The 72,089-nt window shown below is 39.1% G+C and overlaps 2 protein-coding genes and 1 pseudogene across 2 annotated transcripts; 2 read left to right on the top strand and 1 right to left on the bottom strand.

The window, feature by feature from the left end:
* The first annotated feature begins 31,591 nt into the window (after positions 1-31,591).
* On the top strand, positions 31,592-33,573 carry LOC115754324 (cytochrome P450 76T24-like). Its single transcript, XM_030693315.2, has 3 exons — positions 31,592-32,526; positions 32,675-33,277; positions 33,329-33,573. Exons 1-3 carry the CDS (start codon positions 31,609-31,611, stop codon positions 33,332-33,334), a joined length of 1,527 nt encoding a protein of 508 aa, XP_030549175.1. The 5' UTR covers positions 31,592-31,608; the 3' UTR covers positions 33,335-33,573.
* Positions 33,574-36,298: 2,725 nt separating this feature from the next.
* LOC115754325 lies at positions 36,299-38,261 on the bottom strand (annotated as a pseudogene).
* Positions 38,262-67,358: 29,097 nt separating this feature from the next.
* On the top strand, positions 67,359-68,672 carry LOC115754340. The gene is made up of 3 exons (XM_048275614.1): positions 67,359-67,434; positions 67,544-68,215; positions 68,472-68,672. Exons 1-3 carry the CDS (start codon positions 67,411-67,413, stop codon positions 68,670-68,672), a joined length of 897 nt encoding a protein of 298 aa, XP_048131571.1. The 5' UTR covers positions 67,359-67,410.
* Positions 68,673-72,089: the final 3,417 nt, after the last annotated feature.

The following is a 72,089-nucleotide window of genomic DNA, read 5'->3' as shown; positions in this document are numbered from 1 at the left end:
TCATCGAGAAAATTAGAAGATTGGCTGTCTTGTTGTAAGGAATTCACTAAAAGGATTAAAAGGGATCGGCTATCCCGTAATAAGGAATTCATCAAGAAATTTAGAAGATTGGCTATCTTGTAGTAAGGAATTCACCAAGATGATTTAAAAGATTGGGTATCCTGTAAGAAGGAATTCATCAAGAGATTTAAACGATTGGCTATCTTGTAGTAAGGAATTCACTAAGAGGATTTAAAAGATTGGCTATCCTATAGGAAGGAATTCACCTAGAGATTTAAAAAGATCGGTTGTCCTATAACAAGGAATTCACTAAGAGGTTTAAAAGATTGGTTATCATGTAGTAAGGAATTCACCGAGAGATTTAAAAGATTTGCTATCTTGTAAGAAGGTATTCACCGAGGGATTTAAGAGATTGGCTATCATGTAGGTAGGAATTCACCGAGAGATTTAAAAGATTGGCTATCTTATAGGAAAGAGTTCACCAAGAGATTTAAAAGATTGGCTATCTTGTAAGAAGGAATTCACTAAGAATTGGGTGCCATTGTGAGGACCTAAGAACACTAGGGAACCTACAAAAGCTCAAACTCTAATCAAATTTAATAAAGTAGGTGCCATTTTGAGGACCTAGGAATACTAGTAAACCTACAGAAGCTTAAACCCTAATCAAATTCATCAAAGCGGGTGCCATTCTAAGGACCTAAGAATACTAGGGAGCATACAGAAGCTCAAACCCTAATCAAACTCGTCAAAGCAGGAGCCATTATGAGGACCTAGGAACACTATGGAACCTATAGAGCTCAAACCCTAATCAAATTCATCAAAGCGGGTGCCATTATGAGGACCTAGGAATACTAGGGAACCTACAAAAGCTCAAACCATAATCAAATTCATCAAAACAAGTCTGAAATCAAAGCATATCGGCAAGACCGATGAGACTCCCATAGAAATAATGCAATCCTATGGCTTGCAAGACTAGGATTCACAAAAGAGGATATCAAAATGAGGTTGTGAAGGAAACTTTGTCCAAACACATTATTATATGATACTAACGTTCAAAACTACACTAGAGAAATTTTGAATCATATGACTCAAACATTTTTCAAAAAGTTTTTGTCTTAAAAAAAGTTTCAAATAGAGTTCTTTCATCCAAGAGGACTCCTCACAATTTTCAAGAGGGTTTTGATCTCTATGATGGGGAGATATATCTTAGAAACACTCGAATCTCCTTGTAAAACCTAAATCTAGGACTTCGGGATTATTCGCAATGCATACAATCTAATTAATTTGAAAAGGTCTTTTTCCAAGACTATAATGTAGGCTAGGTCAAAGGCTTCACAAAGGATAGGTGTGATATTCTGAATTTCGATTCACTTTCGAAGCTGTGAATGAATGAAATGTCTCATTGAAGTATTTTAGTTAAATCTCACTCAGATTTGATCACTCTTGAGAAGACTAACTAATGGGGAATGGCTAGTTAGGAAAATCAAGTATGTGGACCTAAAAACTTGATTCCGGATTGACCCTTTGGCGATAAGGATTGTCGAGGGAATATTTTGGACCATTATAGGCCGATCCTAGAGAGATTAAGGGACGATTTGTTAATACCCTATGATTGGATCGCGGGTGATTCTGTTTGACCATGTATGGGTTCCAAATGTCCCTAAATCATTTTCTAACGATCATAACCTTCAGAACTAGTGATTGACCCTCACAATTACATGACAATCAAGGTCACCATGGCTTGAGTAACTCTTAAACGTGACAATAATCATGGGTCAATATGTGTAACTCTTAAAAGCTATCTCGTTTGTTTGAGGTACGCTGAAATTGAAATTGATCGATATTGACCATGAATTAGACTTCGAATTTGGACATTGGACTTTCAAGGCTTCCAATATTAATCTTTTGGACGTCACTTCATCCAGAGCATGTTTATTTTACGGTTCGCTCCAAAGTGTTCAGAAAAGTGAAATTTAGATAGGAAAAGGGAAAGGACCCTTTTACCCTTAGGGAATGCTCATTCCTCTAGTTTAGTAGAAGGGCATTTTAGTCTTTTTTTACCCCTATAGTGGCCAAAAATTTGAGTGGGTTAGGTGTTCACTTGTTGAGCCAAATTACAAGATTGCTCTTCTTGGTTTCTAAGAGATAAAAAGAGTTGAATTATTGGTGGACCCCACAAGCCTCATTCTCACAAATCAAGTCACATCATTTCTGGTCAAATATCTCACCAAAATATCCCAAAGCCATTTCCCACACTACTTCATCTTCATCTTCTTCATTTTTTAGCCAAGTTTTCTCTCATTTCTCCCTCTCTTTTCCCTTTGACCAACTCAGCATCCTCATGCCATTACCATTGCCGAACCACCTTTTCCCACACCAGCCACCACCGTGAGCCACCAATCACCATCGAGAACCACTAGCAACCGAACGTGAGCTGTTGCTGCCGATGAACCGCCGGGACCGATTGTTGACCGAACGGGAACCCCCGGTGCCGCCATTTGAGCCACAGTTTTTACTATTTCTTGGCCTTGAGTTCTTGCTTAATCTTGAGATGAGTGAGCACCTAAACCTTGATTAGGTAGTTAGGTTACTAATGGTGATAGTTTGAGGTGGATTTGGGTGGAATTTGTGTTGAATATGATCTCGAGTAGCTTGAGCTAAAAAATTTGGTGCTAGAGCAGATCTTAGATTGGATGAGCTTGTGATGTGATTAGATCGTGTGGTTCCGATTGATTGATCTTGTGATGTGATTAGATCGTGTGGTTTTGATTGATTGATCTTGTGATGTGATTAAATCGTGTGGTTTTGATTGATTGATCTTATGATGTAATTAAATTGTGTGGTTCCGATTGATTGATCTTGTGATGTGATAAGATCGTGTGGTCCTAATTGGTTGATCAAGAGGTTTAGTAAGATTGTGTAGTCCTAATTGGTTGATCGAGAGGTTTAGTAAGATCGTGTGGTCCTAGTTGGTTGATCTAGTGGTTTAGTAAGATCGTGTGGTCCTTATTGGTTGATCGAGAGGTTTAGTAAGATCATATGGTCTTGATTTGTTAATCAAGTGGTTTAGTAAGATCGTGAGGTCCCGATTTGTTGATCAAGTGATTTGTTTTGATCATATGATCTTGAATTGAAAATTAAGTAAATCATATGGTAAATATTAACGGTCACGATTGATATTATTTGATATATGGTCATTCGTATGGAGGATTGCGTATATGTGATCATATTATATCCTAAGATATTATTATGCGGGGTTTTACAGTGATCTTGACGCGTTAAACGTGAAATGCTAACTTGAGGGGTTATTACGCGGTTTATACTGGCCTAAGGCATTATTATGCTGGTCTTGAGAGTGATTATGGTTTGAGGCTTTATTACGCGGATCCGGAGTATTATAATGGCTTGAGGCGTTTTTACGTGGGTCTGTTCTTTTATTGTAGCCTGATGCATGTTACGCGGGCTTTTTAACAACTTAACCTTGATAAAGGAGTTGTGATACGAGAAATGACTTGTGTTTGATTAAATTGGTTATGTAATCTTGATTCTTACATTATGTTGTGCGCATTTGAATAGATTTGTTTATTTCTATAGAAACGCCCGCCTAGGATGGATTCGGAGGTACTATCCCCCTAACCTAGATTTAGAAACTTACTTGGTGAGATTTATTCTCACCCCATTGTGGGTTATTATTTTTAGACCCTCTACCATGAATATAAATGGACCGCCATAGCGTTTCGAGGTACCGATGGACATAGATATAGTGATGACAGAGTACCCGATATGTGAGGATAAGGTGTACCTTAGGTATGCTAGTACAGTATGGGTTAATGAGGGAGGCGACTTTTGGAGACCCCACACTTATTTAGCCTGGTGGTATAAGGATGGGGATTTGTCTTTTGGGCCGCTCCGCGATTTTGATATCCCTTATATGGAGTCGGGGAATGGGACCACACTCAAACTGCTCCAATCAAGCCCGGACACTGGCCCCCAAGATTCGAAGCCCCACCGGAGCCTTGGAGTCTCGACTAGGATGTTGAGATAGTGGAGCCTTCTAACGCTAAGGTCGATCCGGAGCAGCTTTCTGAGTCCAACGAGGAGGAGTCGGGGATCTCATCGGAGGATAGTGGAGATGGGGCATAGGATAGCCGTCCACCGACTTTTTAGGGAGTGCCCTCCTAGTAGAGGAGTTAGGCTTCGACCACATGTTCCCTTTTGTTATGAGTGGTGTTAGGATTGTATATATAGTTTTTGAAGCCTTAGCCTTGTTGATGTAAATGATATGTGGATATATATTTATGTCTTCTTTTCCTTATCCCAAATCATTGTATATTTATTGCTATGTACAGCGTTTTGGTATTCGCTTCTGCATTTGCTTTTCATTCGCGCTTAGTTCAAATTTGTTGGCTACTAGTTCCTGGGAGATTGTTTTAAGTGTGGCCAGGTGGGATGTTAGCGTGCTCATATGGTTTGGGGTGTGACAATAGGTACTTTGAGGCTTAGAATAAAATGTCTATCAAAATCAATTTCTTCGGGTTTACAAGTCAAGAACCTCGAAGGTAAAATAAGATAGGATTGTCCTTACTTCTTTATGCTATAGCCTCCTATGCAAACTCCACTATAGGCCCAAAACGTCTAGATCAGAAGAGCGTTCGGGATCGGTTGTAACATTAGTTCAAGGTATGCTTTTAAAAAAGCCACATTTTCAAAAGAGAGGGGTATAAATGTTGGTGATTACCTTTGCATCATTACTAATCCACTAGGGATTAACTAGTATTTTTTTACTTCAAAGGTCATCCTTCTTTAGGCTCATTCTCATTTGAGTCTTGAGGATTTTCTTCAATCTTGAGAAATTTTATCTTTTTGATGGATTCAATACTTTTCTTCAAATTGTATCTTGAATCTCATGATTTTTCAAAGGGCTTTGGCCTTGTTTTTACCGGGCACTTTGCTTTTGTGAGCCCTTGATTTCTCATCATTTTTCTGAAGACTTTTTCGAATATGATCTCGATTCATTGTTGGTAAATCATTTGCATTGCCCCAGTATAAGGAGATGATCACCAACAATGGTTTAGGAAGGAAGACTTAAAGGCTCAAATTGGTTTATTAAAGGGTAAAGTGTTTGGGGATAGAGAAATGAAATACTCTTTCTCACTTTATGATGTTTCGCACTTCCATGGGATATCACTTGGAGCTATCACAAAAAGATTGATGCAAGTTAGCACAATAAAGTCTTACCTTGATCTTTTCTCCAAGATGTCAACCATGAACCTCAAAATATGCCATAGTGTGGGGTGGTTCTTGACAGGGCTATGTTTAAAAACCTCCCTTTTTGGCCCGGAAGAGTTTGCAAAAGGATCAACAAGTGTTTAGGAAGAAATTAAACAAATACCTTTTCGTCACTTCAATTCATGTAATCACTACGAATGACCCCTACATCTACAGATTAAGGTTTTTCCCGTAACCTAACACTCATCACTCAATGTGTGTGGGACGTGTTTAGGATAAGGTTTTCCTTTTATCATTTGAAAGCACAACCTTTTGAAAATCAATTAAAGCAACCCCTTTTGAAAAATTTCAAGCCACTTTCCTCAAAATTAGTTTCCATGGGGATTTTTAAACATAAAGCTCGCATTCAAATGTGTTCGGATAGTTTCAAGAAGAGCTTTTCAAAATGACTCATTTTTCAAGATTTGAATATTTCTTGAGAGTTTAAGGATTCAGATACTTCTAAGCTTTAATATTTTTGAGCACTAACGGGGTTTGGATCTTTAAAGAATAGGAGAATTAACTTCTTCACTCCATGATGATTCTGACTTGTATGCTCATGATTCCCGGGGAAGAATGATGGAAACAAATGAGTAAGGATATTAAAAAACCAAGATTAGTATTCACCATTCCGGGTATTCACCCATGATGCTTCAAGGGCGGTTTTCCGAACTTATGTATCATCAATCGGAAACCCACAAAGGAGAACATTTATGTGTATGCATGTATACATGTGTGCATGAGATGCATGAAGTAGGTCTAATGTGACTCGGATCTACTTGGGGAAAAATGGCGCCATCTTTGGCTTTTGATTTCATTTTACAGGTACTTCTTGATCGCTTCCGCATTTACGGGACTCATCAATTCTTTGCCTTCGGTATTTATAAGAATGAGTGCTCCTCCAGGTAGGACTTTCTTAACTTGATAAGGGTCGTAATTTGGAGAGAATTTGTTGCCGGGATGTTGTACTTTTAGGAGCGTTTTCTTCACTACTAGCTCTTCTGACTCGAATGTTTTGGGCTTAACTTTTTAGTTGAATGACTTAGCTACCCGCTTCTGATAACTTTGGCCATGACAGATAGCCTTCAAACGATTCTCATCAATCATATTTAATTGCTCATGTCTCTACTGGATCTATGCAATCTCCGAGAGTTCAGTTTGGGATAGGATTCTTAAAGATGGAATCTCAATTTCCACTAGCAAGACTACCTCCATACCGTATACCAATGAATATGGTGTTACCCCGATTGAAGTTCGGATTGAGGTATGATATGCCATCGGTGCATAGGGTAACCTTTTACGCCAATCTCGGTACTTCTCAGCTGTCTTGGAAAGGATTTCCTTAATATTCTTGTTTGCCGCTTCCACGGGTTCATTCATTTGTGGGCAGTATAGAGATGACTTAAGATGTCAAATTTTAAAGTTAACTACAAGATCATCGACCACTTTGTTGTTTAGATTTAAACCATTGTCCGTAATAATCATACGAGGAATCCTGTATCCGGAGATGATGTCCTTCTTAATAAACTTCGCTATGCTTTTAGCTATGACATTGGCGTATGAATTGGCTTTGATCCACTTTGTAAAGTAATCGATTGCCACCAGAATAAAGCGATGTCCATTTGAAGCTTTAGGATTGATTAACCCAATCATGTCAACACCCTACAAGGAGAATAGCCAAGATTTAGACATCTAATGAAGCTTATTGGGGGTGTGTTAATTCTGTCACCATATACTTGGCATTGATAATAAGGGGATAAGTACACTATCGGTGCCTTAACTTTTGTACGGCATTCACTTGAGTGCCATAACTTTCAAAATGTTCACTTAAGTGCCACAACTTTCAAAAATCATTTGCTTGAGTGCCATCGCTGACGTGGATGCCGAAAAGATGATGTGGACGTAGGAAAAGCTGATATGGCATGCCGGAAAGCTGAAGTGGCATGCCGGAAAGGCCGACGTGGATGCTGAAAAAGTTGACGTAGTACTCAATTGTATAATTTTTGAAAGTTATGGCACTCAAGTGAACGCCGTACATAAGTTATGGCACTTACGGTGTATTTATTCTGATGACAAGATCTCACGTATTAATTGTAGTCGCTCCCTGGCCATCCAATAGTATCCAAGTCTCATGATCTTTTTAGCTAGGAGATAACCATTCATATGCGGTCAACATTATCCTTCATGAATCTCATTCATAATCAGATTAGCTTCCTTGGCATCTATGCACCTTAGTAAGATCGAATTAAATGATCTCTTGAACAAAACTTGTCCAATGAGGAAGAATTTGGAAGCCACCTTAGCAATATATTTCTTATCACCTGGTGAATCGTTATAGGGAAACTCACCTTTTAGAAGGTAGTTTTTAATGTCATGATACCAAGGTTCATCGTTGAATCCCTTTTCAATTACCATACAATATGCTGGTTGATTCAGAATATCAACTCTTAAGGGTTCTATATTAAGGCCATCTTATACCCGAAGCATGGAGGATAAAGTGGCCAAGACATCTGCGAAGTGACTTTGTGTTCTTGGTAGATATTCAAAGGTGATCTCATCAAATTCTCAAGTCAATTTCTCAAAAAATTCATGATATAGTATGAGCTTATAATCTTTTGTTTTCCATTCTCCTTACGTCCGTAGGATGATAAACATAGAACCTCCATAGAGTTGTAGTTTGCACGCGTTCATAGAAATGGCCACTGCTGTAGACCAAGTACGCAAACTTCATACTCTGAAACATTATTAGTGCATGGGCATACCAACTTGGCCAATATGGGATAATGTCGACCCTTCAGGAATATTAGGATTGCCCCGGTTCCCGATCCATAAATATTTAAGGCATCGTCGAAGTACATCGTCCATTTTTCTTTTAATATGCTCAAAATATGATCCTCGGCTCCTTCGAGGTTGTTATGCTCTTGAGGTTTTTTTGATAACACGTCAGCAATGGCTCTTCCTTTTACCGACTTTTGTGGAGAACTCTTGACATCAAATTCAGATAAAAGCACTTGCCATTTAGCCAATCTTCCAACCAAAGCTGGTTTCTCGAGCAAATACTTGATCGAGTCATTTTTAGTGACCAATCTAATATAATGATGGAGAGTGTCTTGCCTCAACTTGTGGAGTACCCGGACCAATGCAAGGCAAGTTCTTTCAACTTTTTGGTAACCAGCTTCAGATGTAGTGAACTTCTTACTCGGATAATAAATTGCCATTCTTTCCCATCTTTAGGGTTTGTTTGTGCCAATAAAGCTCCTAATAATTCGTCATGAACTGTTAGGTATAGTGTCAAAGGAATGCCGAAAATAAGGGGTACCAAGACCGGCGGTTGTACCAAACACTCTTTAATGTTGTCTAGCGCTTTTTAACACTCAGCATTCCATTTCACCTTCGCACCCTTCTTCAGGAGCTTAAAGAATGGCTTCGCAGTTTTTGATAATTGGGATTTGAATCTGGTGATGTAATTCAACCATTCCAGCAAACTCCTTATTTCTTTAATTGTGGTAGGAGTTCCCATTCCCCATTGGCCTTAATCTTGGAAGGATCAATTTGATTTCATGATTACTTACTACAAACCCGAGTAGTTTCCTAGATCTAGCTTCAACTATGCACTTCGCAAGATTCGGTTTCAGCTTAAATTTGCGAAAGGGCTCAAATAGTTTCCTTAGCACTTGGACATGATCTTCCCTAGCTCTCGATTTGGCGATCATGTCATCCACATATACCTCAAATTCTTTGTGCATTATATCGTGGAAAAGGGTTACCATTGCCCTTTGATATGTGGGACCGGTGTTTTTTAATTTGAAAGGCATCACTTAATAACAAAAAGTGCTCCAGGAAGTAATGAATGTGGTTTTGGCTTTGTTTTCCTTCTTCAGGAGAATATGATTATACCCAAAAAATCCATCCATGAACGAGAATAGCTCAAATCCAGTGGTACTGTCAACTAGAACATCGATATGTAACAACGAAAAGTCGTCTTTCGAACTCGTCTTATTCAGATCTCTATAATCCACGCAAACTCTAATTCTCTTTCATCTTTGGGCGAAGAGTTCAAAGTTCTTATCCTCATCTTTATTAATATTCAGTAGATCAGTCCCTCTGACATATACCCTTAGTTTGATTTCAAATCGCTGCACAAACTATTCTGATATGCACTCTCTTACACACACCATCTCATCTCGTGAACCACCCCCCACTCACACATTTAAAATCTCGAGCCTTGATACAAGATGGTAAAGCTTCTCTCTCTCCCTCACACTTCTCATTTTAGGCTGGAGCTCTCTCCCTCTTACTCTCTCCCTCGGTTTCACTCTCTCTCTCTCGCTACCTTACTCTAACACCTTCACTGTTCTGGCCATAACTTCTTCGTCTGACATCGAATGGAGACGAGCCATCTACCATTAGAAAGATTATCCTCTTACCATTCTAACAACATATTATGAGCCAAAATCTGCCTAGCCGTTTGTTCTATAGAGCCGTTTAAAGTAGCAAAGGTCACTGCCTGGACTAGTCTGAACCCGAGAAGCATCCTAGGCCATTTGGGAACTAGTTTTGGCTTGATTCTTCTATAAGGCACCTCTAAGCTTAGTTTAAGTCTTGTGGAACCTTGGTATGTTGATTAAAGCTTAGTTAATGATGGATTAGAGACTAAACGGTTGTGTTTACTTGAAATCGAAATAGCCGCTCAAAATTCCAGATCTGGTCACCGAAGTTCGCTACTGTTCTGAAGGGTTGGAAAGCTTGTTTCAACTGGTGAGTTAACTCTAAACTCATATTAGGATTTGAGGTTACTAATAGACCAAGTGTGGATGAGATTTGGCATGTTTAGTGGGCCGTTTCGGTGGGTTTTGTCCCAAATCCGAGATTGACTTGTTGGGCTCCCTACTTGCTTGATTGGTTGATAATTGTTATAGTTGAAACCATGGTTGTTTAGAGGTACATGTGTTCGGTTGGGTTGGGATAATGAGGACGTCAAGGATGAGTTTGTGCGAAATGGCCTTTAAGTAGGGTCTTGGAGACGAAATGTAGATTGTAGTTCATTTGAGTTCCAATTGGTTGGAATCGGCCTATAGTTGAGCATGAGTGGTTTAAATACTTGACATGACTTGAAAATTTAGGAATATGCGTGTTGGACCCCTTCGATGTATAATTGATCTTATGAGGAATTGTGGACTAAGTGCTTGAATTGCAAGCTGAGCTTTGCTTATTTTAGCCATGACTGGCCTTGTATGATGAATTCAACTAAATTGAGATGTGCATGTAGAGTTTGGCCATGAATGAGAATATGTATGTGCTTGATTGGTCATTTGGAATGAATTGCATTAATGTGCATATGATTACCCCGAGGCGTGTTGACACGGGGTCTATAGTCTACTAAATCTAGATATAAGTATATATATATATGTACATTATGCCTTGATGCGATAATCGTGGGGTTTACGACATCCCGATGCGTACTAGTGCGAGATTTGACCCGAAGTGTATTGACGTGGGTTTGTGAATGGAAAATTGTAACCCGATACGTACTAACGCGGGTGCAACGTACTTTATTAGCCTGATGCGTACTAACGCGAGCCTTGCCATCGAAATTAGGAACTATTGCTATTGAGTGCCACTATAATGAAATTGATTAATACCCCGTGAACTTGTGATTTATGAATTGCCTCAAGTATGAAACTTAGCTTAGTTTGATTACATGGTTCGGCCTTTAAATTTGTAAGCTTGATTGTATTTCATGAAGTGCTAGTATGTTATGACTATTGTGAGATATCGTTTGCCATGTATCATTATTGAGTAGAATTGCATGTCGTAAGTGTCGGGAGGTACTCTTGACCAAGTTTAGGTTAGGGTTAGCTCATTGAGATTCATTCTCACCCCATTGTGGGACACCCTTTTTTAGACCCTAAATCTTAGCCATGCCACCAAAGTGTTTTGGGGTACCAATGGACATTGATACGTCCGTCATCGAGTACTCGGTAGGCGAGTGTAAGGCCTACATGAGGAAGGGAAGCACGGTTTGGGTAGACGAAGGGGACGACTTCCGGAAGTTCCACTTGTATAAAGCCTGATTTTATAAAGATGGCGATGCAGAGTTTGGACCGCTTAGGACTTTTGAGATACCCACTAGTATCATCACTGGGTGGTTTAGTACTACTCTTCGGATGGTGAAGTACTCAATCCGGTCAACAAGCCTGAAGTCTAGCTTCGTAACTCGCCTAACCTTGAGAAAGGAAGTGAAGTCGTGGAACCCTCTGATATTGATGTCGAGGCTGAACCTGGAAAACCTTTTTAGTTGGAACTCGAGATGGAAGATGAGTGGGATATCCTATTAGACACCGAATTTGATCCCGAGGAGGAGAAGGAAATAGAAGACCCCATGGAACTCCCGGTCGGACGTTTACACAGTGGACTGCCCCTCGATAACGAAGAATCCTCCGATGAGAGTGAGCACGATGTCTAGGTGTAGTTGTAACTCCTGGCTTTTAATATTCCCTTAGGTTTAGGTAGTAGTATCCTTTAGCTTTATCCCTCGTGTTGTAAAATACTATGTGTTATGTTATGTTGCTTTCCTTAAGTCATCTTATTTTAATTTGTTTGAAGTTTTGTTTATGCTTCCGCTTGTGCATATCATATCGCATTAAGATGTACATCATTGGATCCTGGGAACAATCTAAGGAAAACAACCGTAGCGAGATGTTGGCGAGCCCGAAGGGGTTCGGCCATGACATCCCCATTGCGGTAGTATCGGTGCAAGGTCGGCTCAATCTAAGTTGGTTGAAACCTGGAGTAATAAGGAGAGATGACTTTAGAACGACTAGATAGTGAGACCTAGGGATTCTCTAGAATTAGGAGCGATACGCATGACATGTGAATTGGCGCTTGTGATTGGCACCCTTGTTTGGTATCATCTTGAGTGATTAAGGGTAACTAAGCTTCGTACTTGGCAATTAGTGATGTCCGGCTAATAACTATCTATTGAGTGACTTGCTATGGTAATTATACTCAATTGTAGATGCATATGGACTTGAGGTACGAATGTGAAACCATGGATATAGTACTCCTGTTTGTTTGTTGAGAACCGATTGTTTTGATCGCGAATGTTGCTGTGGTAGTAGCTTATAACTACTAGGCTTGAGTAGATGACTTAGGTTTCTAATTCTCGAATTGAATTATATGGACCGGGTACAATGAGTCTAGTGAGGATGAGCAGCAGGAATAGGAGTACCGGAGAAGCCTCTAGCTCGAGGCCACAAGTAATGGAAGATCCAAGAGTTGATGGGGTCTTGAGGGCACTAGAGGAAATTGGGAATCTGATGGCGGGCGGACTGAAGAACGAGCTACCACTGTTGCCCAAGCTGTTGAGGCTGCCGTTCTTGCTGTGAATATGGCTAATGGAAACAACAGGCACAACGGGAATAGTAATGGAGGTGGAAACTGGAATGGAAACAAGAATCGTCCTATGAGTCACCTGGTCGAGCAGTTCTCGAAGCTTAAACTAGCTAAGTTTGATGGTAAAGGGGACCTTGAGGTCACCCCTCATTGGATAGATGGACTCGAGAAAGCCTTTGAGGTGCTAGGGTGCACGGTGGTTGAGAAGGTAACCTTGGCCGTGTACTAGTTGGAAGGTACTGCCAATGATTGGTGAAAAGCCACTAAGGGAAGAGTTTTCCCTGAAGGCACAGTACCGAATTGGACCGCCTTCTCTGAGGTATTGAATGGGAAGTACTTCTTTGAGACCGCACAGGAGCAGAAAATGATGGAATTTCAGCGGTTATAACATAATCACCTGACAATCGATCGATACAGGCCAGAGTTCTCGGGGTTATCAAAATATGCTCCAAGGATGGTCGAGAATCCCTTGGACAGGACATGGAGGTTTCGGGATAAGTCGAAGCCGGAACTCTGCGATCGATTGATACTGCTGAACGTGAGGAACTATGATGAGCTATATAAACAAGGCTAGATGGTTGAGAGAGACATGAAAGAAAGAGTAGCCACTTACGGATCGCAATTTGCCCTCGCAAGATACAACCGCCAATTCGACAAGAAGCCGATGGCGAACAATCGACGGTTCATTCCTTCCGGCTAGAAGGAATATTGGGAAGCCGACTCATCAAAACAACTGGAACCGTCGCTAGCGTGGAAGAAGGCACGATAATGGACCTTGCCCGAGTAGGACGGGCGTGTGCTTCAAGTGTGGCTAGCTAGGTCATTAGATGAGAAACTGCCCAAATCAAGCTCCGGGACCTTAGTTTCAAGCACCGCGACCTCAAGTGGGAGTTGTTCCACAAAACAATCTAAACAGGTTGCCGGTTTAGGGAAAAGTATATGTTGTACCGCGCAAGGATGCGAAGTTTACGCCCGGCGTGGTCACGAGTACTGTTACTTTATGCGAGTATGCTGCGTATGTATTATTTGATCCTAGAGCATCATATTCATTTGTGTCTGCACAGTTTGTTGAATTGGCTAATATGAAATTAGAATTGTTAGGTGTAGTATTGCATGTTACCACCCTTCTAAAGGATAAGGTATTTGTGTCATTAGGATGTACAGATTGTAAGATAGTCATTGGTGGTAGTGAGGAAAGGATAGATCTGGCCGTACTGACCATGTACAACTTTGATGTTATAATCGGGATGGATTGGTTGGGTAGGGAAGGGGCTGTTATGGATTGTAGAAGTAAGGTGATTAGGTTACATCCAGCCAATCACCCTAGATTAGAGTTTGTAGGGAATCGAGGAGGAACCTCAATTCCCTTGATCTCGTCACTAGAAGTAACAAAGCTTTTGGACGAAGGATGCCAAGCATACTTGGCTGCTGTGGTTGATCCGACAATGGAAGAACCAAAGTTAGAGGACAAAACCGTGGTACGCGAGTTTCCAGATGTCTTTCCTAAGGAATTACTAGGACTGCCACCTGTGAGAGAGATAGAGTTCGTGATTGAACTAGCCTTTAGGATGGAGCCGATCTCGAAAGCACCCTATAGGATGTCCTTGTCAGAGTTAAATGAATTAAAGGTTCAAATGCAAGAACTACTAGACAAGGGATTCATTCGTCCAAGCGCGTCACCGTGGGAGCACCAGTGTCGTTCGTAAGGAAAAATAACGGGTCATTGCATTTGTGCATTGACTATATAGGCAGCTAAACCAAGTTCTTGTCAAGAACAAGTATCCATTGCCAAGGATAGACAATTTGTTCGATCGGTTGCAAGAAGCATCAGTATTCTCCAAGATCGACTTGAAGACGGGTTACCATCGGTTGAGGATTAGAAAGAGGATATACCGAAGACAGCTTTTCGAATGAGATATTGACATTATGAGTTTACGGTCATGCTATTTGGATTGACGAATGCCCCAGTCCCCTTCATGGATTTAATGCGTCGGGTATTCAAGGAATTCCTGGATCGGTTTGTCATCGTATTCATAGACGATATCCTAATATACTCAAGGAACTCTAAAGGAACATAAGCAACATTTAAGAATAGTTCTACGGACTTTAAGAGAACACTCGCTTTACACTAAGTTTAGTAAGTGCGAGTTCTGGTTAAATGAAGTAGCGTTCCTTGGACATGTGGTCTTTGGAAATGGGATTTCAGTATATCCTACGAAGATCGAAGCTGTTACAAATTGGCCCAGACCGACATCGGTTATGGAGATTAGAAGTTTTCTTGGATTGGCTGGATATTATAGGAAGTTCATGGAGAAGTTTTCCTCGATTGCCACTCTATTGACAAGATTGACAAAGAAGGATACATGGTTCGAATGGATGGATAAGTGTGAAAGGAGCTTTCCGGAGCTTAAGCACGGGTTGACTACTCTGCTGGTGCTAACGATATTGCTTACATGTCACAATAATTGAGGCCACATGAAATGAACTACTCGACGCACGATCCGGAGCTAGTTGCGATTATCTTTGCATTGAAGATCCGGAGGAATTACTTATGTGGAGAGAAGTTTCAAATCTATATAGACCATCAGAGCTTGAAGTACTTGTTTTTCCAAAAGAAACCGAACATGAAGCAACGATGATGGATGGAGTTGCTGAAGGACTACGACTACGACATCTTGTATCACCCCAGGAAAGCAAATAAGGTTACGGATGTACTTAGTCGGAAATCAAGCATCATGCATTTAATGGTTAAGGGATGGTCTCTGTTGGATTCAAAGTTTAAGTTTGAGGTCTGTTATCTATCCGGCTCGATGGCTACCTTGAGGATCGAACCCGAGGTTCAGGAGAGGATTAAGGTGTTACAATCTACGGACTCGGATATTCTCAAGATTCCGGAAATGGATGTGACAAAGAGGAAACCTAAATTTCAAGTATCTAAAGATGGGGTTTTTGAAGTTTCGTGGATGGTTATGTGTATCCAGTGATGAAGAGCTAAGGGAAAAGATCTTGTCAGAAGCTCATCGGAGTAATTACAGCATTCATCCGGGTAGCACAAAAATGTATCGGAACCTACGTCGGCACTATTGGTAGAATGAAATGAAAGTGGATGTGGCGAAGCATGTAGCTAAGTGCTTGACATATCAGCAAGTGAAAGCACAACATTGTAAGCCTAGTGGGATGTTTCAACCTCTGAAAATTCCCGAATGGAAATGGCAATACATCACGATGGACTTCGTGATGGGTTACCAAGAAGTCAGAGAGAACACGACTCGATTTGGGTAATCATTGATAGATTGACTAAGTCCGCACATTTCCTGGCAGTGCGAAAAGATTTCTCCATGGATAGGTACGCTGAGTTGTACATGAGATGTACAGTTTGTCTCTACGGAGTACCGGTGACGTTTACATCGGATAGGGATCTAAAGTTCATAGTGACCTTTTGGAAAAGTCTTTAGGGAGCTATAAGAATAAAACTACAAGATAGTATAGCTTACCACCCTTAAACCGACGGACAATTGAAAAGGACAATTCGGACACTCGAGGATATGTTGTGAGCGTGTGTTATAGATTTCAAAGGAAGTTAGGAAGAATAGTTACACTTAGTCGAGTTTGCCTACAACAACAATTACCAACAACATATCAGAATGGCATCGTTTGAGGCATTGTATGGCAGAGCTTACTAAACGCCGATATGTTGGGATGAGGTTGGTGAAAGAAGTATTACGTGGCCAGAATTAGTGAACAATCGGTTGAGGCAGTAAAAGTGATCAAGGAAAGGCTAAAAACAACTTAAAGTTGATAGAAGAGTTGTGACGATAAGCGGCGCAAACTGTTAGGATTCCAAGTGGGAGATCACATCTTCCTTAAAGTATCGCCAATGCGAGGATTATCTTGGTTTGGGAAGAAAGGAAAGCTGAGTCCGAGGTACGTAGGCCCTTTCGAAATTTTGGAACGAATTGGAATTTTGGCCTACCGCCTCGCCTTGCTGCTAAGTTCGTCGCAGGTTCACAATATATTCCATGTGTCGATGCTGATGAAATACAAACTACACTTAACCCACGTGGTGGATTACGAAGCCATAGACGTGGATGATAGGGTATCCTATTTTGAAAGGCCCGTTATGATAGAAGACAAGAAGGAGCAAGTTCCGAGAAACAAGACGATCCCACTAGTGAAAGTAATTTGGGAACACCATGGAACGGAATGAGCCACCTAGGAAAGCAAGGAGGCGATGAAGCACTAGCACCCCCATTTATTTGAATAATTGGGTTGTTGTAAATTTCGAGGAAGAAATTTTTGTAAGAGGGGAAGAGTTGTGACATTCTTAATTCCGACCCTTTCGAAGTCTATGAATGAATAAAATGTCCTTCGATGTATTTTAGTTAAATCTCGCTCAGACTTGATCACTCTTGAGATAACTAACCAAAAGGGAAAAGCTAACTATGGTTTAAGTACGTGGACTAAAGAACTTGACCATGGACTAGTACTTTGACCATAAGGATTGCCGAGGAGAAGTTTTGAACCATTAGAAGCCGATCTAAGATTGGTCTAAGAACGATTTGCTAGTGTTATACGATGGGTTTGTGGGTGACTCTGTTTGACCATTGTATGATTTGCAAATCAATATAAACCAATTTCCTAACGATCTCATCCTTCAGAACTAGTGACCGATCCTTGCAATTACATGACAACCAAAGTCGTCATGGCTCGAATGACTCTTAAATGTAACATTAATCACGGGTCGATACGCGTAATTTATAAAAGCCACCTTTAGTTTGAGATACACTAAAACCGAGACCGAACGATTTTGGCCATGAAATAGACTTCGAATTTGGGCATTAGGAATTCAAGAATTTCGAATATGGAAATTTGGATGTCGCTTTGCCGGTGTTAGTTGGATTGTGAATTGGTCACAAAAGATTGGAAGAAATGGAAATCGAGACCGTAAGTGGGAAGTTACCATTATAGCCCCGGTAAATGCTCAACTCCTCTATATTTAACAAGGGCAAGATGTCTTTAGTTTATACCCCATGTGATCGAAATTATGAGGGGCAAAGTGGTCTTTGATGAGCTTGATTTGATTAGAAGACAAGAATGACCATTGAGTTGACAAGAGAAAATGCCACGAACAACTTCACTATTTGACCACTATACATCCTCTTACACACTCCATTTCACCCCGTGAACCACCACACTCACACATTTGAAATCTTTAGCCTTGATACAAGATGGTCAAGCTTCTCTCTCTCCCTCACACTTCTCATTTTCGGCTAGAGCTCTCTCCCTCTCAACTCTTTCCCTCGATTTCACTCACTCTCTCTCTCTCTCTCTCTCTCTCTCGCCTTTACTCCGATGCCTTCACTGTTTCAGCCATAACTTCTTCGTCTGACATCGGATGGAGGCGAGCCACCTACCATTAGAAAGCTTATCCTCTTACCGTTCTAACAACATCCTCTTACGTGCCCAGCCATTGGTTCTGTAGAGCCGTTTGAAGCAGCAAAGGTCGCTCCCGAAGCGATCTAAAACTAACAAGCATCCTAGGCCATTTGGGAACTGGTTTTTGCTTGATTCTTCTATAAGGCACCTCTAAGCTTAGTTTAAGTCTTGTGAAACCTTGGTATGCTGATTAAACCTAAGTTAATGGTGGATTAGAGGCTAAACGGTTGTGTTTGCTTGAAACCGAAACAGTCGCTCCAAATTCCAGATCCGGTCATCGGAGTTCGTTGCTGTTCTGAAGGCTTGGAAAGCTTGTTTTAAGTGGTGAGTTAATTCTAAACTCATATTAGGACTTGATGTTACTAATAGACCAAATGTGGATGAGATTTAGCATGTTTAGTGGACTGTTTTAGTGGGTTTTGTCCCAAACCCGAGATTGACTTGTTGGGCACCCTACTTGCTTGATTGGTTGATAATTATTATAGTTGAAACCATAGTTGTTGAGAGGTACATGTGTTCGGTTGGGTAGGGGTAATGAGGACGCCAGGGATGAGTTTGTGTGAAATGGCCTTTAAGTAGGGTCTTGGAGATGAAATGTAGATTGTGGTTCATTTCGGTTCCAATTGGTTGGAACCGGCCTATAGTTGAGCATGGGTAGTCTTAATACTTGACATGATTTGAAAATTTAGGAATATGCGTGTTGGACTTCCTCGATGTACAATTGGTCTTATAAGGAATTGTGGACCAAATGCTTGAATTGCAAGTTAAGCTTTGCTTACTTTGGTCATGAGTGACATTGTATGATGAATTCAGCTAAATTGAGATGTACATGTAGAGTTCGGCCATGAATGTGAATGCGTGTAGGCTTGATTGGCCATTTGGTATGAATTGCGTTAATATGCATATGATTACCCCGAGGTATATTGACGCGAGATCTATAGTCGACTAAATCTTAACATGAGTATATATATTTACGTTATGCCCCGATGTGATAATCGCGGGGTTTATGACATCCCGATGCATACTAATGCGGGATTTGACTTGAGGCGTGCTAACACGAGTCCGTGAACGGCAAATTGTAACTTGATGTGTATTAACGTGAGTACAACATACTTTATTAGCCTGATGTGTACTAACGCGGGCCTGCCCATCGGAATTAAGAAATATTGCTATTGAGTGCCACTATGATGAAATTGAGTAACACCCCGTGAACTTGTGATTTATGAATTGCACGAAGTATGAAGCTTAGCTTAGTTCAATTGCATTGTTCGACCCTTAATTTGTAAGCTTGACTGTGATTCATGAAGTGCTAGCATGTTGTGACTCTTGTGAGATATCATTTGCCATGTATCGTTATTGAGTAGAATTGCATGTCATAAGTGTCTAGAGGTACTCTTAGCCTAGTTTAGGTTAAGGTTAGGTTACTGAAATTCATTCTCACCCCGCTGTGGGACACCCTTTTTCGGACCCTAAGTGCTAGCCATGCCGCCAAAGCATTTTGTGGTACCGATGGACATTGATACGTCTGTCACTAAGTACCTGGTAGGCGAAGGTAAGGCCTATATTAGGAAGGGAAGCACGGTTTGGGTAGACGAAGGGGACGACTTCTAGAAGCCCTACTCATATGAAGCCTGGTTTTATAAAGAACGCGTTGCGCAGTTTGGACCGCTTAGGACTTTTGAGATACCCACCGATATCATCCCTAGGTGGTTTAGTGCTACTCCTCTAGATGGTGAAGTACTCGATCCGGTAGTCAAGCCCGAAGTCCAGCTTTCGAACTCGCCTAACCTCGAGTAAGGAAATGAAGTTGTGGAACCCTTAATGTTGATGCCGAGGTTGAACCTAGAGAACCTTCTAAGTCGGATCCCGAGATAGAAGACGAGTGGAATATCCTATCAAACGCTGAATCCGATCCTTAGGAGGAAGAGGAAGCAGAAGGCCCCATGGAACTCCCAATCAGACGTTTCTGCAAGAGATTGCCCCTCAATGACGAAGAATCCTCCGATGAGAGTGAGCCCGACCTCTAGGTGTAGTTACAACGCCTAGCTTTTAATATTCCTTTGGGTTTAGGTAGTAGTATCCTTTGGCTTTATCCCTTGTGTTGTAAAATACTACGTGTTATGTTATGTTACTTTTCTTAAGTCATCTTGTTTCAATTTGTTTGGAGTTTTGTTTACGCTTTTGCTTGTGCATATCATATCGCGTTAAGATGTACGTCGTTGGATCTTGGGAACAATCTAAGGAAAACGATCGTGGGGGGATGTTGGCGAGCCCGAAGGGTTTAGGGCATGACAAAACTTGTGGCCATCCCTACCCGAGCCGTGAGTTTTGTCCGCGCTTACCCAAACCTAACGCCATCGCCTCTAGCCATAACTCATTCCCGCCGACACTTGAGCTCGCTGAATCGCTCAAGCCCGAGAGACCTATGAGCTCGCTCCATGAGACCCCGAGGTTCACCGTGGTAACCCGTGAGACTCACGACTCGCGCCGCTCTCGAAACTCCATCCCACGCCTCGCCTTCACCTATCGCTAGTCCCTTCTGCTATCGTGACCTCACCCAAGCTTCGTCTGGCTACCGATAGCCCTAGATCTACACCCTATGAAGTAGCTACCAGCCTCCGATGCTTCTGCTCTATCCTATCTTCACCTAAATTCAAGCCTTGAGGCCACCCTAGAGCCACTACAACTTTGTGCTCCACTGTCCCGAGCCCTTGACGGTACACCAAACTCCCGACTCACCTGCGACCCGGAATCGTCAAACCCGCACCGCTTGAGCCACTCCCGACTTCACCTCTCTGCGTCGTGAACCATGCAATACCCTATTCTGACCTGGTTAGTATGCTCGTGAGCATCGCCCGTGCACTAGAAAAGTGTGTCGAGTGGCCGAATAACCGTGCTCGTGTGCTCGAATTGTGTCCTAGGTCCGTGCCCGAGGATTTTCAAGGATCATCGTCATACTAGCTTCGTACCGTTGATTGTGAGTTAACTCCTAAACTCTGAATAGGGTGTTAACTGTGTTTAAGGATTAAATTAATTATTGTAATTGTCAATTGGAATAATTGACTAGTGCTAGATATATTTATTTAAATCGCGATCGAATTAATTATCTAAAATCGAGCTCGCTATATGTTATGGCAATATTAACTAGAATCTGGATTAATTAACCAAGTCAGATTAATTAAATTTAGGTTGGATAATTAATTGTTAATTAATTATTACTGTACGATTATTATTATTATTGGGCGATCGTATACCGACTATTGCTTGTCTAGGCTATTGTAATTGATCATCCCGTACATAGATGCGGACTATGGTGGATAAACCGTGTATATGTGACCGTGTGTGAATTGAAATTTGAGCATGAAAATAGCCTAGAGCCAAGTTTTGGGCACGATTGTTTGTGTATATGCATTGAATTAAATTCAAAGATTTAGAACTAGCTTGATTTTTTGACGTGCTTGTATGGCCACATAAGGGTTAACCTGATAAACTCGTGTCATGACGATCGGAACCACATGACTTATTAGATGTATGACGGTTTATGATGCCGGACCGATCGGATGCACATTAGCCGTGCTTTGTCGATCGGAATCACACAGCTTAACAGTCATCGTCGCCGAAGGAATGGAACGATGTCTGGTCATGCCGATAGAGCAGAAACTGACTAGTGTGCCGGGCACCAATGGACTAGTGTGCTGGGCACCAATTGAGTAGTGTGCTAGGCCTAATGGCCTCTAATAACTGGAACACGTATGGTGCATTGCATATGTGAGTTGTGATAAGTGTTATAGTTATTTGCCTTGGTTATATACAACCGATTGCATGTATATATATGAACTATTCGTCGTGTGGACCAAGGCGGGGTAAGTTTACATGTGATTGAGGATTCGATGTGATATTGTACTTGGTTATGTGGTACTTATAGTATGGTGTAAGTTGCACACTATTGATCCGCCATCGATATTATCCCGCATGTTTAAGCTGCCTTGAGCGAGTCAATGTGCTACTCAGACTTAGACGTTGACTTACGGAGATTTTATATCTCACCCCATTGTTGTTAACCATTTTGCGGGCCCTTAGCTGGAAAGCTAGAAGTGGACGTGGTTTCTTTTTTAGTAGCATGGAGTAGTATTAATCGACAATCCTAAACTGGTATTTTTGACGATCGTAGAAAGTGGCCTAGAAGTAGGGCTTGTGTATATGTATTTTCCCAAGGTTAACGAAATAATTAAATAAAAGTAATTTCTTGATTTTTTTAATATATTAACCTACTATTCTATCCCAAATGTTTGATTTGATGTATGATAATTGTACGTTTCGCATGTGCTTAATAATAAAATAAAAATAATGGGTAGATGACATGCTTGAGACGTCGTCTTTTGACCCGAGGCAATTTGATAGGGTTGTTGTGAGCCCGGGAATCGAGGCAAGACTACCCCCTCCCAAAAGTGGTATTAGAGTAAGGTTAGCCTGAACCATCCGGTCATGGCTTAGAGTAATGAGGAGCATTGGCTTATGGGATAATTAGTAGGATTAAAACTTTGTGCATGTGTTTGTTATTTAAGGTTTTAAGGCTATATGCCTCGGTTCTCATTATGTGTTACTTTGGGGTGAGTAGGACCCCGTAAGATACCAATAAGATGAGCAATTGTAATGCTAAAGCTCCTAGAAAAGGAACATCACAAGAAGACCCTCGAGTGGATGGACTACTATGGGCAATGTAAGCCCTAGGAAACATAGTTGGGCAGCAAGTGAGAAATCAAGAAGCTATTGCTGCAGCTGCCACCGCCGCTTCACTCGAAGACCCGTTAGCCGGTAACGGGAATGGTGGCCACCTGATACATAAGTTGGTAAAGCAATTTACGGAGCTTAAACCGCTGAAATTTTCTAGAATTGGTGATCCTGAGGCTGCCACCCTTTGGGTTAAGGAGCTGAAAAGATTTTTGCTCTGTTAAGATGCATTGAGGAAGATAAGGTGACGTTGGCTATGTATCGATTGCAAGGGAATGCCAGCAGCTAGTGGGATGCCTCTCGAGGACGGATCTTTCTAAAAGGTGCAGTCCTAGTGTGGGATGCCTTCGTGGAAGCCTTTAACGACAAGTATTTTTCTAATTGTGCCAGGGAACAAAAGATGAATGAGTTTATGCGTCTACGCGAAAACCGGATATCGGTGGACCGGTACGAGGCTAAGTTTACTGAACTGTTAAGGTATGCACCTAGGATGGTTGAAGATCCAGTGGACAAGGCAAGAAGATTCAGAGATGGACTGAAATCGGAGCTAAAGGACTAGTAACCCGAAAGACTATAATGAGCTGTATGAAAGGGCTCACTTGATCGAAAGAAATATGACTGAAAGGGCCACTGCATTTGGATCGTGATATATACCATCGAAATGGAAAAAGGCCGACATCCGAAGAAAAGCACCCTATTTGACCCGACCGAAGGAATGCTATAGGAAAACTAGCACTTAATGTCGGTGGAGTATGCCGACTATGTGGCCGGAGGCGTGGAAATGTTCCGTGTCCTTTTGAAGGAGGAGTTTGTTTTGGTTGTGGTCAAATGGGCCACCCGGTGAAAGACTGCCCATAGAGACAAGCGGGAGTATTGGCGGGGCTATAGCGAGGAGGACAACCGCAAAGGAACACTTCACAGGACAACCTAGATCGACCCCGCTAGAAAATAGTGGATTGTTTGCGAAAGAATGTCCCGGTTATAAGCTAGTTATAGATAGTCGAAGTGGAGAAAGCCATATTGATAGGTTTGACTTGTGATATGGGTTTGTAATAAGATGATTGGTATTTGTGTAATATATAAGTTTGAACTTGTATTGTATTATAATGATTTTAGTATCGATTCTAATAGGTGATTTTGAGTAGTGTTATGATTGAGATTCGCAAGAAAACGAATAGACTTGAGGTTTACAGAGCGATCTAGGCTATTGAATCCTTACTAATGATGTGGTCGCTTGTGGTAATAGATTAGTCCGTTAAGGTAAGGACTGTTATAGAGGTGAACGATATACGATGAGTAGCAAGAACGATCATGCATTGCACGTGCTTATTACATTAAAGTTGGTTCTCAAAGTAAAAATTATTTTTGAAAATATATAGCATTGCATCTTGAGTGACGAATGAAAGGTGAAGAATGGATGATATAGTGGATTTGCGAGATGAACCTATGAGTTACTAAGGTTAATGATGATCCGGAATAAGGTTAAGATTGTGAGATGTGCAATTAAGGGAAACAAGTGATCAGAGTGCGTAGTGGAAGCGTGGTGGATAGATTGACGAGGAAGGTGTAGTTCATTGTTGTCTAAAATGAAAATTCAGACGCTAGTAGACATGTTATAGAACGTATTTGTATATGGTAGGAGAAATAGTAACATCTTCTGCTACTAATTAGTTAAGAAGTTGTCGATTGCTAAGTAAGAATGATTGATTTATGTGGGTAATTGTGGTTATAGTAGGGCAATCGACAATTCGATTGGAAAGGAAGTTTAGATTGTGATAATTTGGGTGTGAATCGCTGGAGTCCGACGAGTTGGCCTGTTTAGACGGATTGTGGATATGGAATTGTAGGATTTCTGTGGATAACTTGCGATTTTTTGTGTGTTGAGCTGAGATAAAGAATAATGTGAGATGAGTAGTATATGACGAACAGTGAGGACATTACAAGGTGCAATATCTTTGTCTTCTTGAGGTTGAATAATAGGGTAATTTGGAGGATAAAATTTTCTAAGGAAGAGAGATTTGTGTTGTCACGAAATTTCGAAGTCTATAAGAAAATTATAAATTCCAGAGTGGAAAGTGAAATTTGATCTTGAGGATTTAGTAGTCGACGATTGGCTATTCCAGGGTGTTTGTAGGAAAAAGTCAAGTTTGAATCGTCAAACTTTGACTTGTTTTACAGAGACCCTTCGCGTTTGAACGTAGCCTAATTGAACTCTAGTTGCGAGATTTCCAATTTTGCCTTTAGTTTTAGTACCAACAGTTTAAATTATCCTAGGTAATAAAATTACAGAAATATCATTGGATATTTACATATAGGACAGGAATTGAATTGTGAAGAATTTATGGGTCCCACCTCTCCTCTTTCCTTCTCCAATAAGCCTCCTAATGACGTCATCACTAACGTCATCCACTTTTTCCCCATGTGCTCTCTCTTATGCCTATTTTGCTGCATATTCTTCTTCAATTTTCTTCTTCCTTCTTCTTATATTGTGCGTGAGAACCCTCTCTTCACAGGCCACCACCTGCACCACCACCACTAGCCTCCTTCGCCGCTTGCCACCGCATAGCCCGAGCCATTGCTATCCAGCTCGTCATCCCCCGTCGAGATCCGTTGAAACCTACGGGCATCCCAACCTGAACCGAGAGTTTTATCCGCGCATGCCCAGCCCGACGCCATCGCCCCTAGCCACAACTCGTTCACACTACCACCCGACCTCACCAAACCGCTCAAGCCCGAGAGACATATAAGCTCGCAGCTTAAGACCCGAGCTTCACCATAGTAACCCACGAGACTCGTGACTCTCGCCACTCTTGAAACTCTATCCTAGGCATCGCATTCACGTATTGCCGATCCCTTCCGCCGTCGTGACCTCACCCAAGCTTCATTTAGCAACCGGCAGCCCCGGATCTAGAACCCACGAAGTAGTTGCCAGCCTTCAATGCCTCTGCTTGATCCTATCTCCCCCGAATCCAAGCCTCAAAGCCACTCTCAAGCCCCCAAAACTTTGTGCTCTACTGTCCCAAGCCCTTGATGCCACCCCAAACCCCCGAATCACCCGTGATCCGAAATCGTCAAACCCGCGCCACCCGAGCCACTCCCGACCTCACCTCTCTCGGCCGTGAACCCAGTAGTGCCTTGTTTCGATCGGATCAATGTGCCCGTAAGCCTGGCTCATGTACCCATAAGCCTGGACCGTGTGCTGGGAAAGTGTGTCGAGTGGCCGAGAACTTGTGCTCGTGTGGCCGAGCCCGTGGTCGAGAAATTGGGCCGAGCGGCCGAGAAACTATGCTTCTGTGCTCGAGAGTTATGCCAATTGCCCCCGAATCGTGTCTCAAGTCCGTGCCTAAGGATTTTCAAGAATCGTCGTTGTACTCGCATCGTGCCATCGATTGTGAGTTAACCCCTAAACTCGAATAGGGTGTTAACCTGCGTTTAAGGATTAGATTAATTATTGTTAATTGTCAATTGGAATAATTGACGGGTGCCGGATATATTTATTTAAATCGCGATCGAATTAATCATCCGAAACCCAGCTCATTGTATATTCTAGCAATATTAATTAGAATCTGAATTAATTAATCAAGTTGGATTAATTAAATATAGGTTGGATAATTAATTGTTAATTAATTATTACTACACGATTATTATTATTATTGGGTGATTACAATATTATTATTATTGGGTGATTGTATACTAGTTATTGCTTGTCTGGATTTTTGTAATTGATCATCCCGTATATAGATGCAAAGTATGGTGGATAAACCGTGTATATGTGACCGTGTGTGAATTGAAATTTGAGCATGAAAATGGCTTGGGACCAAGTTTTGGGCACGATTTTTTTGTGTATGTACATTGAATGAAATGCAAAGATTTAGAACTGGCTTGATTATTTGGCGTGCTTGTGTGGTCACATAAGGGTTCCCGATAAGTTCGTGCCGTGACAGTTGAAACCACATGACTTATTGGATGCACAATAGTTCGTGACGCCGGACTAATCGGATGCCGGTTGCAACTTGTGACGAAGCAACGTTCCTTACAGGAATGCATGTTAGCCGTGCCGATCGGAATCACACGGCTTAATAGTCGCCATCGCCGAAGGAATGAGACGATATCCGGTCATGCCGGTAGAGTACTAACCGACCAGTGTGCTAGGCACCAATCGACCAGTGTGCCCGGCCTAATGACCTCTAATAACTAGAACACGTGTGGTGCATTGTATATGCGAGTTGTGATGAGTGTTGTAGTTATTTGCCTTGGCTATATGCAATTGATTGCATGTATATATATGAACTATTCGTCATGTGGACCAAGGCGTTGTAAGTTTGCATGTGATTGATGATTCGATGTGATATTGCACTTGGTTATGTGGTACTTATAGCGTGGCATGAGTTGCACGCTATTGATCTACCATCGATATTGTCCTACATGTTTAGGCTGCCTTAAGCGAGTCAATATCCTACTCGGACTTAGGTGTTAACTCACGGAGATTTTATATCTCACCCCGTTGTTGTTAACCATTTTTCGAGCCATTAGGCGTGGAAAGCTGAAAATGGGCGTGGTTTCTTTTTGAGTAGCATGGAGTATGTTAACTCACAACCCCGAGCAGGTATTTTTTAGGACTGTAGAAAGTGACCTAAAGGTAGGGCTTGTGTATATGTATTTTCCCAGGGTTAATGAGATAACTAAATAAGAGTAATTCCATGCTGTTGTCCGATATGTTAGCCTACTATTCTATCCCTAACGTTTGATTCAATGTGTGGGAGTTGTACGTTCCGCATGCACTTAATAATAAGATAAAAATAATGGGTCGATGACGTGTTTGGGATGTTGTCCTTTTGACCCGAGACGATTTGGTAGAGTTGTTGCGAGCCCGAGAATCGGGGCGTAACATGAAGTATATTTATGGAGGTTAGAGATTTTCTTATTAAAAATTATTAATAGATATATTAATAGATATTAGGGGTATTATGTGATATTTGGTGTTTTTTAGGGTAATTTATTTTCTTTTCTATACATATTGTTAGCGTGTGAATACTCTTGATTCTAAACGAAGTCTATTTAGCAAGATATAGTCTTTATTGATTCTGTCTCACCCTCTTGAAGATTTTAGAATATTTACATGGTGACAGAGCGAAAGGTCTCAAGTTCAAATGTTTGCCTCCTCAATAAAATATGTCAACCCTCGATACTAGGCAAAGACTAGACTAAGCGGTAGGAAAAGAGATAGTATATTTAAATATTAAACGAGACATTTATCTAAGAGTTTAAGCTCTCATAATATAGTTGGTACTGATCCACAAAAAATCTCACAATTATCCCATGCTCTATAAATTTGTAACTTCTTTTCCAATAATGATTTAAAGCATGAAAAGCATGCCTAAAATCTTGTACAAATATACACAGTGATTTTTATTCTCTCTCATACGACAGCCACTTGAGTTTTAAATTTATTTCTTCCATTTACGTCTTGCAAATTTATTGTTCTTGCACTTTAAATTCTAGCACTTGCAGTATACTTTATTTTACCCAAGCCATACACTGTTCCCGTTCAAGATTAGCAAAGAACCCCTCTCTTTAAAAGAGAAAAATCAAAATCAACCTTTTTGTAAAAGATTTTCCAATTTTTGGAGGGAAAATTGTCCAAAAAATCCTAAATATACTGACTTTTTTGCCCACTATGTCGTAAACATTTTACCATTTCGAGACTAGATTGATTTTTAAACATATGAGGATAGATGTTAGACGATTTTTGTTTTAATCTTTCAAGGCTCAGGACCTATGCAAAAAAGTATTTAAAACTTTGTAGGACCACTGCTAACTGCTCTAGAAATCGCTACATTTTGGCTTAAGATTAAAGAGTGCAAATATGGAACAGGAGAGGCAAATAGGGGCCTAGGAAACTATTTGAACTCGGACCATATGTTATGACACATGCAAAATTTTGTGAATCACTAGTAACTATTCAAAAATTTAAGTTGTTACATGAAAATGCGGTAGTAATTAAATATTCTAACAAGCTGATTTTACTTTTGAGTTATTAATTTTTTGTGTACACGGCAAAGACTGCTCAAAGTCAGAGAGGGAGAGAGGGTATCTTGCGTATGCATGCTTTTTTGTGAGATTACGTGAATCTGAACTGCCAATAAAATTGTTGAAGATGTGATCTACTTACGTGCCTTATCAAAAAGGATGAGATGGAGATCGATATTACGTGGGTGGAAATCCATTGAAATCAAATCTTCATTTTAGGTAGCTTAAGATCCACTGAAAGCTACATGCACGACCTCATGACCAATGGATACTCAACATGGAAGAGACTTCCTTCTTGCCATATAAATATTTAATTGTGAAGTGTTTGAAAATGGCAAGAAGGAAGTCTCTTCCAATATATATGTATAAATACATATTTTTATACTACCAAAAATCCTAAATTTATAGTGATTCTGTCAATTCAGTCTTATCTTTTTTGTTGTTGCCAATTTAGTCCTAATATTTTCACATTTTCCCAATTCAGTTCATCCGGCAAATTTTGGCCAGAAATCGCTAATGTGGACAATAGCCATCTTACGTGACATAGACGACACCGACATTGATAAGTTTTAATAAATTTTTAATATTTTTTTGAATTTTCTTATATATATTTTTCTTTTGTTTACTTTCTCTATTTTGTCCCTTGCTTATGGCCAAGAGGCCATTGCCGGGCACTAGGCAAGGGTGTTGTGGCACTTGCCCGGCCAGATTTGGCAAGGGCCGCAATGCCCTCGTCCATTGTCGATGATGGTCAGACAGTGTTGGCTAGCCCTAAGTTTAGAAAAGAAAAGAGTTGAGAAATAAAAAAATTAGAAAAAAACTTCAAAAATATTATTAAAATTTATCCACGATAGCATTAGCCATCCTATGTGGCACAATGGCATACACGTTAGTGATGTCTAACCAAAATTGGCCAGATAGACTAAATTGGCACAATTCAAAACGTTTAGGACTGAATTGGCCCAAAAAAAAGTTTAGAATTGAATTGGTATAATTGCAATTGGTTTACAACTTTTTAATTATACATATACATATACATATACATATATATATATAGTCATTCTCGATTTGCATGATGATGGAGTTCGTGAAGCTTCTTCTTTCTTGGTATATGTCATTTAATCTTTTGTGGTTGAAGAGTCCCTTTTCTGCATAAGATTGAAGTGTGGGTCATCACGTGTACTTCTAAAGTTTCCAATCAAGTTTCGACGCGTGCTAAATTATGAAACTTCTGGCGTTGTCATAGTGTCCCCTCTGTTAGTAATATACTGAAAGAAAAGCTTAACCATTTGTAAAAGATCAATTAGAACCGCAGGAATCTATAGAAAAATCTGATCCACTGGTTGAATTTTGTTACCCACCGGTGTTATTCAATGAGAAATCACAGCACCATTGTACTTGCTTTGACTGGAATACAGCGAGTCACATGTTTTGCACGTACATAATTCGATTCCCTCCAAAAGTAGTTGTATATTTCCTATGTTCGGTAAAACTCACGGGAGATGGAATTTTTTCTTTTGTTCTTTTTTTCTCTTCAAAATCGCATATATAATTTTCTTTTATTTTTTGTATAATAAGTATGTACGTTTACATTACCTACATGTAAGTGTACTGTTCTAACATTGAGTACGATGGGTTGCATCAAATATTCAGCCGCAAAAAGATTTGCCGTAACTGCACTGCATACTCTTGACATTTTTTTTGGCAATTCTACATTGTCAGAATTAACTCAAAAATTAAAAATGATTATATCCTTATCCTTAATTCACCGTGAAATTTGAGATTTTAGGGTTGAGCCGCGTAAACACGATGATATTGACCTTTATTCGAAGTAGACCAAGACTCGGCCCCAAAATATCCGAAATTTTAGGATCGAGCTGAGTCAATCCGGGCTGGATCGGGTCGGTGCGAGGGTGTTTTGACAGCCCTAAGCGTGGAGCTGGTTGCCTAGTTGGTGGTGTGGTTTGTTGGAGCACCTGGCCAGTAGTGGGGTGGCATGACGGCCTTCAAGCCGTTTCTCTCTCTTTCTCTCTCTCGTTTCCAGCTTTCTTAAAAAAATTCTTTGTTTTTAGCCACGCTGATGTGGTGCTAACATGGATAGCCATGGGTACATTTCGTTTTATGTATTTGCGAAAGGGACTAAGATGAACAAATCAATACATAGTTTAATTATTTACGGGCCAAAAAAGTCTAGAGATTCTATTGCATAAATAAAAAACTTCAGGGATTGCCATGTGACCATCTCTATTAAATGAGTAGGATTTCATTAACAAATGGCCAAACTCGCTAAAGGACCAAATCAAGAAAGTTTATGGTTTCGAAACAGCACTTTTCTCTTGGTAATATACAATACATAGTCGAATTGGCTGTTGTTCATTTGCCGGTCATACTTCATGTCCGAAGTTGACCCAAAGAGACCCTGTCCTCCTTAATTAAGAGCCGAAGAACGATTTTCGGTGAAAGATATTTGATCGCGGGAGAAATTCTAACGAAACAATGTGTATATGGATGATCACTCTTCAAGTACATTTAACACTTACCATAAATAATTATAAACAACAGTCAACTAAAGGTTAGTCACTCTCTTTTTTCTTGGATCTTTTTTTGAGGAACAGCTTTGAATCTTTGTGTGAACCCTAAGTCTGTGGTAGAAAGTTCAGCCACACGATTAACACCATCACTTTTGGCCAACCCAACATTATTCCAAAGTATAAATACTATATCCTCCCAAATTAATTAAGCAAACAAATGAGCATTACCATACACCAAATGGAGTGCTATGTAGCTTACCTTCTGTTGCTATGCCTGCTGTGGTGGAGCATCATTCGGCTCTGGCGACCGTCCAGCCAGAATTCAGGCTGCAGTGTCAACCGGCTGCCACCGGGCCCACGCCCCCTCCCAATCATTGGGAACATCCTCGAGCTCAGCGACAAGCCCCACCAGGCGCTCGCCAAGCTCTCCAAGCTATACGGCCCAGTTATGATGATAAAGCTAGGGGCAATCACAACCATAGTCATCTCCTCTCCGGAGGCAGCCAAGGAAGCCCTCCAAAAGAACGACCAGGTCTTGTGCGGCCGGCAGATCCCTGACACCGTCAAGGCAAGCGGTCACCATGCCAAGTCCGTCGTGTGGCTGCCCGCGTCCGACAAGTGGAAGCAGCTCAGGAAGGTGTGCACCGTCCAGATGTTCTCGGCACACAAGCTGGACGCAGGCCAGCTCCTCCGCCAAAAGAAGGTGGACGAGCTCATCGGCTTCGTCCATGAGAGATGCCAGCGAGGCCATTGTGTTGACCTCGGGAAGGCCGCCTTCACGACCGTGCTCAACTTGATCTCGAACACGCTCTTTTCTGTCGACTTGGCACACCATGACGAGGGTTCCTCCCAGGAGTTTAGGGACCTCGTGTGGGGCGTGATGGAGGAGACAGGAAAGCCCAACGTGTCGGATTTCTTCCCAGCTCTCAGGTGGTTCGACCCCCAGGGGGCGCGCCGGAGGATCTCCGGTTACTTCAGCAGGTTGCTCGCCATCTTCGATGGGATGATCGAGGAAAGGACTCGAGCGAGGGCCTTGTTGGTTGCCTCCTCACCAAGCAATGACGTGCTCGATTCTCTGATTAATTTGAAGGAGAGTGGTGACTTGAGGAGCCATGAAATTAAAGGCTTGCTTCTGGTCTGTACATTATTTCGGGCTATGCGAATTGATCTGAATGATTTATACTTCTATTCAATAGTTTTTGTCCTCTGTATTTATAATTGTTAGCTCTATTCTGAACTATGAAGAGCAAGCTCTGTATATTTTCACACGATTCTTTTGCCAGGATTTGTTCGTTGCCGGAGTTGACACAAGCACAAGCTCGCTGGAGTGGGCGATGGCAGAGCTGCTGCACAATCCGGAGAAGATCGCGCGAGCCCGTGAAGAGCTGGACCAATTTGCCAGTGGCGATGGAGGGACGCTGCAAGAGTCTGACATCACAAGGCTTCCCTACTTACAAGCCATAGTCAAGGAGACTATGAGGTTGCACCCGCCGGTCCCGTTCCTAATCCCACACAAGGCTGAGAGCAACGTGGAGATATGCGGATTCCCATTGCCCCGGCACGCCCAGGTGCTGGTCAACGTGTGGGCCATGGGGCGGGACCCGGGCATATGGCCCGACCCGGACAGCTTCATGCCGGAGCGGTTCCTGGGGCGCAAGATTGACTTCAAGGGCCGGGATTTCGAGCTCATCCCGTTCGGGAGTGGGCGGAGGATGTGCCCCGGGATGCCCTTGGCCTATAGGATGGTGCACTTGATTTTGGCCTCTTTGTTGCGCTCATTTGATTGGAAGCTTGAGCAGGGTGTGAGGCCTGAAGAGATGGACATGACTGAGAAATTTGGGATCACATTGCAGAAGGCAACGCCTCTCTGTGTTATTCCCATGGAGGTGTGACTTCAATTAGTCTGTGCTCGTGCTTTCTGTGTTATTCCCATGGAGGTGTGACTTCAATTAGTCTGTGCTCGTGCTTTCTTAAGATTGATCTAATAGTAGGAATTTTACCTAGAAGGATTTTCATCTTCATGTCCTTCCGATGAACTTGATTTCATAAATGATGTATTTGCGTATCTGAGTAAACGCGATGACATGGATAAATCGTGTAATATGCAATTGTACTATCATGATTATGGTGTGCTATATCTGAACGGTGACCAATTTCAAAGTCGATTGAGCTTTAATTTACCTTTGATGGTCCAAACGAATTTAAAGCGGTGGATCCCGAATTCATTCATTATTCTTCTTGATTTTTTTTTCTTTTTTATTCGAAATTTTTACTTGCAGTCTTATGATCTTAAAATTGGATCTTGTCACGCATAGTACAAGCATTATGTTTTCTTTTCTTGTTTCTAGATTTTACCTCTTTACATATTAGCTTTGTTCAAAAGAGAATTTCCAAGCAACCTAGTTCTTTATCACGTTATCGAGCAACTTTATGAATTAATTATAAAATAGAATCGCGAAAAAATTTTAACATCAATTACTTTTTAACACAGTCAAATATTTATTTACTTTTACTTTTTTGTGCATTTCAATAGTAATTTCTTTCTTAGCAGTTCTCTTTTATATTCACGAAATGGGAATAGTGAATGAAATTTAAGAGAAAAAAAAAAGCCCTCTTCTACGATCTGCCAAAATAAAATCCCAATTAGATTTCCCAACGGGACAATTCAGAAGATCAAATCAAATTAATTTGAAAATTTGCGGAAAACAATAATGATTTAAAATAATGACAATTAAATTGCATTCATTTTGGACCGGCAATACTTAATATCATTCATGGAATGTCTACAAAAAATATGAAGATGCTTCGATGTGCATAACTTTTTCAAGTCGTATTTTTAATGTATTTATATATATATATATATATTTTTTTTTTTTTTGGGTAAAGTATTTTTATATATATTTCTTTAATGTGTCTACAAAAAAATATGAAGATGCTCTATTTAAAGTGTCTCTTTGGTAATAGCAAAAGGTTTACCGATACAATACATAAGGGCACTTGATTTGCTTTCCTTTGTGGACTAATCAAAGTGTTAAGGGAGGGGTAACGAAGAGTGGATTTGTAACTATAAGAACAATGATGTAAAAGACTTAGTTTTCATTTTCCAAAGAGCAATAAGTTCAAAATTTGAGGGAAAGCCAACATAGGAAAATTACTGATATCGAAGAAAACTGTGCAAATATGGAAATCATTAAGGGTGATTTCGTCAATCTAATGAAAAAAGAGTGGATTTAATTATATAGAGGTGGAAATAGGGCATTTATCCAAAAAATCCCAAACTTATTGTACATCAGCTAATTCAATCTTAATTTTCATAGCTAGAAATTATTTACGTGAATGATAACCGTACTATGTGGCACGGCCAAAGACGACCGACGTTGATGTGGACGGTTTTGCAATTTTTTTAAAAAAATTCTGAATATTTTCCTTTTTCTCTTTTTTTCTTTTTTCTATTTCCTTTTCATCCTATTTCCCTCCGGCCATCACCAAGACCAAAGGAGGTCATCGGCCATTGCTGAGACCGGTGAAAGTTGCTTACCACAGGTGAGGGCCAGAGCGCCTTCCCCAGGCCTCACCCAGATTTGCCAAGGGCATCATGGCCCTCAATGAATATGGGTGAGGGCGTCATGCCTTCGCCTTGCCTCACGTTGCGTCATCCTCACCAGGCTTCGCCCAAATCCGGCGAGGGCATCATGGCCTTCAATGAATATGGGCGAGGGCGTCGTGCCTTCGCCTTGCCTCGGGTTGCGTCGTCCTCCCTAGGCCTCGCCCAAATCCAGCGAGGGCATCATGGCCCTAAATAAATATGGACGAGGGCGTTGTGCCTTCACCTTGCCTCATGTTGGGTTGCCCTCACCCTCGCCTTCGCCGTGCTCGCACTATGTCGCATCATATTTTGTTGCTTTGTCTCAGATCGTGTGGCTCTAACTTATAGCCCGCGACACGTCGGCCATCTCCGATCCCCACCGACCAATGAAGAAAATAAGAAAAAAAATTGAAAAATGAAAAATACAAAAATTATCCATGCCATTGCTGGCTATGTCATGTAGAATAGCCAACACTAAATGGACCCCCTCATCAACGGTACTTTGGTCAAAATTGGCTATAAGATTGCATTGACAAATTGTCAAAAAATTTAGTACTAAATTGGTCAAATTAAAAAGTTGAGGATTAAATTGACCGTCGTATAATAGGTTTAAAACTTTTTGGATAATTTTCTCACATGGATATAATCTCACCTATTATTTGTAGTAACTGCATTTGTTCTGTTAATACGTGATTATTTGCATAGCAATATCACATGTCCAAATTGGTTTCATTGATCACTATATCAATGGTAGATGAAGCCGCTTATGGAATTCTTTTGAAATTAATAAGATTGTGGGAAAGTAGCAGCATATATTACAGGTTTAGCAAAGCGATTATAACTCAGTTCAAACGTTGAGTCTACATGAAGATTTATTAAAATCATGTCCCGAATTTGAGTCCATCTACAAAATCCAATCCACTAGTGGAAGCATGCTGTTTTAAAGAAAGTTTGAAATTTGGACTTTTCCCAATCCACTAATGGAATAAACAAATTCGTTTGGTAGTTGAAGTCGGCCAGTTTTTCGCAAGAAATGGCTGCTTAAATTAGGAGGTTGATTTTGATCAAAATAAATTAGGAGGTTAATTAATACTGAGAGTATTTGACTGATTCGAGTATGATTGTAATGCCTCTTATATCGCTTGATTTATGATGAATTTTGTGCCATTCTCTCTAGGGAATTAGATCGCATCCAATGCTTGTTTGTGCAACATTTTGCCAGTGAGCCCTGTTAATGTCAACTATCTTCTGGAGCGATTTTCTTTTCCCACTCATCGTTTACATCCTTGAACAATTATATCTTAAAACACAAGTCCATAAGTGGGAAAAAAAATTGAAAGAAAGACGAGCATATGTCTCACAACTGGTTGATTAATGCTCAACCTTACTAAGAAAGTACACAATTATTACAACATTAATGAATAACAAATCCCATAGACCACTATTAAGATAAATCTCACAAATAATTATCTAGATACATATCACTTCAAACCCGAAAGTGTCTTCGGAAATAACATCACAAGAATATAAATATATTGAGGCATATCATATAAAGCATTAATTAATTTCATCCGTGGGTTACTGTTGGAACGCTGTGAAGCACCACTGTCTCCACTGTGAGGCTGGCCCAAAACCAAAGAGGACGCCCCACTCCAATCCCTCGCCGGTGGTCTCAAGCCCTTCCTCCACCGACTTCCTCCGCATCTCATCGAGGATGAACAAGACACGCGCTCGACATGTTCCCATACTCTCTAAGCACATGCCTGACGGCTCGGAGCCTCTCCTCTTTCAACCCTAGCTTGGCCTCAATTTGGTTAAGTATGGCCGGGCCACCCGGATGAGGCACCCAAAAGATGGAGTTCCAGTCACTTATGCCAAGTGAATCGAACGCCTCATTTAAGCTCTTCTCAATATTGTTAGCGATCAAATGAGGGACCCTGTCGGATAACCCGAAGGTGAGGCCAACGTCACGCAATTGGCCCTCAATGGCGCCCTCGGAGTTTGGCAAAACAGTCTCCGCAGTCCACACTAGTTGGAATATGGGTCGCTCAGCAGGGATCTCTGGGTCGGACCCTATGATAAGCGCGGCCGCGCCGTCCCCAAAGATGGCGTGGCCCACAAGATTGGCAAGGTTCTCAGCGGACGGGCCCCGGAAGGTGGTGACAGTGATCTCAGAGCAGACGACAAGGACTCGGGCGCCGGCGTTGTTCTCAGCAAGGTCCTTCGCGACACGGAGGACAGTGCCGCCAGCAAAGCAGCCCTGATGGTAGAGCATGACACGCTTGATGGAGGGGCTCAGACCGAGAAGGCGCATGAGCTGGTAGTCGGCACCGGGCATGTCAACGCCGGAGGTGGAGCAGAATACGATGTGGGTGATCTTGGACTTGGGTTGGCCCCACTCCTTGATGGCCTTCAACGCCGCCTCCTCGCCGAGCTTTGGGATGGTGGCGATGATTATGTCCTGGCGTGGGTTGAGTGAAGGGGCGCCATACGAGCAGATATCGGGGTTTTTCTCCATAAGCTCCTCTGTCAAGTGCATGTAGCGCTTGCGGATCATTGACTTGTCACCTGCGACGTTTCCAAGCATTGATTTTACCTTCCAAGAACAACGCTGACATGCATGCATTGGTGTTTTTCTTTGTTCTGCTTTATTATTATTTTTTTCCAATTTTTTTTCCCAATAGTAATAACGTATTTGCATGGCTAGCTAACATTTACTATTCGACAACATTTTCTTTCGACCATTCTAAGATTGTTAAGAATAATTGCAAATTCATGCGATTTGTCCATAAATAAGATACAAAAAGGAAGATTTAGTCTTCTAGGAGAAATAAGGAAAGAATAACAAAAATTGTGGATAGTTAGACTTTCTTAAAGGGTGTATTAAGCGAAAAATAACATATATATTTCATGAGAACATATATATATATATATATATATATGAAATTAGGATAAGGATACTCTGGAGTTAAATACATATTCTACAGCTAGGGCAATCTAGAGTGTGGCTTACATATGCGGATGAACTTCTGCTTGAGGGCCGTCATGTGCTCACTCTTGGTCACACGGAAGTAGTAGTCGGGGTACTCGGCCTGGTACAAGCTGGTCACCGGGTTTGCCGTCCCGATGGCGAGGATAGTTGCTGGCCCCTTGGCCCGCTGGTTCTTGCGGATCTTCTCGACGGTACCCATCTATCTAAGACCTGTGTTTGAAACTTTGGAACTTCAATGTAACCCCTGTTTTGTATGAGATTATATAGAAGTTCAAATTGAAGCTGAGACCAAAACTTTTGTCCGGCTGTGAACTTTTGCAGCCCATTGTCTTGCCTTTTATAGATACGAAGTGGGCAAGCTCGATCTTTGTTTTGAGGCAATGACGTTCCATGTGTGATTATTGACAAAATTTAGTTTAAAGGCTCGTCGAAAGAAAATCTTACACGACATTAGTCATCTATGTTGCCTTCATGGTTGGTATTGTATGCTTTAACGTTTTTTTTAATCAATCAGTTAGGTTAGATCCATTCAAACGTCATTTTCACCATCTGAGCTCGATGCTTAAGCAGGAAAGCTGAGTTGCGAGGCCCCCTTCTGTTATCAGTCACGAGGCCTTACTATTATAGCATGAATTAACTGCGAGAACAATTCGGCCAAAAAGAATTGTCAGAACATTAATAATCTAAGCATCTTGAAATATCTCAAAAAAAAAAAAAAAGTGAGTTGTTTTTTTGTCCATTTCAATTTAAATTAATTTGTATGTCAATGAATTTTATATTTGAAATCAATTACGTTGTGATTATTGTTTTGCTAAATTTATTTATAAATAGGGGTTCGATAAAAAAAAAATACGCCTCCAGCAGCTTATTTTAATCGTTCATTCGATGCTTATCGAAAGAGTGGATATATAGTTAGGCCTCAAAATACAAGGTGGTCTGTGAATTTTTTTTTCGTACAGACGATGAGCGATTTATTTATTTTTTATTAATCAATCAAGCGAGACATAATTGATTATTGTTTTGCTAAATTTATTTATAAACAGGGGTTCGATAAAAAAAAAAAAGTTACTCCTCCAGCAACTTATTTTAATTGTTGATTGATGCCTACCGAAAGAGTGGATTTATAGTTAGGCCTCAATGTACGAGGTCGTCTGTGGAAATTTTTTTCGTACGGACGGCGAGTGATTTAGTGTTTTTTGATTAGTCAATCAAGCGAGACGTATAATGTTTGTTTGCCATCATCAACCTGGGACTTCGTGGTCAAAGGATGCTTAATTATCATTAGTATACAATTTTTTTTTGGTTATGGAAAATTATTTTGTTTTGTTCACTGATTAGTTGATGCTCGGATCAATTTTATCTTCTACCTTTTCTTTTTTTTTTTCGAAACGACGGCAATGAATTAATTGGTTTTTAGTGGTGCTGACAAGGATTACCATATTGGTCAGTTTCTCAAGATGTCGAGTTTGCTAGATAACTAGAAAAGCTGAGTCAGGACGCCTGACTATAGCAAGAAGCAATTACGGTAACAGTCATAATCTAACCCTAACGAAATATATACCGAATGATAATTTGGATTTGATTGGTGAGCCCATCGTTATATTCAATTGGATCCATCCTTACTTAAAAAATTAGATCAATAAGTTATTAACCAAGTATGATATATTATTTATTTCACACCATACTAATTGTTCGATGCGAGACTTTTTCTATCACAACTCACACATGCATCTTAACAATCTCTCCCTTGCGTCTCAACATTTAGATTTCCTTCTACATCAATGTGTCTCAAATTGAATATCCCCTTTGTTGCCTTGTGAGGATTGCAACAACAACGTCCCCTCTTTACCAAAAAAAAAAAAAAGCAACAACAACGTCCCCCTTCAAAACCTTAGTCTCTTTCTCCAAACCAAACCATAAAGACTATTGTTGAGACCATCTTGCTACACCACAACATTCACCTTTACATTTGGTCTCTTTCGCCAAACTAAACCATGAGAGATGCTCAAAAATCGCATTGGTCACGTGGTTCTTTTTTATTTTTTATTTTTGGGTAATGTTCACCAAAAACTGATAAGCAATAAGAGTGAACCACCAATCAACCATTGACTCGGATATCATTTGTTGAGAACACGTAACAAAAATCTGACATCCTCGCATGGAGAATCCCAAGGAAGAGCTCAAGTGTTAACATGTCACCATATTCAGTTGGATTCATGTTCACTCAAAAGCTTATTGGTTAGGAGCGTCAACGGAAGCTCAACCTTCACTTAAGGAGATTGCCAATAAGGAATCCAAGTCTGAACTCGCAATATATTTAATTGAATCTACCTTCACTAGGGGTGATCGGTTCTCAAGTGGGCTAGTCGTTGGCCTAGAACCGAGAATTGTGGCTTCCAATTCCAAGATTTTGGACAGTTCGATTCCCAGAAATGAGAGTAAGCATGAATATCTATTTATCTCTTGTTTTCTAAGGCTGTATTTAGTAATCCGAATTTGAATTCAGATAGCATAATAAAATATCATACCCGATGTTGGGCTATGTCCTATAAATACTAATTCAGAAATCCGAGCTAGGGGTGGCGTAAATCCGGATTGGATAAAAGGTTTTTAAAAATAACTTAACATTTTCAATAGAGTGATAGAGTACCCATTGGAATTTAACATCGAGGAATTCAACTAACCTTTATTGATGTTCGATTTGCGAAATTTCCCAAGAATTTCATTGAATCACCGACGCATCCTCGATCGAATCTTCAACCCACGATGGTCCGAATATAATCACACTAGAAAATATTCATGCTCCACAATGTAAATGATGATCATTTCTCAAAGTAACGATGTATTGCCTTTCATTTGTGTATTCTTGAGAGAGGGAGAGAGATTAAAGAACGTACGTACATTCATTGTTTTGTCATCTCATTTCTGAATGTATCCCTTCAGAATTTATCTTTAACTTTCTTATAGATAAGAAGATTGTTGCCCTTTCAAATGCACCTTTTCATGGGACCCCTCAAACAGTGCTTCTCAATCGCATCTTTTCATCAATACACTCCATCACGGACTTAATATTACATCTCCCACTCGTACATGATGGGCTTCATAATTCTCCATCAAGAATATCGATCAATCAACATCATCTACTTTAGAAACAATTCATACTTGCAAATACGTCGTGCGATCGGTGAGTACATTTGCATTTGGGAGCTCAATTATGCACCTGTTAGGAATACATAATAGCTACAACCCCAAAGAATAAAACAATGTCTCATAGTACCCTAGATTTATTTTGTTACATCTATCCAAGTATACATATCCCTTAGAGGCTATACTTGACTCTTCTTAACTCACCATGTATTTACAATGATGTCTGCACCCATAATAGGCGATATAATTGGTTGGCCAGTAAATTCATGTGGTAGATGTAAAACAACAATAGTCTTCCTTCACACTCTTGTCTCTCTTTATTTCAGAACAACTACTTTTCTAGACACGTCCCATAAAGCCATATTAATTTCATGACCGTCGGTAATATGCTAAAGCAATAACATTGATTCGTCACTTTGAGAACATAGTCAGAAATAACATATGGTACAAAATGAGGTAATCAAATCATAAATTACCTCAATACTCACACGATAAGTAAACAAGGATAATTATAGTCATCATCCTTATCGGTCGTACACAGCACATGTAGTATGAATTACATGCTATAGCGGATTTCTCTTTCCATAAGAGCGTATGTCATTTATCAAAACATATTCACTATATGGATCTTAGCCCAAACATAGTCACATGCTTCTCACGTACATATGTTTAGCCCAAGTGCTATATAAGCTCGCTCTCAGCATCTCCCAATTAAGCTCTCACGTCCGATTTCCATCAGGCATACATGATTGTGGGACTTCATGTTCAGTCTTATCACATATTAATTATAGACCTCATCTTGATTTCAATCAAGGCAATGTAAAAATATTATATACCGAATTTGCTCTTCCAGCATCTTTGTTACATACTGTTTCATCTCAACTCGCGTACTACGGCGCTTGAGGTGATTGCTCGTGTGAGTGAGCCAATCATTGTCTAGTGATATACCTGTCAATAACATATGTATGTTTATGCTAGTCTCATTATATATTATTAGAAATCTTTCTATACATTTTTCAAATAATCTTAAGATATTTCAATGGATTCATTTCATTGGCTTTATATGCCAATTATTGCTGTAACAACTCGATCCATTTCACTTGAATCAAGCCCTTAAAATGAGTACTTTGAATAACTATAGGCGTAAACTCAAGTATCACTCAATAGGGTCTTCCTCATCTGATATGGGACTACATATTTCACAACCTCCCTCATTTTGAAAATTTACGTCCTTATCAGTGTTTGTCTGTCTCAGCATTCGATGTGGAGTCCGAACCATTGCCACCCTCTCCATAATCCTAAAAGACTGTTAGAAGCTGCATCTTGTTTGAGCCTTTTTGTCTCAGTCATCACTCTACGAGCTCATTGATAGGGTATAGACGAAGCTCATCACGAACCACACATCTACCGGAGCTATTCTTCGAAGTTTGTGAACTGTAATTGCATGTTTCTATTTTTCACATTAGTTGCACACGTAACGAGGTAATTTTGTTGACTATTAAAAACGTGGTGCTGTTTCCTCCCCATATAGGTAAAATAAAATGAGAACTCATGTTGGACCAATAGAGTATGCACATGAGGAAGTCCATTTATGACTTAATCTATGTCTGAATTCGCAAGTCAAAGTTTCCATATTCAAATGTTCTCTCCAACTCAATGTATTTCTAGATATTTTGTTTTCCTACAACGGAGTTTAATATAATATTGCAGAGAACAATGTTTTGGTAGGCATAGTTGTTGTGCGTTTCAAACCTTAAAAGGACAAGATATCCAAGTAATCATACTTCCAATCAAAAACATAACAAAAGATAAACCGACTCCTGTTGTACCTGGTACACTTTGGTTATCTATCGTTGAGTGATTGTGGAGAATTATTGTATTCAAGACCTAAATTTACTTTAGATGAGGAAATTAGTAAGAAAGTCCTAAACTTATTGCATTTGTGCCAATTCAGCCTTCAACTTTTTAATTTGGCTAATTTAATGCTAAACCTTGGATGATTTCTTAATTTAGTCTATGATCAATTTTAGCTTGAAATCTCTTATATAGGCAATTCTTGCAAATTTTTTTATTTTTTTTCTTTGTTTTTCCCTTTTCCTTTCTCCGTGGAGAGTCGCCAGCCAACGACCACACGCGATGGCTAGTCAAGGCTAACCTTGCCTAGGTGAGGGCTAGAACACTCGCTGGCTAGTAAGCAAGGGTTACGACCCTTGCCGGTGGCCAGCAGGGGTCACTTTGTGGCCAAACCCCCCTGTGGGCCCTTAAAAATAAAATAAAAAAAGGCAAGAAAATATAATTAAAAATAATAATTTATACATCAGTGTTAGCCATCATTCACGTCATCATGTTTTTGTTAAAATTGGATGGATATACTACATTGACAAATCGTCAAAATATTTAAAATTAAATTGATTAAATTAAAAACTTTATGACTAAATTAACAAATTTTTCTACTTTGGAAAGTTTGAATTTTTTGCTTGATGTATAAAATTAAAATTTAAACAAGATAGCAAGAATTCTTATTTGGGCCAGAACTCAGCTTCAACTAATTGTAAGACATAACTTAGATTAGACGTATAATATTCGAGTTTAATTTTTTCATAGGACTAACATAATGTGGATTGTTTAATTTTAGGCAACACGTAAAGCGACATGTCGAGTATCTTACATAATCCTATTTTTGGCGGTTAAAGTCTGCCTCATTACTTTTGATGCTATGATTTGTCGCCATAACTCAGAAGTCAGATTCAAACTCAACGTTGAAATGGAGGGAAAAGTACACTTTTGGTTCCAAAAGTTATGTACGGATATCACTTTGATGCCAAAAAAGTTTCAATCGGATCACTTTAGTGCTAAGTTTTTTGAAAAACAATCACTTTGCTGCCAAGTCCGATTTGCTTAGCCAGAATTCTGACGTGGCACCTTTTTATTAATATTTTCAGCTAACGTGGCTCGCCGGTTGTGACATCCCGTAATCCGGCTCATTTTGAAGCCTTGAATAAATGAAAAGTCTCATTGATGTATTTCAGTTTAATCTCACTCAGGAATAGTCCATCTTGAGCAGACTAACCAAATGGGAATGGCTAGCTAGGAAAATTAAGTACGTGGACCTAAGAACTTGGTCATGGACTGACTCTTTGGCCATGAAAATTGTCGAGAGAATATTTCGGACCAATATAGGCCGATCCTAGAATAATTTAGGAACAATTTGGATAATACCCTACGCTTGGATCACGGGTGATTTCGTTCGACCTCGTATGGGTTCCAAACGTCCCCGAATTATTTTCTAACGATGGTGGCTATCGGGACTAGTGATTGACCCTCGCAATTGAATGACAACCAAGGTCGTCATGGCTCGAGTAATTCTTAAACGTGATTTTAATCACAGGTTGATACGCGTAACTCCTAAAAGCCACCCGTTAGTTTGAGATACGCTGAAAATTCTATTGATCGAGATTGATCGCGAATCGAGCTTCAAAATTTGACGTCGGACCTTCAGGGGTTTCAATAAATAAATTTTGAACATTTCCTCATCCAGTGTACAATTCCTTTGCGGTTCGCCCCAAAGAGGTTCAGGAAAAATATATTTGGACTGGAAATGGGAAAAGACCCATTTGCCCTTGAAAAATACCCCATTTTTCACTTGGATCGAAGGGTATTTTGGTCATTTTTCCCCTTGGCCGAGATTGACTAGTCTTTGGGGGGAGGAAAATTATTTTTTTTACCCCTCTTGACCTTGTAGACCCAATAATTATCTTAACCTATATTAGTTATTATTTTGGTCTTCTTCCTCTTTATTTTTTCAAGAACCTTCTCTCTCTAGCTCACTTTTTTTTTCTCTCTCTCTCTCTTGGCCGAATTCTCTACTTCACCACCATCCTCACCTAAAATTCTTCAAGCTTTCACAGGTATCGCTTTGGATCGCTTGGAGTTGTTGGATTGTCGTCGAGTCGCCGGCCGTGCAAGGACCGCCGGAATCGCCGCTTGATTCAACCTTTTCTCAACCGTTCAACGGAGGTTTTTGCTAGTTTTTGAGGTAGGATTATTTCTAAACCTAAATTAGGCGGTTAGGTTGCTAAGAGACCATGAATTTGTGAAATTTTGATGAAGAAAATTGTTGGAATTGAGTTTGGGATAGGGTGGCCGAAAATTTCATGAAGGAGGAGAGAGAATCCATGTTCTTGAAGTGAATAGCAAAGTCAAGAGGATTTCTATGGTCAAAGTTGGACCATGGTTACTTTATGTCTAACTCTAGTTACTTTATGCTATTATTTAATCATGGTTAGGTTAGTTATTGATTCTAGTTAATTTTTGAACCATGGTTAGAGTATATTTTAACTATAGTTAATTTTATATGACACAATGTTGTTATGCCATGGTGTTAATTAAATATGGCATTATTATAGTTTAGTACTATAGTCGTGAATTAATTGCACGTTAGAAAATTTAAATTGCTCGGCCCCGATAAATTCCCACGTTAGTATAATTTTAATTGTACGTTATTTATATATTGCTACGTTAGCATAACATGGTCGTATGGTATAGATTAAATTCTATTGTAGCATAAATTGATCGGGTGGTCTGGATTAATCTTTGGATTAGTGTGAATTAATCGGGTGATCCCGATTTATTAATTCTCTAATGTGAGTGAATCACGTGGTCCCGAACTATTCTCGGAAAATGTGAGGGTCGTATTCAATCAAGTCATCCGAGGCCAAAGTGAGCTATATTTGTCCGATTGTCCGAGTCCGAGAAGGTATGAAAGTCGTGTTCAATTAAGTCGTCCGAGACCAAAGTGAGTCGTGTTCGACTAATTGTCCGAGACTTAATCCAGTCGTGTTCCTATGTGTCCGAGACCGAGATTTGTGGGTCGTATTCCTTTGTGTCTGAGACCCTGGTATATAGATATACAGCAGTGTTCCATAAAGGTCTAAGGCTTAATGTTATGAACTTATACGATAGCGGTGGAGTAACGTGGAATAATTATGGAGTAACGTGGAATATTTAGAAGTAACGTGGAATATTCTGGAGTAGCGTGGAATATTTTCGGAGTAACGTGGAAATTTTCGGAGTAATGTGGATATTTATATTATGGCCTGATGCATTAAACAGGGGCCCTGGAGCACGTAGAATATTTTATTGTCAAACCGAGGCGTGGAACGCCGAAACGGGAGTAACGTAGAATATTTGAGAAGGTGTGAGAATTTTCGGAGAAAGAATGGAATTTTCTGGAATTTAATTGTGGAATTTTTGGTAAAAAGGAAAGAGTTGTTGGAAATTGTTGTTCGCCCAGGTTGTGTCTGGAGGCACTAGCGACCTAATCTAGGGTTAGAGATTTTCCTATCGAGATTTTATCTCACCCCGTCGTGGGCTCGTTGTTTATTTCGGACCCTCCGCCTCAGCCATAAGTGTTCCACCCCCTAAGTTCGGTATTCCTCGGGACATGGATACGCAGGTGACAGAGTATCTTGTCGGGGAGGACCAAGTTTATTATAGGTACGGTACTACGGTTTAGGTAGACACCGAAGAGCTCTCTTGGAAGCCCCGGACATATGTGGCATGGACTTATCGCCACGGGGACCTGACCATGGGACCATTGAGCGGTTTCGATGTTCCCTTTAATGGAGTCGGGGAGTACGATCCTACGAATGCTGCACCTCCAGATGGAGAGGTGGTGAATCCCGATGCTGCACCTGAAGTTTTGGCGCCCGACTCCGTAGCTGCGGTACCCGCAGAAGAAAATTGCGAAGTTGTGGAGCCTTCGGATGCCGAGCAGTCTCCAGAGTTGGATGAGGACGAGCTGGCAGCCCGATACGGGTTTATGCTGAATAGCGAGGACGAGAATTAGGATAGTTGGCCTCTTAGTTTTTATAGAGTGTTGTATTTTGGTTGTGTAGCGGGCTTCGACCACGTGTCTTTTGTTATAGGTGGTCACGGGCTTGTACAGTGGCCCCCGAAACCTTAGGTTTGGCGCTTTGTAACAACTATGTATATATGTACATATGTGTGTTTTTAACATCCCAAGTTATCGTAGTGTTATTAGTTTTCCGAACGGAGATTGTTGTTTCTTCCGCAAAATTTTATTTTGTTGGCCCTTGGATCGTGGAGAATCGTACACGGTCGTGGCCGGGTGGGATATCGACGACTCGTAGGGTTCGAGTCGTGACACCAGTGGTCCACTGTGGCATTTTTTTTAAATTTGAATTTTTTTTAAATAATTTGAAAAATAAGCTGCAAAATCAGAAAAAAAGTAGAAATTAAAAAAAAAAAAAAGATTGCAGGCGGCGAGGGTTGCTGTAACCCTCATCGTCGACGAGGGTTAGGCATGGCCAGCGGGGATCGCCGAGCCTCGTCCGTGGGTCGGCGACCCCCATTGGCCTCGAGCGAGAGCCTAGCGGCCGTCGCCCAAGTCCGGCCGAGGGTCGCCACTAGCAAGGGTCGGTCGCTAGTGATAGCCCTCGGCTAGACCTGGACGAGGGTAGCTAGGCTCTTTCCCGAGGCTGCTAGCCCCCGGTCGGTGCTTGGCAACCCCCCTGGCCATGCCCCACCCTCGCCGATCATTGCTGGCGATGGTGGGGCGACGGCGACGAGGGTTATAGCGACCCTCCCCGCCTAACTTTTTTTTTAGTTTTTTTCTATTTTTTTAGCTTATTCTAATTTATATTAAATAAATTTTTTATTTTAAAAATTTTCTATTAGTTTTTTCCTTTCTAAAAATCTTATTTTATTATTTTATTTTTATTTTGAATTTTGAAGTCCACCTGCAACCAACGTGGACTTTATTTTTTTTTAAATGCCAATTAGAATTTAAAAATTAATTAAAAACTCCACGTGGTAATTTTGGCTGGAATTTTTAGCTGTAGGCACCAAAGTGATCCATTTTTCTCCGACTTGGCACTAAAATAATCCAATTGAAACTTTTGGCAGTAAAGTGATCTCTATACACAACTTTTGATACTAAAAGTGTACTTTTCCCTTGAAATGGACTGAACTTTAATACTAAGAGGCGGGTGAATTAGTTGTTGTATGATTTTTAAAAGGGAGTTGCTACCCCGACGGTTTGACAGTACCACCATTATTTCTAACCCAACGATTTTTCAATTAACGAGTGCTTTATGTAAAACACTCGGTGATAGTGTGTGGATTTAACCGACACTCTTGTCAGACTGTCCGGGAAGTATTTTCCTTTTTAAAACTTTATCATACAAAACAACGTGTAGAGAATAAAGCAGCGACTCTAGATGAATTATAGTGTGTAGAGCTGATATTTTCTATGAACAGAAATCTAAAGCGGTTAAGGGATAGAAGAGTTTGCAAAGCAATTTATAGTGAGCATAGTCCACTATCTTGTCAATTACAAGTATGCAAGAAAGCATTTTCACACTAATGGAACTGCTGGATATAATAATCCAAGTGGGAGCAATGTGAGAAGTGGGGGGTTAAATACCAATCAGTCTAAATTGCAACTACTTGATGAATCGATACCATTATCTAATCCGAGTGGGAGCGTAACAGAAAGTGAAGTACCTGGGGTACAATCTTCTCCACGACGAACTAGTCAAAAGCGTTCGTTATCGACGCTTTGAGATCGAAGGGGAAGTTTTCATGATAGCTCCACTAGAAGAAGATGAGCCAAGAAATGTGAATGAAGCTCTATCTTGCCCCGATATGAAAAAACGGATGATCTTCCAAAAGGACGCAAAGCTATTAGGAACAAATGAGTTCTCAGAATAAAGAGTAAGGCTAATGGTTCGATTGAAAGATATAAGGTTCGCCTTGTGACGAAGGGATATAACTAACAGGAATGAATTGATTATGAAGACACGTTTTCTCCCGTGGTTAAATTCACCTCAATTCGCCTTATTCTAGCAATAGTGGCTAGTTTGGATCTTGAGCTACATCAGATGGATATAAAGACTGTTTTTCTCAATGGAGAATTAGAAGAAAATATCTACATGGAACAACCCGTTGGCTTTGTCAAAGAAGGTCAAGAACAAAAGGTATGTCGACTTCTAAGATCGATATATGGCGTTAAGCGATATTCAAGACAATAGTATATATGCTTTCATAATGTCATTGTGGCATATGATTTTGATATGATTAATGAAGATAATTGCGTATATATCAAAAGGTTCAAAGGTCACTTTGTAATTTATCATTATATGTTGATAATTTACTGATTGCTAGAAGTAATATGGAGTTTGTCAAGACAGTCAAAAGATGGCTATCTTCCAATTTTGAAACGAAAGATATGGGTGAAGCTATGTATATTCTCGGAGTTAAGCTTTCGAGAGATCGTTCGAAAAAGTTATTGCCTCTTTCGCAAGAGACATATATCAATAAAGTTCTTGAATAATTTCGTATTCAAAATTAGGGAAAAGTACACTAGAAGTGTCATAACTTGTGTACGACGTTCACTTGAGTGCCATAACTTTCAAAACGTTCACTTAAGTGCCATAACTTTCAAAAATTGTTCACTTGAGTGCTACGTCGGAGCAAAATCGTTCACTTGAGTGCTACAGTAACTTTTCCGGAGTGCCACGTCGGCTTTTCGGAGTGCCACGTTATCTTTTCGGTGTCTACGATAACTTTTCCGGCATATTACGGTAACTTTTCCGGTGTATACAGTAACTTTCCCAGCTGCCACGTCGGCTTTTCCGGCCGCCACATCAACATGGCACTCAAGTGAACAATTTTTAAAAGTTATGGCACTTAAGTGAACGTTTTGAAAGTTATGGCACTCAAGTGAACGCCGTACAAAAGTTATGGCACTTCTAGTATACTTTTCCCTCAAAATTACAATCTCATTGATACTCTTATTGCAAAAGGTGAAGGATTGAGCCGAAAGATGTGTCCTAAGACTCCACAAGAGTAAGAACGTATGAAAAAGTTCTATATGCTAGTGCTGTTGGAAGCCTTATGTACGCTATGATGTGTACCAGACCTGATATTTATTATGCGGTTGGACCGGTCGGTAGATACCAATCCAATCCAGGTCAAGCACATTGGACTGTCGTTAAGAGAATCCCGAGGTATCCGAAAGCAACCGTTGATTACTCTCCGATATATCAAGGAAGTGATCTACACCTTGAAGGTTATACTGATGCTGACTAGGGAAGAGATTTGAACGAGAGGAAGTCCACTTCGAAAATGTGTTCCTACTTGAATAATGGCGTCATATCATGGAGCAGTAAGAAACAATAGTGTATAGCCTTATCCACCAAGGAAGCCAAGTTCGTGGCATTATCAGCGGCAGCATAAGAGGGTGTTTGGCTTAAAAGATTTTTGGATCATTTGGGTGTTACTAAAGATGCTGCAAAACTTGTGAAGGTTTATTGTGATAGTCGGGCGACAATGGCTTACACTAAGGATCCTAAGTTTCATGGCAAGACCAAACACATAAACATTAAGTATAACTATGTCAAGGACATGGTAGCATGAAAGGAAGTGAACCTACAATATGTATCTACGCATAACATGTTAGCAAATCCTATGATAAAGCCAACTCCTAGAGATATTTTCTTAAGTCATATAAAGACTCTAGGACTGCGTAGAGGTTGATGTATTGCATATTTATGTTTTTCCCTGAATACTAATGACTGATGATATTGTTTGTCAATATGAAAGTCTATTTGATATTTATGCATATTAATGCTTGGTGCATTGTATTTAAAAGGTATGTCAGAAGATGTGAGATTAGCTCACTCACACGGGTAATCGCCTCTATTTACTGTGTGTTGAATAGAGATGAGATAATTTTAACCTTATTATCTAGGTGATAATTAAGAGCTCAAGCTTAAAAATATTAATGCCGCCTTAAAAAAATGTTAAGATGAGGACTTATCATATTATAATGTCCGAAAGTGAAATAACCCACATATTTCACTTTATCTGTCTTCAATGCCAAATGAGAGTTCTGATAGAAACTTTTTGGCTGAAGTTGTTACGTGAACTCAAGTAAGGCATTGAATGTGTCAAAAGTAATCATCTGTACGGTATTAAAATGAAAAGACATACGCTCCATGGGGAAGGAGAAAAATACCGTAATAAGTATTTCATATTACGTATGCATAGTCGACCAATAAGAGTTGACAAAAGTTTAGATCTCAACTTTTCTATGCCGTGTGAGACTCTCGAGGATAAAATTCCTCATTTTTTAGTACCCTCATGACTCTTCGTTATTCTTGAGATCTCTATTTAGTGTTCGCTATATTAGAGTGTTACCTATGATTATGAAATTGATTCGATCTAAAGCGACATTTCTAGAAAAGCGAGCTAAAATGAGATTAAGAGGTCTAATGGATGAGAAAGATCGATTTAGAGATTTGTGTCACATCATGGATTATATTCACAGACCCGTCGGTTATGATTATTTAGTGTGATCATAACTGTGAATATAACGTATCATATTTTTAAATGAGATCCTAAGAAAGATATGTATGTGACTGATCGATCTAGGGTACAACATACTTAAGTCTATCCGTGGTCATGTCCATTTTTTTGGAGCTGTCATATACTCCTAACAGATATGTGACAATGAGCTCTTAAAGTATGCTAGTCGCACGGGTTATTTGCAAATATGAAATTTGCGAAAATAAAAGGAGTTTTATATTTGGCCCTCAATGGGCGGATGGGAGTTGTTTGCCATGCATGGGTGAGTGGGAGATATTGGATTATATTGAATGGGGTCCACATGGTTACGATGTGCGCCCATGCGGGCAACAACACCTCCCCTTAGCAGTTATCACAAGAAATCAACGTGAAAAGTCACGTTGTTTCAATAGATGATAAACAAACTTCCTCCCTATCGTTTCAATGACACTCATTCAGAACGAAAACTCTCCTCCCGATTCTCTGTCAATTGACGTTCGACGACGGAACTTCGAGATCGCAAAAAGTGACTTTTAACCGATGGCAAATAAGGTATGTCCTCGTGATATACTTTGCACGATCGGTGATTTAAGTAATTCAATTGGGCATGTTTTCGAGAATTAGGTTGAAGTAGAACGGTAATGTAGTTTCCCTATAGAAAGTGAAGGTAGACAAGAAGGTCCGAGAGAGATACCTGAGAAGATTCTGTCTTTGCCATATCCACGAGGTTGTCTTTTCCTGGTTGAATCGAAGTAGACCTAAGACTGCGGTCGCTAACAAACCTCGTCGCTTGTCTAACTGGGACTTATCTCTGCGTCAAGCATCAGGGAGTTACTAAGGGGAAGAGAGAGACGCGTTTGAGGCGGTTGAGACAATTTATGACGAAAATGAGGTGGGTTTTGTTTTTTTAGGGTATTTCTATTAATTTATTTCAATAACCGTCACCCGCCATTTATTTATTTCGTTCTTGGCCTATTCCCCACGTTCGATTCATTAAGCAGCTTGTTGCTCTTTCTTGTCTTTGTTTTCTTTTCTTTTTTCATTTGGTTAAATTTTTTTCCTCTGGATTAGTTCGCCCTGTCCGCTAAAAGAATGCAATGTTTAGTGAGAAGAAATTCGTTTTTTTTTTTCAATGCAAATGTTAATTAAAAACAATGTTGTGAGAAATTAGAAAAAAAAAACAGATAGCTCAACCAATGGTAAAGTTTGATGGAAAAGAAAATTCTTTTTGCAATATCATTTAGAGATTTCTTTTTGCAATATCATTTAAGACACATTTTATATAGATAGTGCTATTATGAGAGAACTCCCTCCGCCCAAAAAGACAAAAAAACAATAGAACGTAGAACACACATTGCATGCCTACTTCACGTCAATCAAATAGTTGTGGTTATATAAATAATATACTAGAAAAAGGTCATGCAAAATTTTACTCAGTGGAAATGAGCCAGAGCTATTAGAGGCAATCTTGTTCACGGTTCCACCATGTGTTTAGTTAATTCCACAATCATATGGGGCATTAAAGCATCAATCATGTTGAAATGATCGATTGAAACTGAACACATCGATTACTTAGTAAATAATGCTACATAATTCAAATTACTTATCTCATTAAACCAGATCGCACCAACTGAGTAATCCTCTATTGGCTACATGTTTGAGATAATATTTAATATGTAAAAAGCTTCCAAAAAAGCACTCGTACTTGCATTGATGTGCATTGCAAGATTTTAGCGTGCTTTCATGTTGATTTAGAAATTTCCGAAAGAGAAACTAGTTTTTGGAGATTTTATATAAATGAAAATGTCACGTGTAATTCTTTTACACCAATCTCTACATAACAAGTTTGTAGATAGGCTTAAGGGAGGAAAACGATGAAATGATTTTTTCAGATAGAGCATCACTAAAAGAAAAGGTTTATAGGACCAAAAACGAGCAAAGAAAATGATGGTATATTTCAATCTTTTTTTGTCAAATAATGAAATTTAATTAATCTAAGGTAGTGAATTTGCATCTTCATGTTACTCAATAGGAATTTCTCAAAAGGTAATTCTATCAAAAAGATCTTTACATGGCTTTGGAGAGTGCATTTTGGGTCCATGTTAGTTTTTTTAAATCAATGTTTAGTTGAGAGAAAATTAAAAGCAAAAGGACACTATAAGTGACAATATTGGTATATGGTGCTCACTTTGGTGCCAATAAATTTTTTGATCACTTAAATGCCAATTTCTTTAAAAAAAAATTGATTATTTGAATACCAACTCTGGTGAGTTTCGTCGGAAATCGGACGTGGCATATACATGATTCACGGGATCATCTCAGTCAGCAATAAAAAAGCTAAAAATTAATAATAAAAAATTCCACGTAATATTAAAAAAATAAAAGTAAGCTAAAACTAGAAAAAGAAATACAAGCTGCAGTTCTTCTTTTTTTTTAAGCTTGTTTTTAAAATTTATTTAAATTTTTAAAAATATTAGGTTAATTTGTGAAAATTCAATTCGTAAAAAAATTGCCACGTGGACTTATTTTAAAAAAAATTACTGCGTGGACTCAAATAATCATTTTTCAAATTCTGCATATTTCTTTGTGAAATATTTGCTTAGCTAAGCCTTGAACGGAATTAAAAAAAAATCAATATTAATATCAACCCTAGACATAAGGTTTTAAATTCATGCGATGTTTCTTTATAGAATAATTATTATAGAAATGTCCCAAATTGAAGAATTTCCTATTTATGTAACTCTTTTGGTAAGATGAAAATGTAAATTCAACTGCCTTAGATTTGTTCAAATTTCAATATTGGAAAACAAAATATAGATTGGGATGGGAAGCAGACTTTAGGACATGCCAACGAATCTGGGATCTAGTCATAAATAATATGGAATGATCTTCTTCTTTTTTTTTTTTCCATTCTGGTTAATTTGCTCGATATCCCCATAACTAAACATCATACTGAAAAGTTTCCATGCTGAAAAAAGAGGATGATACCTAGACTCGCGACCCAGAGAAACTCAGAGATGACAACGGAATATTTCAAAGCACTCTACACTTCAAAAGGTCCTCGAGATTTCAACCCTGTTCTAAACCAGTACCTAGTGTTAGTTACTGAGGAAATCAACAACTCCCTAGTAGCTGAGTCCACGATGAAAGAGGTTCATGATGCTGTATTCCAATTGGGGTCCTTAAAAGCTCCAGGGCCAGATGGCTTAAATGGATATTTCTATCCGGAAAACTGGGAAAACATCAAGAAGGGCATTTTTGAGGAGGTAAAGGACTTTTTTAGTACGGGTTACCTGAGTCCTGAGCTAAACAAAACTCATGTTACCATGGTACCAAAAGTTAAAAACCAAGAAAGTCTTGATCAGTTTAGGCCAATCACCTTGGTAATTTTGCTTATGAGATTATATCAAAGGTGTTGGCAAATAGATTAAAACATTGGCTCCCAAGCATCATAGCGGGAGAACAAAGCGCATTTGTGGGAGGGAGGCAAATTCTAGATAACATCCTCATTGTGTAGGAAGTTCTCCACCAGCTGAGAGTGAGAAAAAGAAAGAAAAAGTTCCAAGCCATCCTAAAGTTAGATATGAGAAAGGCTTACGATAGGGTGGAGTGAGATTTTTTGGAAGCGTGCCTTCGAAAGACTGGTTTTTGTGATCTATGGGTGGATAGAGTAATGAAATGTGTGACATCAGCTATTCTAAGTGTAAAGCTGAATTGGGAGCCATTAATGTACTTTCAACCAGTAAGGGTAATTCGTCAAGGAGATCCCATCTCTTCTTATCTCTTCATATGAATGGCGAATACATTATTGGCCCTAGTGAGGAAAGCTGTGGAAGAAGGCACTGTCAAGGGTATAAAACTGAATAGGTATTGTTCTACCCTTTCTCATCTCTTGTTTGCGGATGACTCAATTTTCTTCTTGGATGATGAGGTAGCAGAATGTTAGAATATTGCCATGGTTTTGACTCAATATTGCTATGCTTCTGGATAAGCTATAAACTTAAACAAATCAGGGATCTACTTCAACTCCAACTGCCTACCGACTTTGAAAAACAATATGGCCAATACCTGAAGGGTGAAGGTGATGAATAAAATAAGAAATTACCTAGGTATCCCCTCTGACCGGGAAGATTCGAAAAAGTAAATGTTTGATTGGGTACTACCTTGAGTGGATATGAACTCGAACGCTGGAAGGAGAACCTCATATCAAAGGTTGGGAAAGAGATTTTGCTCAAAACAGTAATACAAACACTCCCTCAATATGCGATGTCCATTTTCAAAATTCCAGTATCTATTTGTAAAACCATCGAGAAGAAGATCGCTTCTTTATGGTGGAAGAACTGCGAATCAAAGTCTGGACTTCTTTGGAAGAGTTGGGAAACCCTAATGGAATGAAATGGGTTTCAGAGATTTGTTGACTTTTTATTGAGCAATGCTAGGCAAACAAGCCTGGCGCCTTGCTTAAGATCAAACCCCCTTGCGGTGTGGCTCGCTAAAAGGCCTTTACTTCCACAACAAACCGTCATGGCAAGCAGACAAAGAAACAAGGCCTTCTTGGGGATGGCAAAGTATTCTGGCTGGGAGAGACACTATTTCTAATTTGATTCAGTGGACTGTGGGAACAAGAGGAAAATATTAAAATCAGAAAAGATAGGTGGCTGAAATATGGAATAATTGGAGGAACAGCAAATCAAAATGATCCTAAAAGAGTGACTGATCTAATTAACAAGGAGGAAATGAAGTGGGACGAGCAGACGACAGACATATCTTCGAAGACAATCTAGCAAATTAGGCTGCGTGCGGTAACGCTCCAGAAACGCGTGTGGTAAAAAAAATGTTCCGATAACACTTTTGAGAAACAGAAATACTTTTTAGAAACACATTTGGAAAATTTTTTAGAAACGATTGGGAACAATTTTATTTTTTAATACACCCTCTTCTTTTTTTTTTTTTTTGCATGATGTTGACACATAATTTTTTATCATTTTATTTTAGAAAATTAATTAAATATACCAAAATAATTTATAAAATTACAAAATCAACTTTGAAAGCTTTGGCCTAGCCTTAGGAGCCAATTTTGAACAAAAAATATTTTTCGTAATTTTTGACATTTTTTCGGATTTATTTTAATTATAAAAATAGCCAAAATTAGTAAAAATAGTATTCGTGGTTAGAAAAATATGAAAAAATAGTCCATATTTTTATTTTAATTCCCTTTTCATTTTGGATTCTTAAAGTTTTAAAAATTCAGTTTGGGACCACATACCTCTTCATTGAACATAATCCTAAATTGACTAAAAAAATTCACTTTAAATCATTTTAGCCAAAAATATTTTCTTTTAGAGTCATGACATGAGACTTTGATACCCTCATCTCATTTCAATTCTTATGTTTGGAAAAAATGCACAATTGAACTAAAAGGACCTAAATGCACAAATATTTTTCATTTTAGTCCCCGGTTTCACTCAAAGTGTAATTAATATTTTTTCTAGGGTTTCCATTTAAAGGTAATCATATTTTTAACTACTTGGAAACATTTATGTGTGACTCATAATTGTAATTTTTCCTATCTATAGAAAACATATTTGATGTTCTCGTTATCCAATTCCAATTCGTCTTCTCTTTCAGTTTTTTTTTTTTTTTTTTATAGTTGATCTTGTCCATATTGTAATTTGATAAATCATGCATAAATTACTTATACATATATTGGTCTAATTTGATTTAGTAAATTGAACAAATGAGATTTGATTTGATTTAGTAAGTTAAAAAGATAAAGACATCTTAATTTTAATATATATATATATATATAGTCCCCTTAATTAAATGAAAAAATTAGGAACAATTTTTTTGCGGTTACCGAACGCGTTTCTTTTTTTTTTTTTTTTGGTTTCGGAAACAGAAACTTTATGCAGTTACCAAACACATTTCTATTCTTTTTTTGTTCCGGGAGCAAAATTTTTTTGCAGTTACCAAACGCGTTTTTATTTTCAAAAATCGTTGCCAAGAATAGAAACAGAAAAAAGTGTTTCTGATCCAAAAATTGTTCCGGAAATAAAAACGTTACCATACGCAGCCTTAAATACTAGTTGTCCCCCTCAATCCCCAAAAGACTCCTGATAAGCTAGTATGAAGGGCCACAAAAATAGGGGAGTTCTTTTTTATGAGCGCATAGAATGTGCGCCAAGCAGAAGATAGTAAACAAAGTTCAAGCCAAAGCTCGACATCATTCCAGCGTACAAGGAGTTTCTGGTACCAACTATGACACACTCAAGTCCCCCCAAAGTCAAAATCCTTCTCTGGAGAATACGCCAGAACGCACTCCCAACTAGAGAAAATCCATTGAGGCGAAAAATTATCTCTCAACCTCCATGTCCCTTTCGCCACATAGAGGTTGAAACGGCAGAATACTTGTTCCTCCTCTACCCTTGGACCGAGAATATATGACGAGATCCATCATTGAAAATCCAAAACCCAGGTCAGTATACTAGGCGCATGGATGAATGGCTAGAAAATCAACTTATTCAGCCTGGAATATTACATTCCTTGGAGAAAATCGCAGCTGGCCTCTGGTTCGTGTGGAAAGCTCGCAATGATTTTGTGTTCCGACGGAAAAAACCCAAATTAGAGACCATAATCTCAGAGGCAGAGGCAATGATTCAAAGCTACAGCCTACAGCAAATGGAACCCTAAAAGCTTGAAACTTTCTGGGAATAGATCTCACCTGCCCCCACAAAGGAAGCTTGCAATCCTCGAAGAAGCTAAGTATCAACGTGGATTGCTCAATCGTTGTCGGATGCAAGGAAGGAGCCATCGCGGGTGTTTTACGGGACACTACTGGAATCTTGCTTGACGGATTTACCGAAAAAATCAAAGCTTCTTCATCGATTCAAGCTAGAGCTGTCGTGGTTGTGGAAACCTTGAAGTATTGGTGGCCACGGTTTGGAACTGGCCGGTTCCAATTCATGAACCAGCGGTTTCGATTCGTGGCCACCTGTGAACCGAAACCTTATGAGGCGATTCTGGTTCCGATTTTAAACAGGCGGTTCAAAAGCCGGTTCCAATTCAAAACCTAAAATGGAATCGCCGATTTCGATTCCAGTTCCTATTTTTAAATTTAATTTTTAAATAATGAATTATGAAATAATAAATTATCAAATATAATTTGTAATCAAATTATACATTGTAATTAAATTTGGGGGAAAAAAAGGAAGAGGGGGAAGGGGTTGAACTTAATGAATTATCATTAAGCGCCTACATATCTTCTTAAGGATAGAAAAATCAAAGTACATGTAAGTCTTTTACCTTTGATAACTCAAACTTACATCATCGTCAATTGTCGCTACCCGTTTCGGTACCCGTGGCGATGTATCTCCATCATCATCGAAGAAATTGGCTTCATTGTTGCGATCCATCTATTGTTGTTGATGTTTAGCCTTTGTCCGATCATCGACACAAGCTTGAGCCTCCACCGAATCTAGATGTAATCTTGAATGTCGATTGTCCAAAATGTTGCCTCTAGCGCTAAATGCTTGTTCAACCACAACTGTTAAACAAATGGTTGTTAAAACCTATCTTGCGATGATAACAAGAGTTGGGAATTGGGTTGAATGCCTCTTCCACCACTCTAGGATTTTGAAATCTGCGTCGCCTTCGAAATCACAAAACTCAAAAGAAATGGTTAAATAGGTCTTTATTTCAGAAATATTACCGATTGCTCCCCTTTTTTTTTTTTTTTTTTTTTGGCTAACTCATCAGCATTTTGTATCCTACACTAATTCTACCTAGGTCCCCTGCTTTGTACGTCATTATACTGGGAAGATCCACTATTACCTATTAAATTATATCTACTACAAAATTCATTATACAATTCTACTATTGCGTCTTTAATCGCTGCTTATACAGCTCTAACATTTACCGTTGCATTCAAATGTAAAAATTCATAATACATATTCAGATAATCACCTAAACCATCTAATTTGGTACGTGGATCAAAAACAAAAGCAACCAAATAAATAAGAGGAATGTCGGTATAATAATGCAGCCATTTTGTTTGCATTGCTATAATAGTTGGAGCTAATTGATCATCTTTTTCATATTCTTCAAAAACACCAGCAATATTAACACACTCTAGTGAAAATAAATGCGGAGTAGGATAATAAACACAGAATAAAATACAAGTTGCATCGTTAAAAAATTTTAAAAAAAAATCTAAATTTTTTTTGCAAATATTCCACTCTTATGGGAATAAATTAATTTCAGAAACATTATTCGAAATAAATGTATATAATAAATCTTTATATGCAAAATATTGATTAAGCAACTCGTAGGTAGAATTTCAACGAGTCGGAACGTTTTTTGGAAATTTTTTTGGTTTTCTTTTATTGCTTTACAAAATCTGCCCCATTCTCTCATAATTTGGGAATGTTTTCATAAAAATTGAATTGCTCTCTTTATTGGACTAAGAAAAACATCAAGAGTTCATAAATCATTTTGCATACATAAATTTAAAGCATGGCAAGCACATCTAATGTGAAAAAATTGCCCATTAAAAGCGGGTCTACAAATCTTTTCTAAATCGGGAATAGAAGCGATATTTGCCACGACATTATCAAAAACAATCGAAAAAAATTTATTAATCAAATCATATTCTTTAAAACTTGCCTAATTATTCTATAAATATTATTGACCATATGCCTATAATCAAAAGCTCGAATGCAATAACTCGTTTTTAAATGTTTCAATCGTCACCTATCAAATGACATGTGATACCCACATAAAAATAAGTTTGCCAAGGATCACTCCAAATATCGCTACCTATATGCACATGTCTATCAAAATTCATAAAAAAAAATTTCAAATCTTTTTTTCCTTTTTTATAAAGCCCAATAAGTTGGTGTTTAAGCGTATTTCTTAGAACAGGTTGTGCTTGTAGAGTACATGCAGTGTTTATAAAATAATTAAAACCAAAATTTTCACCAAAATTAAACGGTAAATGTTCAATGGCAGCAAATCTAGCTAATTATTTTTTATAAACTTTTTCAATGTAAAAAAATAAAGAAGAAGTGTTAGAAGTGGCGTACTTGAAAATTTGTTGTTGGCTAGTGTTAATCCCACTTGCGTTGCATGTTTCGACCTCAGATGCCATTTTAATGTTTCATAGCCGCCTCCACTTGTAAATTTGTATGTTGCCCCATAATATTTACATTTTACCTTATACTTGTTTTCACCTAAATGTTCCTTCGTGAAGTGTTCCATATGTTGGATGTACCCTCTCGTTTCGGCTCCTTTGTTATTGATATTTCTTCGATATCGATAGGAAGATGAAGACTTTCTTACGTTGGTATGTGGTTGATGTTGGGAATAACGTTGATATTATCATCCTCATCTACGCAACATGCAAAATCACGAGGATCATATCCATAAGGATGATCGGATTCCCCTATCCGAATCGGACTCTTTCTCTTGTCACCAGCTCTACTTCCATTGCCAATTTTTGAGAGAATATTCCGAAAATTGAGAGAATTGAGAGATTTGAGTGGATTGAGAGAATTGAGAGAATTGAGAGATTTTGAGAGAATTAAGAGAATTTGAGAGAGAAAAAAAAATGAAACATGAAAAGGGGTATTTATAAAGATTTAGGATAATTTTAATAAATTAAGGAAAAAAGAAAAAAAATTAAAAAGAGGAGGAACCGTTGCTTGCAACGGTCGGGAAAGAGCCGAAACGCTCTTTCCCAAATTTCTTTTTTCTTTTGGCTGCTGGGCCTTATGAGCCGGCTCCAGTTTTGTAGGAACTATAACCGGCCAGTATGGGCCGGGCCGGTTTCGGGCCCAAACCAGCCCATGGCTACCACTTCCTCGAAGTATTTTAGATCTAGAAGAAACGATACAATGTACTTGTTCTCTAACTCTTTAAGCGTGGTTGAAGCTGTTCTTGAACTAGAGAAGGATCTGTGGGAGATTAAAGCAATTATGTTGGAGGCCTATTCTCTATTGGTCCTCTACAAGGATTTTCACATAGCCCACTGCAGCCGAATAGACAACTGGATCGCTGATTTCATAGCCAAAGCCTGTCTGTCGTGTGGATTCACTTTCTTCATATTGGTTGTCAAAACCCCTGGCCCCTATGGGATCTTATTTGTTTGGATGCCCCTATTTTGGGCCGTTCTCCTTTGAACTCTTAATGTTATAAATAAAGTATCTTTTCGACCAAAAGAAAAAAAAATCATACGGAAAAACGATTGAACTAAAATTAATATTCCGAAGGCATGTAGAGTTTTTCATTTTGTGCACTGACTATGAAAAATCTATAATTTGTTTTTCGCACTAACTATGAAAAATGTCTAAAACTGAAAAAAATCTTCTTTCTTTCTTTTGCTTTGGGTAAGGCGAAAGGAAAATTGTATGCACTATATTAATGCAAATAATTATGAATGACTATGTACTCCGTTTGCTCATTCAAAAAAGTCCGTGTGTTAAAATTTGACTCAACAACGAATGAAATGACACTATAAATGTACCCAAAACATACCCCGCAAAGTCTTGTAAAATTTGGAGAAGAAAATGTCAAAATAAATCATATTTTGTAATTTTTGTGATTAGATAAAATTAAAAATCAAGATCCTTGGAATAATTAAACTTTCATTCTTGAAAGAAAAACGATTGCAGTAGCAAGTAAAGTTTAAAAGATGTAAATAATTAAGAGATGAAGTCATAAATGACATTGTAAGAAACAGTTTTTCTTCATTCGAATTGAACCATATTGAGTCGTTTATTTTTATTTTTTTTAGTTTGTTCGATTTTTTTAACTATACATTGCATTTAATAGAACAGAAAACTAAACAAAACCAAACTTCCAAAGGGCATGTACTTGGGAAGAAAAAAAAAAGGCATGTACTAGTTTTTTTCTCACAATTTACAGATACAAAAATTAATTTTCTATAAAATTACATTAATTTAAGTTTTTGTATTAATCTGCATAGTCTTTTTCTGTTCTAATTGACCCATGTTGAGATTTCTGAATAGGGAAATTTTCGTGTCTTTAATGTTCTCTCAGCTAAATATTGATGTAAAAAAAACCGACATCAACCCAAAATGCACTCTCCAAAGCCATGTAAAATTATTTTTGAGAGAATTACTTTGTGAGAAGTTCCTATTCATGCACTTTGAGTAAGACAAAAATGCAAATTCAGTTCCTTAGATTAATTTAAAATTCGTTATTTGACGACAAAAAAAAAGGATTGAAATATACCATCATTTTCTTTGCTAGGTTTGGGTGCTATAAAACTTTTCTTTTAATCTTTTTCCCCTTTAAGTATTTCATTTATTTAAAATATCCAAATACTGGTTTCTGTTACTGAAATTCACAATAGAAATCTTACAATACACATCAATGTAAGAACGTTCGTTTTTCACCCTCTGAGCCAATCTCAGGAATTGTTCCAATAAGTGATATGGCTTTTGTGTTTTTGGAAACTTTTTACATATTAAATATTATCTCAAACATGTAGCCAATAGAGGATTACTCGCTAGTTGGTGGCATCTGGTTCAATGAGATAAGTAGTTTGAATTATGTCGAATTATTTACTAAATAACAAAACGTGTTCAGTTCCAATTGATCATTTCAACATGATTGATGCTTTTGCCTCATATAATTGTGGAATTAACTGAACACATGGTGGAACCTTGAACAAGGATTGCCTCTAATAGCTCTAGCTCATTTCCTCGGAATAAAATTTTGCATAATGTTTCTTGTATATGATTTACATTACTGCAAATATTTGATTGACACGAAATAGGCACGTAATGCGTTTTCTGCATCTCTCTTCTTCTTCTTTTTTGGCATAGGGAGTTCTCTTATATTAGCACTATCTATATTAAATGTGGCTCAGATGATATTGCAAAAAGAAATTTCTCTTCCATCCAACTTCACACATGTTGAACCTATCTGGTTTTTTTCTAAATTTTCACGACATTCTTTTTAACTAACATTTGCATTGAAGGAAAACCGAACTTCTCACTGAACATTGCATGCTTTTAGCAACAAGCTGCTTAATGAACGGAACGTGGGGAATATGCCAATAAACGAAACAAATAATGGTGGGCGACGGTTATTGAAGTGAATTAATAATAAACAAAAGTAAAACCCTAAACAAAAAGCTCCCGCTTTTGAAGCTGCCGCGGTTAACTCCACCTGGATCTTTAACTAAAATCACCTCATTTTCCTCCTAAATTATCTCAACCGCCACACACCCTTCTCTCTTTTTTTCTCTCTCCTCCTTAGAAAATAGAAACTACCGATGCTTGAACCAGGCAGAAGTTACATTTTGACAATTGGCGAGTTTTGTTGTCTACTTCGATTCAACCAGCAAAAGACAATATTTATATTTTTTTCTGAATTTTCATTTTTTTTTCATTTTCTTTTCTCTATTTTTTCTTTTCTTCTTCCTCCAGCCTGTTGCCGGGTCTCGGCAATGACCGGTGACCGACCAAAGGTGAGATCAAGCCTCACCAGTGGCTAGACGAGGGTGGAGCCTTACCCGAGGCCTTGCGATCGGCCGGAGGAAGAAGGAAAGATTTAGGATTAAATTGGTAAAAAATAAAATTTTATAATTGACTTAGCATTCTACAATAAATTAAGGATTGGTTGAGTAATTTTTTCAGTTAAAATAAAATAAAATCTCTATCTAGTGTTCCTCATCCCAGAATATTTTTTTATACCCTTACGTGCACGTGTCGTGAGTCCACCGTGGGGAGCAAGTAATACTTGCTAGGTAAACAATTTGACCAAGCCCCATTTATCACTAAACTCACCGGCTGCACTATCCCCCGTGTTAAGTGGAGACCGAGTCAAAACCCTAGGTCCTTTATTACATTACCAATCATTCTCTTTTCGTGGATTATTTACGTCATTATTCGGATAGGATTTGCAACTTATCGCATATTTTCTCAGGTGACTAAATGGATGGGGAGGAGAAGTATGATTGGATATTTAGAACTTGTAGTTTGGGCATGAAGACAAACCCACTTTATATTAATGATAGACCGATTTTCTTTTTAATTTTGATGAGATATTACGAGTTCATTATCTAACGCTTATTCATTGGGCATCCTCATGAACGTAGAGTCCAAAATTTTGAATGATAATTAAGCATGTATATTGGAATTCTTTATAAAAAACGTAAAAATAGGACAAGTCCTTATGCACGGGAGCTGGTGCAATTTAATCACATGTTTAATTAATTAATTGCACATTATACACCTGTGGGATTCAAGAGATTAAAATTGCCGCTTGTGTTAAGGCGCGCGCATGCATGATCGTGAATTAATTATGAATGAAAGAATATGAATCTTTTTTAGAAGGAATTTGATGCGTACATGAGCTCTCCTACTTGTCACCTAGTTGACCGCCACCTCCCTACCCAGCTCCCTGCCATCCCCGACCGTCCCCGCCCTCAAACTCAAGGATGGCGACCATTGCCGCAGATCTGATCTAGGTCAAGGTGGGGATGACCTAACATGGATGTGAGCTCTATATCACGGAGCTCACAGGGCTCACGCGAGCTTGTCGTCCCGTGGTTGCAAGCCACAAGCTCCGTGAGAGCGAGGATAGCGGGTGGGTACTTGGAGCAAGTCGCTTGATGGCAAAAGGCATTGAAGGCGACGTCAGATGACGGTGGTAGGGGCAATCATGGGGTAGAGAGAGAGTCTAATGTGCGTGGGGAAAATCACCAAAAAGATCCTAAACAAATTGCAATTATGCTCATTCAATTATAAACTCATTTTTTTACTAATTGAGTCCTAAACATTTTCATATTTTACTAATTGAGTATATTCTACTAATTTTAACTGGAAATGATGACATGGATGATGGTCATCCTATGGAGCACTGCTAACACTAGTATTTTTTAAATATTTCATTAAGTTTTTTTGTCTTTTTCTTTTCTTTTCTTTTCTTTATTTTTAAGGCCGGAAGAAGGTTGACGGTCGAGGCCCGACAACTTTCATTGGCCCCTAGAGCAACGAGGGTCGCGATCCTCACCTAGCTGTGAGCAAAGGCCACAAGCCCTTGCGTAGTGGCTAGCGAGGGCTGTAACCCTCACCAACAGCCAATGAGGAATCATAGGCTCTCACCCAATGGCCAGCGGAGGTCATCGGCAACCTCCTACCGACCTTAACAATAACTAAAAAAAGAAAAATAATGCAAAATAAAAATAAAAATAAAAATTTTCACGTCAACGTCGATAGTGTCACGTAGGATGACCGACATCCATGTCATCAATTTTTTTTTATCAAAATCGACATGATGGATTCAATTAGCAAAATGTGAAAAAGCTTGAACTCAATTATAAATAAAAAAAAATGGACTAAATCAACACAATTGCAATAAATTTGAAACTTTTTGGTAATTTTCTCGTTGTATGTGTCTTTGTGTTTATGAGAGAGAGAGAGAGAGAGAGAGAGAGGTGTATGGTTTTTTAATTTGGAGGGGAGCAAATGGAAGGTTTTTCAATTTGATGATGACTTTTGTTACAAAACACTAAACTTGAAGAGCTTTTTGCAATTATCTCTTTTTTTTTGTGGAGATAGTTATTAAACATGTGCAAATTGAATGGTTATTCAATGAAGTGAGAGTAGTGGATAGTTCTACTTTTTATATATTTCGATGCAAGGGCAATGTGAAACATTCAAAAAGTGAAATACTTGGAGTTGTTGCCTTAATTTATAGAAGATGGTAATTATCGACCACCAAACCTCATTGTCTCTTAGAATTATTTCGCATTTCAATGTATAGGTAAATTTGGGAAGAAGATGAAAGTGAGATAAAACTAACTTTTGAATTGATAATATAGAAGATAGAAAATATAGTTGTTACATTATGTAAAACTAGTTGATATACAACAAAGATTGGTTTCTAGCTACTTATAATTTCATAGATAGAATTAAGTTTTCTAAAGCTCTGTTTGTTTCACGAAAAAAAAATTAAAATAATTAATTAATGAAAAAAATTCATTGTCGATAACAATTTAAGTTTAAACATTTTCATTGACAACGAGATTATTTTTTGTTCGTTTTTTTTTGTAGGTGATAGAAGCGATCATTTTTAGGACAATATTTTTCAAAATCATCAATATGCCGAGAGAACATGTAGAGTTTTTCTTTTTGTGCACTGACTATAAAAAATGTCTGAAAATAAATAAACATGCCTATTTCTGTCTTTTGCTTTGGGTAAGGCCAAAAAGAAAATTTTATACACTACATTAATGCAAAGTCTATTGATAACTTTGTAATCCGTTTACTCATTCAAAAAAAGTCCGTGTGTTTGAATTTGACTTAGGAATGAATGAAATGACACTATAAATGTACCCAAGATATTTACCCTCCAAAGTCTTGCAAAATGAAAGAATACATCCTTTTTTATAATTTCTGGGATTAGATAAAATTGAAAGTTAAGATCCTTGGAATAATTAAAGTTTATAACATGCGAATAATTATGAGATAAAGTCATGAATGATATCGTTGAAATAAAAAACAGAACTTCTTCTCACTAAACATTGCCTTCTTTTAGAGGACATGGCGAACTAATCAATAGGAAAAAAAAATTAATCAAATGAAAAAAAGAAAAAGAAGACAAAGACAGTAAAGAGCAACAAGCTGCTTAATGAATCGAACGTGGGGAATAGGCCAAGAACGAAAAAAATAAATGGCGGGTGACGGTTATTGAAATAAATTAATAGAAAAAAAATACCTCATTTTCCTCCTAAATTATCTCAACCGCCTCAAGCACCTTCTCTCTCTCTTCCCCTTAATAACTACCAATGCTTGAAGCAGGGAGAAGTTACAGTTTGACAAGGGACGAGGTTTGTTAGCGACCACAGTCTTAGGTCTACTTCGATTCAACAAGCAAAAGACAACCTCGTGGATATGGCAAAGACAGAATCTTCTCAGGTATCTCTCTCTTACCTTCTTCTTTACCTTCAATTTCAACTTACAAATTGTTAAGTGCAACTGCAATTTCAACCAAGTGATAAACTTCCCCATGTCTTTTCGTGGCCAGGTTCTTTTCAACATGGCTATGAGCTTCTGCTCCAACCTGACCTCTCTCCAGCAGCACCCGTTCAATCCCGTCACCGGCCTCCCACCGCTGCTCGATTCCTGTGAGCTGTTGGGGCTCTGCGGCAGCAACTGCTCCACCTTTTCTGACTCCTGCATTGACCCGTTGCTCGACTACTGCTCCGGCGACTGCTCGTACCCCAACTACCTCGTCCCTTACTTCTCCTCTTCGCCCGACAACCTCGTCTCCATCTCGCCTGACATCTTCCCCTTCGACGAGCTCGAGTACTGCCCATACCCAAAACGTCAGAAGCAGAAGCCCCTCGATTACCCCGGCTTGGTTGCCGATGGGTACGTCGTGAGCGAGCTGCCACCGGTAGAACTCGCACCGCCGCAGCTCATGCTGCCCCCTCCGCCAGAGCCGCATCTGTGCGGGTCCTACGGGGGCATGGAGATTGGCGTGAAGAAGCCTAGCGTGGGTGGGGCGAACTTGTCCACGCAGAGCTTAGCGGCACGGCAGAGAAGGAGGAAAATAACCGAGAAGACCCTCGAGCTTGGGAAGCTCGTCCCGGGAGGCCGAAAGATGAACACGGCCGAAATGCTGCAAGCGGCGTACAAGTATGTGAAATACTTGCAGGCGCAAGTTGGAATTCTTGAGCTCAAACAGTCAATTCAGGTACTACATTTTTTGTTGATTGGCTTAATTTATCCTTCCTAAGCAATTTTTATGCCATATTGCTTCTCTTTTTGTTTCCTGAACATGGCCAGATAGTGTGCTTGTGCCCTTGCATATAACCAGAAAGTGCTTCTATGTTAGATGTTACACATATCTTTTTGGTCTTGATTTTTTGAAATGTAGGTTCAATGTTAACAAAAATGTTGTTCTACTCTTATAATCCCGCATAATTTGCAATAATTTGCAGAAAAACGAGGAAACCCAGCGTAGCAAGCGAGAGTTTCAAGTTCTGCTCCAATCGCCAAAAATTCAAGAGAAGCTGTACGCGGAAGAGAAGTGCCTGGCGACGAACGAGTTGATCCGAGCCATCGCCAAAGATCCCGAAGTGACGACGGACCCGATAGGCAAAGAGATTACTCAGCTCATGTGTACCCACGGCTGGTTTATTGAAGCATAGAGCTAATTCAGAGAATCACTAGAATGAATTTTAGCTGTCTCTTTCCTTAGTCACTTAGTTAGGGTTCTCGTTTTTTTCTCCTCCATGTTGCGGTTTTTTTTTTTTTTTGGTCGAACGGTTATTTTTCTCTTAATCTGTAGCTTTTAGGGCATTTTTTCACTTTTTTTTTTTCATGTTGCGGTTTTTTTTCTTTCTCTTTTTTTTCTTTTTGGTCGAACGGTTATTTTTCTCTTAATTCATCTTACTATTCTGTTTGTCACATGACAAAGCGAAATACAAGCAAATCTTTGATTTTCCATCTTTTTTCTTTCTTTTTAGACCTTACATAATTGGAACAAATTGGCATAGAATCTCAAATTAATTTGAACGCGATAAGATATGCTTATACTATCAAAAGAAAAACCTCATCCTCATAAAATTTACTCCTTTGATTTCCTTTTATGAGGATGACAGGACTAGCGCAAGTACCCTCTTTCGATTTGAGTCGTGAATATCATCCACTAGGATTACCAAGAATCAAATGATTCGTAGAACTCCACGATTCTAGTATAAAGAGGTTTACACGTTTATAACCCAAGTCCGTTTAAATTTGACACGAACATACTTAACTATTATCGTGTAAAAACTTACTTGGTGAATTCCATTTTTTTGTGTCTCTTTAAAACAAATTATTAAAAAATAAAAACAACTGAAAATTATTTAAAAAGAAAATCACCTGAAAGCTAATTTTAAGACAGATGATTCTGTCATGAAAATTGGTGAGATTCAATTTATAGTCTTTCTCTTGAAAAAAAAAAAAACTTGCTATAGGTTTCCTGTAGCCAATTTAAAAAGTGAAGATGGGGAACACTCTTTTTTTTTTTTTCCCCCTCCTCAGATCGAGAACAGCTCATCATTTCATTACCACAACGGTGCCGTTATGCCGGCATTTTACATTAAGAATTCCATCTTAAGTGGGTCTTACTATGCATATTGAAGGCCATATTTTCTTCGGCAAGTTTTGCGGGGAGATGACTAGCAAGCGATGATGGAGTATGAGAGAGGTGGTGGAGAGATAACTACAGGAAATTTTTCTTTTTTTGGGTCGAAGCTAGGAGCTGTGTTATGGATTTTCGGCGCAAGGGTAGCTTGAAAATAAGGGAAAAAAGAAAGGACAAATTTGTCAATAAATGGTAATGGCAGGGTGCTATTTGACATGCACCGGCAAAACTTGGGATGCAAGTTGTAGGTTTTCAAAAATTAATATGGTGTTTGATAAGTGGATGCAAAATTCGGTTGCCTTCTGCAATAATCCAAAAAGAAACATAAAGACAATCTACACTTCGTTTGTTTCGCGAAAAATGAGGTTTTTCTGAAATATGTTTTCCATAAAGTCATTTTTTAGAAAAATGATAATATTTTTCGATATTTAGCTAGTACTTGAAAATGATTTGGAAAATATTTCCTGCCATTCTATATGGAAAGTCGGATTTGATTTTCCTCCATGAACTCCTTTTAATAATTTTTATTTTTATTTTTTAAATTATAATTTTTTTTTCTTTTAATTTTTTTATTTTCCCCTCTTCTTGGGCCGATCGCGGCCATGGTGATAGCCGACGAACAGCCGCATGCTAGCTCAAGCCTCGCCACAAGTTGGCAAGGTGGAGCTCGCCGACCTCACTCGCCTGTGGCTGGTCGCCGATCATGGCTTTGGGCGGCAACCGGCCGTAAAAGAAGGGAAAAGAGAAAAAAAAATTAAAAACATAAAAAGAAAAGAGAAAATTAAATAGATTAAAAATAAAAATTTGAAAATTTTAAATATAAAAAATAAAAATAATTAAAAAAGAAAAGAAATGTGAAAGAGTGGAGGATGGAAAGATGAGGGAAAATGCTTTTTTTTTTTTTTATGACCGAGGTTCCGTGCGGCCGGTGAGCTTCGCTCAACACAGAAGTGGAGCATGACTAGTCCTCGGGATGGGCTAACGCAGATGCCCACCACCACCACCCCCCACTTAAGACACCGGCGCCGAGAAGTTTTGAACCTAGGATCTCTCGTGAAAGGAACCGAACTCAAACCAACTCGGCCACCGAAAATGTTTTCATCTTCTCAAAAAAAAAAATCTTTTTTCTCACTTTTAATGTGTTCTTTTCCATGAGTAAAAACTATTTTCCTTGACTCATTTATTTTTCATGAACCGAATGCTGAAAAATTCAAAAAAAAAATTTAGAAGTTATTTTTTGCGTAACAAATTGAGCCTAAGACCTCCTGTTAGCTTAGGAGGTGCAAGAGTACTCCGATTAAAGTTGCAATCGAGGCACACTTCCCTCGACTACACGATGGCACGGTTCTTTTCTCCTAGCCACATCGGCTATCATGTCCACACAGTTCAACAATGCTTTTAAGGAGGGTAATTCAACACAAAATTTTGATTGGGGGGTCTCCTTGATATGTTCAAATTTCATGTTAATTTTCATGTAGGTAACAAGTTTTGAGCTTTTTCAAGATATTTGGCCTATATTCAAATATAGGGCTGATTTGGTCATCTGAATTTCTTGTCGGGAAAGCACTAGATAGATAGGATAAGAAATTCAAGTATTTTGTCATATCCTACTATTGTTTGATGAATTATGGATTTAAAGTCGGATAAAAAGAAGCAAGGCACGACTGATATCGACTATATTTTGCTGAACCATCATAATATTTTAGAAATTATTCAGTGATGAATATGTTGAGTAAGTTATTGTTGAGCAAAGGTTTCTGCCATTTGAATTCGAGCACGACATCGATCGAGCAGACTCTATAAAATCAAGGGTCTTGATTTGAAGTTAAATCTCTTGAGAATGACCCGCTAACCTTGTTTGTTGTGTTGTTAAGTGAGTAAATAAGTGCTGAATGATTGAATTATTTAGCCTCTCTTCACAAGTTGAAAATGCACTCATGAAGATCGTTCATGAGAGCTACCTTGAAAGTCGACGATCAACCTCGAGTTATTTAACATGTGGAGACCCCTTTTGAATGTAGGAAATGTTCAAGCGATTAATGAATGATGGATGTGATCTCATATCAAGCCAAATAATGGATTAAAGAATGAGGTCGCAGAGATACCTGGCTTTGCAGTCAAAGACCTTAGCCTGGCATTGCCAGAGAGGCGATCCGGCACGGCAAAGAGGTGGCCCGATGTGGAGGATAGGTAGTGGTTATGGGAAAAACCTTATTCTCACATTGTATACTCTCTTGAGAAATTCTATTTGAGTCTACCACACCCCCTCTCTTGAGATTATTTTATCTAGGCTATAAATCATTTATACTATCTTTATCCTATCCTAGATAGTTACCAAATATGAGATGGGATAAAACATATTATATCTCGGCTTTTATCCAAACGATCAAATACAGCCATAGTGACCGGTGTAAGTATTTGCTAATGTCAGGCCAAT

The sequence above is a fragment of the Rhodamnia argentea genome, chromosome 3 (genome assembly GCF_020921035.1).
Source record: "Rhodamnia argentea isolate NSW1041297 chromosome 3, ASM2092103v1, whole genome shotgun sequence".
Classification (NCBI taxonomy): Eukaryota; Viridiplantae; Streptophyta; class Magnoliopsida; order Myrtales; family Myrtaceae; genus Rhodamnia; species Rhodamnia argentea.
Note: the sequence above shows the minus strand (reverse complement) of the source record. Positions and strands in the feature narration are given on the sequence as shown.

Bases quoted from the DNA above. Each gene is read 5' to 3' on its own strand.
- LOC115754324 (XM_030693315.2), top strand. From the start codon at position 31,609: ATGAGCATTACCATACACCAAATGGAGTGCTATGTAGCTTACCTTCTG. The intron at 32,527-32,674 runs GTCTGTACATTA...TTCTTTTGCCAG, and splicing joins AAATTAAAGGCTTGCTTCTG to GATTTGTTCGTTGCCGGAGT.
- LOC115754340 (XM_048275614.1), top strand. From the start codon at position 67,411: ATGGCAAAGACAGAATCTTCTCAG. The intron at 67,435-67,543 runs GTATCTCTCTCT...TTTCGTGGCCAG, and splicing joins CAAAGACAGAATCTTCTCAG to GTTCTTTTCAACATGGCTAT. The intron at 68,216-68,471 runs GTACTACATTTT...CAGAAAAACGAG, and splicing joins AGCTCAAACAGTCAATTCAG to GAAACCCAGCGTAGCAAGCG.